The sequence below is a fragment of the Miscanthus floridulus genome, chromosome 7 (genome assembly GCF_019320115.1).
Source record: "Miscanthus floridulus cultivar M001 chromosome 7, ASM1932011v1, whole genome shotgun sequence".
In the NCBI taxonomy this organism is placed as follows: Eukaryota; Viridiplantae; Streptophyta; class Magnoliopsida; order Poales; family Poaceae; genus Miscanthus; species Miscanthus floridulus.
In genome coordinates this window covers 117914337-117985640 of record NC_089586.1, presented here as the reverse complement: position 1 = coordinate 117985640, position 71304 = coordinate 117914337, and the positions used below count along the sequence as shown (strand labels likewise).

Here is a 71304-nt window from a genome sequence, read left to right as displayed (position 1 = left end):
AACCTTCAAGTGCACTACCATCCTGGTAAGGCAAATGTGGTTGCTGATGCCTTAAGCAGAAAGGCCCATTGCAATTCCTTAGTTAGTGAAGACTTTCATTTGGCACACCTCCTTCATCCTATAGTACTCCACAATATCACTGTGGATTGCTCTCTTAGAAGTCAAATTATTGAACTCCAGAGATGGATGTGGATGTATTTCACATCAAACGGAAAATGAAAGAAAAAGAGACCAAGCACTTTAAGGTCGATGACAAGGGAATTCTCTGGTTTAATGATAGGCTTGTGGTACCCAAAGATAAAGAACTTAGAAATCAAATTATGGATGAAGCCCATTCTTCAAAATTGTCTATCCATCCTGGTAGCAGTAAAATGTATCAAGATCTCAAGCTGTATTATTGGTGGACCAAGATGAAGAAAGAAATCGCATCTTACGTGGCATGGTGTGATAACTGTTGCAGAGTCAAGGCTATTCACATAAGGCCTGGACTATTATAGCCACTCTCTATTCCTGGCTGGAAGTGGGAAGAAATTAGCATGGATTTTATTGTTGGATTACCCACTACCAAAAGGGGTTGTGATTCCATCTGGGTTATCGTAGATCGTCTAACTAAATCTGCTCACTTTATTCCAGTCAAGTCTACCTATCATCCTCACAATTATGCTGAGATTTATTTTCAACAAGTGGTGCATCTCCATGGTGTACCCAAATCCATTGTTTCTGATCGAGGGCCGCAATTCACGGCTCGCTTTTGGGAGTGCTTACATCGGAATCTTGGCACTCATCTAATCCGCAGTTTTGCCTATCATCCACAAACATCAGGACAGACTGAGCGTGTGAATCAAATTCTTGAAGACATGCTTAGAGCTTGTCTTATCTCTTGCAAAGGCTCTTGGGAAGACTGGTTACCTCTCACGGAATTCTCTTATAACAACAGTTATCAAGAAAGTATCAAAATGGCTCCTTTTGAAGCTCTTTATGGCCGCAAGTGTAGAACTCCTTTGAACTGGGTGGAACCCGGAGAAAGAAGATTCTATGGTATTGATTTTGTAAAAGAAGCCGAAGAGCAAGTCCGAACTATACAGAAGAATATGACTGCCGCACAGGCTAGACAAAAGAGCTATGCTGACAAGAGAAGAAAACCTATTGAGTTTGAAGTAGGTGATCATGTTTATTTAAAGGTATCCCCTATGAAAGGAGTCAAGCATTTTGGAATTAAAAGGAAACTTGAGCCTCGATATGTTGGACCCTACCGCATTATCGAGAAAAGTGGAAGAGTAGCATATAAGCTCGATCTACCATGGGAGATGGGAGCTATATTCCTGGTATTCCATGTGTCCCAGCTTAAAAAGTGTCTTTGTATTTCTGAGGAGAGAATAGCAACAAGGAAAGTCAACTTGAAATCTGATCTTTCTTATGAAGAAAAGCCCGTGCAAGTCCTGGATACTCAAGAAAGAGTGACTCGTACATGAGTAGTTAAATTATACAAGGTAGTTTGGAGTAATCATAGTGAACGGGATGCAACCTGGGAGAGGGAAGATTATTTAAAGGAAAATCATCCAACTTTCTATACTAAATGGTACGCTTTCCAAATCTCGGGACGAGATTTTTCTAAGGGGGGAGGGCTGTAACACCCTAGGTGTTTAGGCTTTCACTAAATTGCATGTCATTTCATAAACATGTGCATTATCCATGTCATCATGCCATTATCATTGAAACATACGTATGCAACATTTTAAATTTTATGTGTTTCATGCTGGATTGCTTAGAGTGGTAGTAGTGCAACATGGGAATGCAACATGAAACTCTCATACATGGAAACATGGCAATATGGTAGTAATGTGGCAATTATAAAATGACAACAAGGTCTTGAAACATGTGAGACATTTCATTGCAACATATGAATGAATTGCTTGTTTTATTTTCTTTATCACATGTGATCATTAGAAGTGGTATAACAATTTTGTAAAATGGTTGATCATGGTCTATTACACCTTAACTACACTTAGGTTACTTGTTTGGACATTGTTCATGTAGATCAAAATGACCAACATGCCCTTAATTGCATGTTTGACTTGAATTGACCCTAGAGTGCCACTGTTTGACTGATTCAAAAGCCCAACTTGGAAGCTTTGCATGGCCATACACTCTTTACAAAAGTTGTAGCTAATTTAGTAAGGAACAAAAGTTGTTTTATGGTCAACTCATGAAAATGTCTAGAACATGCTCAAACCTGGCCCACAAGTCAGAAATATATGCTGATTTCATACTTAGAAAAAATATTCTAAGTCATGGTACATTTTAGTTGCATCGAGCCCACTTTGGTTTCATGTAACTTCGGATCCACGGCGTTTTAGGTGTTGGTCATTGAAAAGAATGTGTAGAGGGAAGGTAGGTCTACAACTTTGATGTTCAATTCCTCCACTAACTCATCATGGATTAGAAGCGGATCATCGTTGAATACTCGCTGTCAGGCGTCGGCATTGCACTGAATCGCGTTTTTCAGAAAACGTTCAGTGAACGTTGTGGCCGACCGATTCAGAAAACTGATGCCGCGTGGCGCCACCCGTCGCCGCTCGCCTGAGCACGCTGGCCACGCGTCGTGCGCCTCCTGGCGTCGCAGCCGCGTCTTGAGCACCCCGCGCGCCTGTCCGACGCACTCGCCCGTCCCATTTCGCTTTTCCTCACCTCCCACCGCACGCAACGTCGAGAGCTCTGCCGTCCACCATTGCCGACCGAGCATCGCCGCTACCGTGTGAGCACGCCACCACGAAAACATGTTGCCCCGCCCGCCTGGAGCCTCACCGTGATCCCCTCTGCCACCCCCACCCCTCAGCCAGGTCGATTGTGCCGTGGTAAGGACGAATTCGTCATTCCTTTCCGCCGCCGCCGTGGCTGTTCTCACCAAAGATGACGCTCCACGTGGCCAGCTCTCCTCGTGTCCTTGCCATCCCTCCTACGTCTCGTGCTAGGGTCTAGGCATGCGGTCGTAGCTCGTAGGGTCGCCCTATTAGGCTGCGACGCCGTATCGTCGTCGGAGCCGGCCGTGCCGTGGCCGAGCGCCGCCGTGGCCATCGCCACCCCCGCTAGCGGCGTCAATAGCTGCGACTAAGGGCTCTCCTAGGTCCGCTAGGATGAGTCGAGCACGTAGACACCCTTGCCCTCGCCGGAGAAGCTACCGACGACGAGCTTCACCGTCGTTCCCTTCTCCTCCCCTGTCTGTCTCGCTGTCACGTGGGACCCGGCTATCAGCCATCGAGGCTGAGGCGGGAGCCCAGTTCGGGCCATGCCGCGTCTTGGGCCGCGCTAGTGCGCTTCGCGGGCCGCTGTTCCTTCGGGCCGGCCCAACTGTGGCTGAGTTTTGTTTCCTTATTTATTTTGTTTTATTATTTCACAGATTTGTATTGATATTCAAAAATCTGTATTTCTTAGTATATAGATCCAAATGCCATGGTTCTAATTTTGTTGAGTTCCTAGTATTGTCTAGTATTTAACAAAAATAGTATATGAGCACATGTTTTAGAAAAAAATTGGATGAATTAAATAGGAGTTGAAATGTGTTTTTAGAAGCATGCAAACTTGTTTGAATTTTATCTTGAGTTTCTGTGGTCCAAAAATTATGAAATTTTGTGGGTCCTCTATTTTGGTTTAGTAGAGTCTCTGGTTAAAATTTCAGAGCTAGTGCATGTGTAGTTTTTAAGTTATAGAATTTCCTTTTATTAATGGGTGGATCTTGTGTGAATTTTCATAATTTTTCTATAGATCCAGTGAAGGTAAAATTTGGTGGGTACTATTCTTATGCTAGAATGATATTAGGAAAAATGTGAAATTTGTTGCTTGACACTTTTCATTAGGATCTCTTAATTATGCCATTTTAAGCCAGTATGCCTTATTATTTTTGTGTAGACTGTTATACTTACTCAATGGCTTTGAAATTTTTATGATGGTCTATGTGCAGCATGAGATAGCTACTGTAATTTTTGTAGATTTTTATAAATAGTTTTACTATATATTGCTTTAATCACCTAATTAACTAAATAAATTAGAAAATGATATTAAATAATTTATTTATAAGTTGGCACTATACTTTCTAGTGTTCCTCTGGGGTGTGCAACAAGTTGGTAAACTTGGTTTGGTCAAATTAGGCTTCTGCATCATCATTAAATAATTAAGTTAGTAACCCTGTCATTTCTGGATAGATTCTAGATTTACTGGAATTCAGTTTGATTCACGTAAGAATCATGCTGTGATGTTTACAAATGAATTGTAGAGAATTTCATAAGCTTTCCAGCATGTTCTCATGCAAGTCATTTGGAATTGTAGAACTTTAGTTGTCATTTAATTAAGGGACTACTTGTATGCATATGAAACTTAAATGTTAAATTATGTATACCTTTATTATTTCTAAGTTGTGGTAATGTTCCTAGGTGTTAGGCCTTTAACTGAAGATGAGCATCTTTACCTTAGGTTATGCAAGTTAGGTAAGTTGATCTTGTCTTTAAGTTAAGTAGATACATGCTTAAAGTGGTTTGAATAGAGCTAATTACTCGGTAAACGAGTGTCCAGTGATACTTTCGTAAACACTCACTATGATTCATTCATCATGAGCATCATGTCATTCCTTATGCATCCATGATATTTATCTTTTGCATCGGCATGCAATAGGTGTACCGGAAGGAGTAACCCTGCTAGAATTCGAGGAACCGAGCGAGCATCAGCAGTCGACGCCGGAGGTTCAGGAGGAGCAGCCTTCAGGAGAAGTGCCAGACGAGGTCGCCGTTGAGTGCCCGGATCACCATCCTTGCAACTTTGTGAAAAGCAAGCCCCGGAGCATATTAAGCCTCCTAATTTCCGAAATGCAGTACAATATTATTGTTACATATATATATTGTTGCATTAAGTTTAGGTGTTGGATGCAAACACTTGCTGCATTGGTTACCCAATTCCTTGTCCAGATATTGTTACCCTGAATCCTATGTAGCTCAGGCTCGAGTAGTGCTTAGCCCTGCTTAAACGCGGTAGAGTCGGGTGATTTCCTGTCACCTGCGAGATATAGGAATATACATGTGGCACGGTTGGCTATATTTGCTATCGTGGAAAAGAACCAGTCTTAATTTGAAATGAAGACCGGACGGAGGCTTGCCGATTTGCAGTGACTCCGTCTGCGTCGCTTAAGGACTGATTCTTGGAGCCTTTCCTGTTCATGTTGAACGCATGCCTCTCTCTTAGTTGGCCGGGTCTGGAGACCGACCGCAAAGCCGAGTAGCTCAACTCAGGCCGGGAGTCGATAAGTATAAAGTACGCCTCGGAAGGGAGCCATAGGCGTGAGTCCAAGGGCAGGTGATTTAAAAGTCCTGATCGTCCTGGCAGAAGGGTAATCCCTGAGAGCGCTGGCGCTGATCGAACCCGCGAATTTGGTTCCTGAGTTGTACCAAAGGTAACCCACGGCTACTCTTGCTAAGTATGCCAGGGTGAGAGTTAGGAATACCCCCTCAGCTGAGTTGTAATTCGATTCGAATCGCCGTCTCTCCCGGTTAGTGAGAACTTGACGGGCTTATCTCCAATGTAGATACACTTAATAACTTAATGGTTCGGAAATGATGATATAATGATGACAGCCTTATTATACCTGCTATGGTTAATATTGTTTGCTCCTAATAAGTGAGTGCTCTAGTACAGGTGCTAATCTAGTGGACAGGTAAATAATGATAAGCTTGACGCTAAGTTTAAATTGGTTACTATAATCTTAAGCTCTTTTATGCAACTGTGTCTAGCTAGCCCACCTAAAAAGTCTTGCATGATCCTTGGTGTCCTTGATTTCTGATTTTGTCGGGTAAGTCTAGCTGAGTATCTTCTCGTACTCAGGGTTTATCTCCCACCTGTTGCAGATGACCAGTTCTACTTTGGTTGCTGCAAGTATTGCCTTCTCCCAGCTGGGGATGAAGACTAGACCGTTGGGCACGGTCTCTACTAGTTCTCGTACCTGATAATGCTTTTGTGGGACATGACTCAGATTTGGCAATGTATTTGAAAATCACGATGTTTTGTACTAAACTATGTTGCTTCCGCACACTCAAACTTGGTTTGTAATATTCTATTTCAACTTTGATGGATGTAATCCGAATGCTACTTGTGAAATGATGTAACGGATGATGTGTTGTGTTGAATCACTATGATCTTGGTTTGTATGTCGAGAGTTGGTTGAAATCCTTCATGATTTCCGGACTACCGAGATTATGGGAGCTTAAGTACAGGAATTTGATCGCTTCGGTGATTGTTTTTGTACTTACGTTCTTATGATTTGGTCGGTTCTGTTACATCGTTCACCATGGTCTCCTTTGCGCACAAACCGCCACCAGGGAGTGGTGGCTGCCCAGCGATGAGGACACGCCATCGCCGCCCGATGGCTATGTCGTGTCCTTCGCTCACTTCCACGAGCGGGGATTTGCCACCCCTGCCTAGAAGTTTCTTCGAGGATTACTGCACTACTACAAGGTACAGCTACATCATCTTAGTCCCAACGGAATCCAGCACATTGCGGCATTCGTCACCCTATGTGAGGGGTTCCTAGGGATTAGTACCCACTTCAACCTATGGTGGTACTTCATCGCCGTCACCCGTCTAAAGAAGTGGGAGAAGAAGTAGGAGCTGAGCATGCCAATGGGATGTACCGGCATTCAGCTTCGCAACAACCGCATCAATGAGTATCCGCCGATACGTCTGTCGACCTCCAATAAGGGGTGGCATTCGCATTGGTTCTACATCAAGAATGACGTAGCCGCCCCCTTGCTAGAGTTCATCAGGTGCCACATCGAAGAGGTCCTAGAATCATGGTGGAGGTGGGGAGTCCTAGAGAAAGACAAGAAGAAAATCTAGGACCACATCGCCGCCATCTGAATTCTGAAGGAGAGGGGCATGAAGGGGTCAGGGATCATCGAAGCCTACCACGTGCGAAGGGTGGCACCACTGATGAGGCGCGCGCTTCCCCTACACATGATGGCGCCCAGGGCGTCACTCGACGGGACGGCGGTCGCCGAGGGAGCACTCTCCTCCTCCAAAGTGACGCAGCGCATCAAGGAGGCGATGGAGCCTCCATGGGACAACACTGGTGCTGTCCTTGATTTTGTACATCCGGTGCCGAGGCATCCCCTAATGTGGCCAAAATCAGGGTACATTGTCTTCATAAGTTTTCTTCCCTTGTGCCTCTTTTTAATTGAACTCCCAACCTCTTGACGCTGATATTGAGATAGGGGGACCAGCTGAAGAAACCCGTCCTTATGGATCTTTTGGCTCCGCTACTGAAGGACCTGGCCATGATGGTGGCGAACCGTGCCATGGCTGAGTCGCAGCAGAAGGTGAAGGAGGACGAGAGGAGAAAGAAGTAGTAGAAGCTATGTGCGTAGGAGCGCGAAGAGGAGACCGACAGTGACGATGATGATGATGAGGAAGAAGAAGATGTGGTAGTAGCCAACACCTAGTGGGATGACCTAGAGAGCGAGGATACGTTGATAGGTATCCACTTGTCCATGTAGGGACCCTTCCCATTCCACACAAGGGATGGTGTGGCCATGAGGCCGGAAGAGGCGGAGGCAGGCTGAACCATCGGCCCGTCCTTAGAACAAGTAGGGGTGGGTGGATCTGCTGCCACACCCGAGGAGCTAGCAGGGGTGGGCAAATCTGCCATCGCGCCTGAGGTGCCAAGGGAGGGGGGTGGCTCCATCACCATGCCCCCGAGTGCAAGGGAGGCGAGCCCCTCGGCTTGGGAGCAGGGGTGGGCACCAAACGGCCCTGTCCCGAGGAGGCGCAGCAAGGACCTGGGTGTTCATACCCCAAACGTATCCTGCACCCAACGGCATCGATGTATGTCATTAACTTATCTATTTTTCTCTGTTTTCAACGTGATTCACACCATTTGTTTCTAGCAGCGTCCTGAGACAGGGCCAGTCTTTGGCACTGGCACCCAAGAAGAGTGTCGCCATTCAAGCAAGGCGGCGGCCGTCACTCTATGCCGCTTTTGTTTCGGGCAGGGACGGAGCCGACGTCACAGCCTTATCGGCCAGTCGAGCATCGCCCGTGGTGGTGCCTATGCCCTCAGTGGGGCAAGCAATCATTGGGGCTGAGGGAACGCCCTCGGAGGTCGCCGAGCAACCGGCGATGGAAGCGATTCCGCTGCTGACGTTGGAGCGGATGGAGTTGCCGCTCACACTTGCGGCACCAACTGCTGTGGGCGCAACACCGCCGGTTGAGGCCCCTCCAACGCCAATGGAGGTGGCAGTGACTGTGACAAGCTAGGAGTAGCTGGACGTAGTCTTGGCGGTGCCCGAGGATGCAGCGCGATCCGCACCACCGGCAGCCCAAGTGATGGTGCCCAACGTGGGCCGGTCGAAGGGAGGCATGGCCGTGGGGTCCTCGGGCACTGTGGTGGTGGTGGAGAGGACTGACGGGGAGTCGCCCTTGGCCCTAATGTCGGGGGGTAGCCACTCGTCCATGTGGGGTGTTGGCATGAAATTTCGTCCCGTGCCGAGGGCACACGAGCAAGCTGAAAGGGTCCGCTCGATGGAGTTGGAGATCCGCCTAGCTTTAGCGCAGGGATGGTTGATCCTACACACTCCTCCCAAGATGTGCCAGTCAATTTGACCCTACAATTAACAAGGAGAGAAAGTTTATCAGTAATTTAGGGCGGAACTTGTCGGTGTTGCCAGACAGTCCCGAATGTACGGCTCTAAGAGCCGATATGAAAGGAGATCGACTAAATAGTTGATTCCAGCATATTCATAAGAATAAATCAGTTAAATTATGTGGGGTTGTGTAAGAAGAATCAGTTATTATTCAGGATGAATATCATTTTTAGACAAATATTGGTCAATAGCAATAAGGTGTCAACAATGATTAGTTTATGCTAAGCCAATGATTGCAAGTAACCGAATCCCTTTTGTATAAATGAAACAGCTTATCATCATTTGACCATTTAATAAAGATAAATCTAATGAACATATTAGATCTCATCTATCGCTATGACCAGTGGGGCATGAAGCAGAATCATGTAGGCCGTATAAACAACAATAGACTCGATGACCCTAACTTATTACTAATATCAGTGGGACATGAGGCAGAATCATGTAGGCCTTAATACAATAATAAGATTATGGAGCTAACACATCTTTTAACCTATCTCTACTTCAACGGTCTCATAACGTAAACTATTCGTGAAAGCACTCGATATCGGCTAAAACAACCGATTCAAGCATAACGTACAGTTAAGGTCATGCCCTCTCGAGAATAGATCTACTAAATAATGATCCCCACTCCACGGTGCTAATAGTGGGGTGTGAGGCAGAATCACACAAGCCATGATAATAGGCCATGGAACGGTTTTAGCTAGCCAATAGATCTACTCAAGATCATGCATGCCTTAACCGCACACTATGTGCCATTAAGATTGACATAAAATAGCCAATAAAATATAACTCACCGTTTAAAGTACAAATTAGATCAAATTTAGATTAACAAATGATGGGTTAAAAAAGATATAAGGCCGATCTAGATCAATCCCAATCAGACGAAGTGATATTGCTGTAATTAAATAAATAATGGGAGCAATAAGCAACATCGATAACTTAATGAATCTATCCGAAGGAACGCCACTCTTAGATAGAGCCGATAACTTAACCTTAATCTAGTTCAAGCCATGGAGGTTGACCAAATTGATGTAGCTGTACTTGAACTAGACAAGAGTCGATAACTAGCTTATACCAGAGTCGCAGTGGAGGTCGACCGGATCGATGCGGCTATATGAACAGAAGTATAAGCCATGACGGTACTTATAGACAAGCAGTAGAGGTCGACCAGATTGATGTAGCTGTGCTTGCTAAAGAACTTACCGAGATCTACTCTACTCCTACTCCTAAGGGGTGGTCGGAGCAGAAAAAAGTAAGTAACTTGTATTTGATTGATTATGTATCCTTTACAATAGCCAGGGTTTGATATTTATACCCGGGACCTACGCATGACTCCTATCTAAGCATGACTCATCATGATCTTTGGCCCTAGAGAAACATGCCTTGTCCTGGCGCCAATCATAGCCTTTGTCGTTATCTGCTGGTGCTATCTAAAGAAAGCTGATTCTAGTGTTGCATTCAAATCAGCTGATATCGACCTACACGCGATTGATTCCTTGATGACATGATCTTGGGAGCTTTCAAGTCCCTACAATTCTTCTTCCAAATTTTGATGTAAACATATGCCCCCCATTTTTGGGATAAAAGTAATTTTATTCCAAAATTATCATGTCTGTATCATCGATTGGTCCATAGTCATGGGTAGAGAATCTTGATCTGAGGTCTACTGTTTGTCACCATCAATGTCAGCTCATGAGCCCATGCTTCAAAACTTTTATGAGAGCATTATTGCTTCATGGGCGCTTGGATCCATCCTTCCAGGCTGACTATAAGATGTCTATCTGATTCTAGCGAGAGCAATTCAACATTTTAGCCATGTCTCTCTTCTATCCGCTTCCTCGAGTGCCTCTGACTCTGCTTGAACCTCCATGGCCTACCTTCTTGCCATGAAGATCTTGAGCGATTAGAAGAATTCTTGTGCATAGGGTGATTGCGTGGCTCATCTTAGCACCTTGTCAAGCAAGAGGATCAGCTACTATGGTTAGAAGAATTCTTATGATACCACCTGAGTCTTCTCTCCATGCTCGCGGAGCTATTCTAGTGTTTGCAAGGGCTAAAATGTGTGGACACCTTCCTCTTGTTTGCTCCATCCAATGCCCATCGGAAAAGCCACAGGCTTCTTTCCCGTAGTTTCCTAGTTACCAAGAAATCAGCTGGGCATCTGTTAGGCAGGCGGCGTTTCCCCTTCTCTGGCATAATTTCATCAATGGGCCGATGTGACTCAGTTTATGATGACCTTCGGCCTTGTGAGGATTCAAACTCCCTTCAATCCAAAGAAGCCTTGGTGGGCTGATTGCTGGTCAATGTGAATTCTTTATATCCATCCCATGATATTTTATAATTTGGGGAAGTAATAAGTTCAAATCTGTTATCTCTTCGTTATTTGTCCCCTAAATTTCTAGAGTGCCGATCTATTTCCATATCTGATTTCAATTTCACATCCCCGACAAAATCTATCTTCTCGCCTTCCTAGGCTATATATATGGGCCACGGTTGTGGATCAAAAAACAACCCGCTTCATCTCAAATCTTCTATGTCTTTAGTATAGTTCTTGCTTTTCCATAGGTTTGAGATTATGGAGAACAAGAGATCTACTAAGGAGTCCCTTAACAGATCTGCATCATCGCGCCAACGCCTTCATCACCAAGAGGGTGCAACTTGGGGTGCTCCAATTGTTCTAGAGTAGAGGGCCAACTCTGCTCAGCCCTTGGGGTCATCTTCAGCACCAACTCACCACCAGCTCCCTCGTTATCCGAGGAGGCAAATCGACAATGACGATCTGCTGGCCTCCATCGATTAGACTGACCAGAATCTAGCCAGCTACCTCTCCCTTGTAGAATCGGCTTTGGCCATGATTCAAGGCCGATCACCCCCTGAGGCCAGCCTAGTGGGGAAAGGTTGGCTAGGGTTGAAGCTAGAATCATGGGTGAGACGTCTACCACAAATTTTCTATCTTCTTCTTAATTTTGCCCTCAAGATTTCTTATCATTCTTTCTTTAAATCTTTTAGATCTAACTACTCAGTTGGAAAGCCTTTGATCAGCTATTGATCACGCGACAGGATTCATCAATGCCAGGGGTGCTATTCCGGTGGTTCGCTTTCATGACATCCCGAACCGTGTCTGGGAGGTCGCTCTTCATGGCATTCGTCATGGTGCTGCCATGGCGTTGGCTGCTGCACAAACCCGCTCTAGCCATAATCTTCATCTTCTTCCCCATAGTTTTCCAGACGCGATGCACCCTAGGGATCATGAGCGTTTGGTTGAGGATTTCTCTAGCATCGCCAACTCTGTAGCCTTCAACACCCTATCCGATGATATAGTAAGCAAAGTGTTTTCCAGCCCGTAGCTTGTAATAGGTGATATTTAGCAAACAACTTCCTTGTCTTGAGTGATTTTCCTTTGTTTCGTACTTCATATTATACATCACTTCATCTATGTTTGCTTTGCTCCTATAGGAGATACACATCGTACCGGCTTTTACCCCTTCGGGTTTATTTTTTGCACTAGAGGTGATACCTTTCTGATATCGGCTATTAGAGCTGACGACCGAACAAATTGGTTATTAAGTATTAATTCAAACGCTAGGGTAATATTTATTTAGATATTTCCCATTGATCACTTGGCCAAATTCTTCCTCTCCTCTTAGTGTTTCCAAAATATAAGCATTACCAGGCGCACGACGTTTGATCCGATAAGGTCCTTTCTAGTTAGGTGACCATTTGCTGAATTTACTATCATTTGACCCGATCGATAATTTTACTTTCCAGACCAAGTCTCCTTCAGAAAATTGCTTAATCTTTACCTTTTTATTGTAATATTTTGCAACCCTTAGTTTATTGGCTTCGATATTTTTAAGAGCACGCAGCCGAAGGCAACTCAAGTCCTCCAAGTTGTCTATCATAAGATTCTTGTAGACTTCGGCTGACAAATCATTCTATAATGTAACACGCCTTGATATAGTCCAAACTTCCCAAGGAAGAGCTGCATTATGGCCATACACAAGTTCATAAGGTGACGTTTTAACTGATCTATGATAGGCCATCCTATATGCCCATAGTGCCTCATTAAGCGTTGAATGTCACTTCCTTGGTTGTTCCTCAATCTTTTTCTTGATCAACTTAATCATAATATGATTGGACGCCTCTGCCTGGCCATTAGCCTGAGCATAGTAAGGAGAAGAATTTAGTAGCTTGATTCCCAAACTGGCAGCAAAATCTCTGAATTCTTCTAATGTGAACATTATTCCTTGATTGATAGTTATAGTTTGAGGAATCCCAAAACAATACACAATGTGCTCCCTGACAAAATCAATCATGTTCTTTGAGGTTACCGTCTTCAAAGAAATTGCCTCAACCCATTTAGTGAAGTAATCTGTTGCTACCAGTATGAACTTATGTTCTTTGCTTAAGGGCGGAAAAAACTGACCAATTAAATTAATTCCCCAACCTCGAAATGGCCATGGCTTGATTATTGGATTCATGAACAACGCAGGCGATCTCTAGACATTACTAAAACATTGATAGTCCTATCACCCCTTGTAATATTCAAAATAGTCTTCCAATATCGTTGGCCAGAAATATCCAGTTCCGCGAATAATCCATTTCATCTTATAAGCCGATTGATGAGCTCCATATATCCCTTCATGCACCTCACCCATCAACACCTTAGCTTCTTAATTTTTGAGCATTTGAGCAACACCCCATCGATTGTTTTATAATATAACTTATCATCTAACAAAACATACTTAGCCGATTTATACCTTAGCTTTCTAGTAACTTTCTGAGATGGGTCTCTAAGGTAATCGGCTATTTCGACTCTCCAATCATCATTCGAGGTTTCACTACTCAAGACTTCTTGAAACACTCGATACCCTAATGCACTTTGAGCTAGACAATTATCTTCTTAGTTTTGTGCTCTCAGAATATGTTGGAAAGAGACATGAAGAAATTCTTTGAGCAACTTTTAGCATTCAACATAATATCCCTTCAGAGTATCTTCTTTGCACTCATATAGGCCGATCAACTAATTAATAATTAAATGTGAATCTCTAAACACTTCAATTGCTTCGGCCTTTACTTCATAAAGAAGTTGAAGTCCCTTAAGAATAGCTTCATATTTCGCTTGGTTGTTGGTAATCATTGGCCCAGTTGGAAGAGCAAACTCAAAACTTGCCCCCCGAGATGAAATAATAACAACGCTAATGCCACCACCTTGCTTGCATGATGATCCATCAAAGAACAACGTCCAAGGTACTGACTCTACATAATCAATGCTTGGCTTATGATGCTGGGTGACAAAATCAGCCATTATTTGTCCCTTGACTGCTTTAGCCGATTCGTACTTCAAGTCAAATTCCGATAACGCGAGAATCCACTTTCCCACTCTTCCATTCAGTATTGACATTGATAACATGTGCTTAATCACATCAGCCTTGGAAACAACTGTACACTTGGCCGATGATAAGTAGTGTCGCAACTTAGTGTAAGAGAAATATAAGCACAAGCATATCTTTTTAGTGGGAGAATATCTTGTCTCTGGATCCAGTAGTCTTCTACTTGGATAGAAAACAACTCTCTCTTTTCCTTCAAATTCTTGCATCAAGGCTAATCCAATTGTCTTATCATCAGCCGATATGTACAACTTAAAAGGCTTACCTTGCTGAGGAGGGACCAGCACAGGTGGACACTTCATGCATTCTTTTATCTCTTCAAACGCTTTTTGTTGTATGTCACCCCACTTAAATTCTTGATTACTTCTCAACTTCAACAAGGGAGAAAATGGTAGGATCCTTTTTGATAAATTTGAAATGAATCTTCTGATGAAATTAATCTTACCAAGCAGAGATTGCAACTATATCTTAGTATGATGAGTGCCAAAAGTTGCTTGGCCTATATGAGTGCAAAGAAGAGACTTTAAAAGGATACTATGATGAGTGTCAAAAGTTGCTCAAGAAGTTTCTTCATATCTCTTTCCAACATATTTTGAGAGCACAAAACCAAGAGGCTAATCATTTAGCTCAAAGTGCATTAGGATAACGAGTATTTCAGGAAGTCTTGAGTAGTGAAACCTCAAGTGATGATTGGAGAGAGTCGATTACCTTATAGATCCATCTCAGAAAGTTACCAGAAAGCTAAGGTATAAATCGGCTAAGTATGTTTTGTTAGATGATTAGTTATATTATAAAACAGTCATGGGGTGTTGCTCAAATACTTAAACCAAGAAAAAGCTAAGGTGTTGATGGGTGAGGTGCATGAAGGGATATGTGGAGCTCATCAATTGGCTTATAAGATGAAATAGATTATTCGTAGAACTGGATATTTCTGGCCAATAATATTAGAAGATTGCTTTGAATATTACAAGTGGTGCTAGGACTATCAACATTTTGGTAATGTCCAGAGATCGCCTACGTCGGCCATGAATCCAATAATCAAGCCATGTCCGTTTTGAGGTTGGGGAATTGATTTAATTGGCCAGATTTTTCCGCCTTCAAGCAAAGGATATAAGTTCATATTGGTAGCAACAGATTACTTCACTAAATGGGTCGAGGCAATTCCTTTGAAGACGGTAACCTCAAAGAACATGATTGATTTTGTCAGGGAACACATTGTGTATTGTTTTATGATTTCTCAAACTATAACTACCGATCAAGGGACAATGTTCACATCAGAAGAGTTTGGGGATTTTGCTGTCAGTATAGGAATCAAGCTACTGAATTTCTCTCCTTACTATGCTTAGGCTAATGGCTAGGCAGAGGCATCGAACCAGATTATGATTAAGCTGATCAAGACAAAGATCGAGGAACAGCCAAGGAAGTGGCATTCAACGCTAAATGAGGCATTGTGGGCATATAGGATGGCCTGTCATGGATCAATTAAAGCGCCGCCTTACGAACTTGTGTATGGCCATAATGCAGTTCTTCCTTGGTAAGTTTAGACCAGATCAAGGCGTGTTATATTGCAGAATAATTTGTCAGCCGAAGTCTATAAGAATCTTATGATAGACACTTTGGAGGACTTGAGTTGCCTTCGGCTGCGTGCTCTTAAAAATATCGAAACCAATAAACTGAGGGTTGCAAAATATTACAATAAAAAGATCAAGATTCTCTACCTGTGACTGCGAACCTATCGGGGATACAGACATGATAATTTTAGAATAAAATTACTTTTATCCCAAAATTGGGGGACATGTGCTTAGATCGAAATTTGGAAGAAGAGTCGTAGGGACTCAAAAGCTTCCAAGATCACGTCATCAAGGAATCAATTATGTACAGATTGGAACCAGCTGATTTGAATGCAACACTAGAATCGGCTTTCTTCATGTAGCACCAGTAGATAACGACAAAGGCTACGATCGGCACCGGGACAATGCATGTTGGACTCTAAAAAAAGGAAAAGATTAGAGTCCAAATTATCTTAAATTTGGAATGTCTTCTCTAGGACCAAAAATTGTGCCGAGTCGTACTTAGATGGGAGTCATACGAGGGTCCCGGGTATAAATATCAAACCCTGGCTATTGTAAATGATAGACAATCAATCTAATATAAGTTATTTACTTTTTTTCAGCTTCGGCCACCCCTTAGAAGTAGGAATAGAGTAGATCTTGGCAAGTTCTTCAGCAAGTAAGGCTGCATCAATTCGGTCGACCTCCACTGCTTGTCTATAAGTACCGTCATGGCTTATACCTCTGTTTATACGGTTGCATCGATCTGGTCGACCTCCACTGTGACTCTGGTATAAGTTAGTTATCGACTCTTGTCTAGTTCAAGTACGGCGGCATTGATCCGATCGACCTCCACTACTCGAACTAGATTAAGGTCAAGTTATCGGCTCTATCTAAGGGTGGCGTTCCTTCAGATAGATTCATTAATTTACCGATACTGCTTATTGCTTCCATTATTCATTTAATTATAGCAATATCACTTCGTCCGATTGAGATTGATCTAGATCGGCCTTATATCTTGTTTAACCCATTGTTTGTTAATCTAAACTGATCTAATCTATACTTTAAACGATGAGTTATGTTTTATCGGCTATTTTATATCAATCTTGATCATGCATAGCGTGTGGTTAAGGTGTGTTTGATCTTGAGTAGATTTATTGGCTAGCGAAAACCATTTCATAGCCCATTATCATGGTCTGTGTGATTCTGTCTCACACCCCACTGTTAGCACCGTGGAGTGGGGATCGTTATTTGGTAGATCTGTTGCTGAGAGGGCTTGACCTTAACTATGCGCTATTCCTGGATCAGCTGTTTTAGCCGATATCGAGCGCTTTCATAAACAATTCACATTATGAGATCATTGAAGTAAAGATAGGTTGAAAAATATGTTAGCCCTATGATCTTATTATTGTATTATGACCTATATGATTCTGCCTCATGCCCCACTGATATTAGTAATAAGTTAGGGCCGTCGAGTCTATTGTTGTTTCTACGGCCTGCATGATTCTACCTCATGCCCCACTGGTCCTAGCGATAGATGAGATCTAATATGTTCATTAGATTTACCTTTATTAAATGGTTGAATGATGATGAGCTATTTCTTTCATAAAAAGGGGTTCGGTTACTTGCAGTCATTGGCTTAGCATGAACTAATTACTGTTGACATCTTATTGTCATTGACCAATATTTGTCTAGATAATGATATTAATCCTGAACGATAACCGATTCTTCTTACACAACTCTATGAGCTTTAACTGATTTATTCTTATGAATATGCAGGAATCGACTATTTAGTTGATCTCCTTTCATATCGGCTCTCAAAGCCACACATTCGGGACTGTCTGGCAACACCGACACGTTCCGCCCATAAACTTTCTCTCCTTGTCAATTATAGGGTCAAATTAACTGGCATGTCTCAGGAGGAGTGCGTAAGATCGACCATCCCTATGCTGAAGCTAGGCGGATCTCCAGCTCCATCGAGCGGACCCTTTTGGCTTGCTCGTGTGCCCTCGGCACGGGACGAAATTCCATGTCGATAGTTTGCTTGCTAAAATGGAAACTATGTGCAAACATTGTGATGTGCTAACTAATAAAGTTGCTAATCTTGAAGCCGTCGATATAACCCCCACTGAGGCACTTAATAAGAAATGTTCAATCTTTAACATGCCTAAAAAGGATGCCTCTACTTCTTATAATGATTTATGTTTAAACTCATTCTTGTGCAGCCAAGTTTGTGTTGAGAAAGTTATTGTAGATATATGCACATAAGAGGTTGCAAAGGAGAATGAGCAACTCAAGCAAGAAGTGGCTCGCCTCACCAAGGACTTGACTTGAGTGAAAGGCAAGACAAAGCAAGCCCAACTTCATTAAGATAACACCATCAAGGAAGCGAAAAAACTTGATAAAGGACAAACCATGGTTTGCTATGTATGCCACAAGGAAGGCCACAAGTCCTATGAGTGCAAGGTGAAGAATGGGAAAGGAGCTAATAAGAAAAAGAAAAAGCAAACAAGCAAGCTCTCCAACACCTACACCAATAAGGTAGATAAAAAGGCCTCCACACCTTATCTCTTAAAGAAGAAGAAAAATAACAAGGTGGTGGCCATCAAGGTGAACAAGTAAGTCAACAATGGGGTCAAACATTTTTGTGTGCCAAAGGAAATAATTTCAAATATAAAGAGCATCAAGAAGGTTTGGATCCCGAAAGGAAAGTGAGGAGTCTGTTTGGACTTTGAGGAATTTGAAGACTTGGCAAAGTATAGGTGTATTTCATGGGGTGCATCCTTATGGACAATGTCAATTGCCAAGTGGGTTAGTGAATACTATAGACCTAAATTCTCCTTCCCATGTTAGGTAACTAGATTTAAATTTCCAACAAGTGGTATCTTTAAGCATCTAGTTACTTTTTATACCTAGATTTGCATTTGCATGCTTATATCTTTTGTCATGCATACACTAGGTATATCTTATGGTAGGCTTGTTCGGTTTCATTCTTAACTCTTGGAGCAAACCTACATGGTTTAAATTGTTTAGGAGCACGATACATAGCTTGTTTACAATTATTCATCTAATATGTGCCAAAGTCCAAATTATAGATAATTTCTTCCGAATATCACCTTCGAAATGATTCTCGCATTTATGTGATGTAATGGGGAGAATTTATAGGACCAAAAAGCTATGCTTAAATCTATAATGCCACATGGGGACATTTGTAAGGGCAAGATAAGTTTTCAAAGATGTTTTACATGTGGTACCTTTTAGCTTTACAATTGGTATCTTCAGTTGGGATCTTTTAGTCTTACAAGTGGCATCTTTTTAGTATCATATAACCTTACCCTTTGTATTGCATCTAGCAAGTAGATAGTTTTTCAATTCCAAAATTCTTATTATTTGCTTTGCTTTGGTCGTGTTGTCATCAATCACCAAAAATGGGGAGATTGTAAGGAAAATGGACCCTAGGCCCATTTACTTTAGATTTTGGTGTTTGATGACCAACACAACCAAATTAGACTAATGAATTTGTAAGTGATTGTTTTATAGTTTAAAAGAATGCAAGACGTGACTTGAACAAAGGCGATGTGATGATCCGATGATCAACACCATAAGCAAGACCCTAGAAGCATAAGAGAAGACCCAAGATATCAAGCAAAGTCCAATCACGAAGATAGAAATCAAGCCGAATGCAAGATCGTGAAGAAATAAGCTTCACAGCACTGATCAAGAGGCTCTGCAACAGTAGGCGTTAGCAGCAGCGATCAGACGCACCGATGATACTGTTCATCATCCCGACAACACACTCAGTACTGATCGGACGCTAGCGGCAAATCGACCGGATGCATGAACTGTAGCGTCTGATCGAGTACAGAGAGGTTCTAGAGCGACAAAGTTACGACCGGACACGTCCGTTGGCATGTGACCGGACACCATCAGCGTTCAATCAATTGATCGTGGCTCTAACGGTCGGGACGACCGGACGTGTTCGGTCAGGACGAAAGCAGCGTCCGGTCAATAGCAGAAAAGCGGGATTTCGTCCCCAACGGCTACTTTCTTCGTGGGGCATATAAATAGACCCAACCAGCCATTTGAGATAGGGGAGCTGAGAAAACATACCAATGGTGTTGATACACCATTTTAGTGATCTCCACTTGCATAGTGCTTAGTGATTCATTATATGATTAGCGTAGGTGTTTTACGAAGTGCTTATGTTGATTAGACCACCGCTTATGCGCTTGCTCTAGATTTAGGCCTAGTGTTTAGTGAGGTTTGTATACCTCTTACCACTCAGTGCTTGCGCGCACCATTGTTGTACATCAGAGGGGCTTGTAGTCTTGCGAGATCACACCAACCGTGTTTGTAGTGTGGCCGCCACCGTGTACCAAAGGGAATAAGGCCCGCGGTGGTTCGGCCGGAAGCTTGATAGTGAAGACGACGGGGAGCGGTCTAGGAGAGGCTTGCCGGAAGACACACCGAAGACCCACTTGCGCGTGGAAAAGGCCTGGGGCTATCCACGGAGTTACCCGACCGGGAGCTTAGCCCTTGCGAGGGATTCCCTGCGAGGGGCTCCAACGAGGATTAGGGGGAAGCTTGCGCACTTCTCGATATCTCGGTAAAAATATCGAAATCGTCGACGGGAGTTTGTATATCTCTACCTTGCCCTTTAGCTTCCGTACTTACATTGTTTGGATAACTCCTTTTGCGGTAGAGATAGCAACACACTAGTAAAATCGTAGTTGCACATTTAGATAGTTTATCTTTTGTATAGATTTTGCTAAGAATAGAAAAAAGACCATAATTAAGAAGTAGAGTTTTAAATTGTCTAATTCAACCCTCTCTTAGACGTCACGGTCCCCTACAGTTAGCAATGACATAGATAGAGAAACAAAAACGATTCTCCTGCCAAATCAGTCTTTTGCTGTTTGAATCCAGCGGTGTAAAAACCATAAATGTTTTCGAATGATTCTAGTAGGAGCGTTTCTCGAGTCCACCGTTTGGAATCGATTTTTGTGTTCTAGACTAAAAAACCAAAACGTTTCGGCGTGCCAAACACGTCCTAAGATTTAAACGAGTTTATATAAGGTATACATGTATTTACTTTCTTTCTTTTACATAAAACAATGAAAAAAGTGTTATATCTAGCAAGGAAAACAATAATACATACAAAAGAACAAAGACTTGACATAAATAAAACAATCTACTTACTTTGACCAGGTGCAAAGGTGCATGAGGCACCAGTAAAGACTATTCTCTCACACTTCGATTTGTCAGCTGACGCAATGCCCCTTGACCCCACCTACCAGTGAATCAGTACGTTTGCTCGTTGGTTTCTGTCAGGACTTATTAGTCATGATACGATATTTTTTTCTTATAACAAATCAACACCAATCACCGAGCTTATCAGCCCATAAACCAAACCAGAAGAGGCTGAATGATCACACACCCATTTGACTTGTACTCCGTACAGTTTAACGGTTAAACCTCTAGGGCGGCAAAGACGGCGACGCGGTAACCGGCAGTCCCGGTACAGTACTGCTCGAGCGGAGCACCGCCCGGTCACTGTCTTTTGGGCCCACCTGTCGGAACCTAATTTAATTCGTCCGTCTCGGTCGGGTCGCCCTCCCTCGTGTCCCCCACCCATTTCGTCGGTCTCCTCGCTCCTCTTCTCCCCCGCCTCGCCACCCCGAATTAGAACGAGCTCCGAATCTACCGGGCCGAGCTCGCCCGCTGGCCTCCCCGAGGGCGAAGCCCTATCGGCTGCCGCTCCCCCGTTGACAGGGAGCTCAGCCCCGCCGCCGCCGCGGCTGCGGCGGGTGGACGTGACCGGAGCTCCTCGCCGCCGCTGATAAGATCCGAAGGGTTCCTAGGCTTTTTTGTGGCGGGAGGCGACTGGTTCCGTCGGCTGGTCCGGTGAGCATGGCGGGGCCCAAGTTCGGGTCGTTCAAGGCTGAAAAGGGGGATTCGGCGGCGGCTGCCGGCGCGGCGGCGCAGAGGAGGGACCCATACGAGGTGCTCGGGGTGGGGCGTAATGCTACTGAGCAGGAGATCAAGAGCGCCTTCCGCCGCATGGCACTCAAGTAAGTATTGTCTGCATTGCTCTTGGATTTCGGTACTTCGCGTGCTCTTATTTTATTTTGCTCAGATGGAAGGACTGTGTTCAAATTCTTTTGTAGATTAGTTTGCATTTTGTGCTTATTTTGTTCCAAGTATGAGTAGCTGGCCTCTCCTTTTGGAACCACATAAAGACCAGTATTAGGTAGCTTCTGAATCGTGTATTATATTGGAACAAAAAACAAGGCTCTGTCTTGCAAAGAAAAAAAAAACAAGGCTCAGTTTAGACTGTTTAGCTATCTCGTTTACTGATAATTTGATGGAGGAAACAATGCAGCTGTTTGAGTATTTATATATCTGGTAAAAATTGTCCTGCAGGTACCATCCAGATAAGAATTCAGACGACCCTGTTGCCTCAGAGAAGTTTCAAGAAGCCACATTCTCCTATAACATCCTGTCAGATCCAGATAAGAGGCGCCAGTATGATGCATCAGGGTTTGAGGTGATTGATGGCATGGTTGAGCAGCTTGAGCTGACTATTTTTCGTGTGACTTAATGCCTTTGTTACTGTTCAGGCCATTGAAGCAGATAGTCAGGAACTGGAGCTGGACCTATCAAGTCTCAATACTGTAAATACAGTGTTTGCTGCTCTTTTTAGGTAACTTAAAGATGATATATCTGCTATTCTTCTTTACTCGATATTATTTGCCTCATTATGTAATGCAATATATTTGTGCAGCAAACTAGGTGTACCAATCAAGACCACTGTCTCAGCAACAGTTTTAGAGGAGGCATTGAATGGATCAGTAGAGATTTCTCAGCTTCAGCTGGGCAAATCTTTATGCAGGAAGGTTGGCAACTGCTCCTTTTTGTTCTTTATCTGTTCACTTTTTTTAACACCAGTGAGTAAGCTTTGGTATTTATACACATGTTGGCAGGTAGAAAAGCAGTCAGCTCACTTTTATTCTGTGGACATAACAGATAAAGAAGCCAAAATGGGCTTAGTTTGTAGAGTTCATTCAACTTCTAAAAGTAAATTTAAGGTTTGTTGCCAACTTACTATTCATCCATCTTCTATGATCGTTTGACCATATAACTCCTATGTTACATCAGTTATTGTGTTTCAATTCTAAATGTCACATTCCACTAATAAATGTTGTCCTTTTTTTATACAGAACTGACCATGTAACTTGATTATGTCAATTAACTGATAAGCATCGTCTTCTTTTTAATTGTAGTGTTCCATAAGCAACCTATTTTGTTCTTATTTACTGAATATAAGTCTACCTTTTTAGTGGAAAATATTATTTCACTTCCATTGTTATTAAATTACGATAGTCGATAGATGATCAGCTGATTCTCTTTAGTTGTTGATATTATCGCAGCGTAGAACGTTTAAATAAACCAAGTACTTGATGTACTGTGTAATTGCAGCAAAACAAGTTTGTTGACACTTCTCTTTTCAGCTGTTGTATTTTGAGCTTGAGGACAATGGTGGATTAAGCCTTGCTTTACAGGTATGCATGTGTGTAGCCAGCTTATCTTTTTTGTTATTACAGATGAAAAAAGAAGACAAAGTTCTATTGATTACTGGCTTATCACCTGCCATTCTGCCAAGCATATGACGCCAAACATGTGAAAACAAATATTTTCATACCAAGTTTAGATCTTGTTGATTTGGCATGGCAACCTTGAGGGCACAGCCAAGTAGCTACAGCGCACTGACTGCCATAACTGTAGTATGTTAGTATCAATAATGCTTTGTTTATCACTGTAGATGTGTTTGGCATCTGTTCATTCTAAAATATAGCTGATGTGGTATTGTGGCTGAAGCAAGTCCCCTCAACATGATTTTTGACAGTTTAGTAATGTACTAATATCGTTGGCTGGGAAATTTCATCCTGACATTATAAGTTAATTTTGTGTTTTTTATCTCAATCTCACAAGATCAGTGTTCAATTGGATGACCTGTAGGAAATATTTCTGTGGTATATTAAATCTGAATATATTGGCCTACCCCAACTTGTTTGGGACTTAAAGGCTTTGTTGTTGTTGTATTAAATCTGAATATGTTCCTTAGCATTATGTACAATCCATCTAGAAGCCTTTATTGGTCAAGAAATATTACCAAGGGTTTCAAGGGTACGTGCTATCTACATAGTCTCCCACAGTCCCACTCTCCCAGGGATGAACTGTGTGTACCTTGACTTCATTATTAAATGTTCTGTTATCCATCTAGAAGCTTTTAACTATAAATTTACCAGATACTGAAATGGACAAATGGCTGCTACCACACCACTTCTCTCCAAATTGAACAGTTGAGTAATTAGCTTAAGGAATCTGATTGTGAGCACACCCTGAGCTGTTGTGAGATGCTGTCGCAAAGGAAAAGACAGTAATATCTGGCCCATCAATTCTCGATGCTGTGAGAGGATGTTACTTCCCCTTGGTATTAAAGTCAGTTCTTATTGAGAGAGATCACTCAGTTGCCTATGTATTTAGGGAGAGTGTAGGTGAGGTAGGAAACATATCAATCTACTGCACTTGGATTAATCTAGTGCAGTATTGATTCAGATATCATGTCTAGGGAACCAACCCAAGTAACTCAGTTGAGCCATTTTTGGTAAAGGGAACACAAAAACTATACAGATAGTATGTCATGGATGCACATAGGGCATCGCAAGAGAATAAAACAGACGCATCATTTAGAAAGAGCATCATAGTTACTAACTTATTTCTGAAGTTATTGCCTTGTTTGTATTAAAGTCTGCTGCTTGACAATGTTCTTCTATCCAGAAGGGGATTTTGTGATCTTACCATGTTGTCTGAGCATGATTTCAGCTAATGTCTATTAGCCTAGTGCAGGAAGATAGTGCAAAAACTGGAAAAGTTACTTCTGCGGGGATGTTCTTTCTAGGCTTTCCTGTGTATCGATTTGAACAAAATAATTCAGTTGAGTATACAAATTAATGCCTTTTTGCCTCCTTTTGTTTTTCTTTGTGTGTTTATTTTTACAAGCTCCTATTACTACTAGGCTGCTGCTGCGAAGGATCCTGATAGTGCTTTCTTTAAAAGATTGGATGGCTTTCAACCTTGTGAAGTAAATGAACTGAAAGCAGGAACCCATTATTTTGCTGTATATGGTAATATCATTTTCTGTTGTACCATATCTAGGCATCTGTGACTATTTTACAATTTGCTGAAAAAATCAATCATTTTTCAGGTGACAATTTCTTCAAAAGTGCGAGCTATACTATTGAGGTTGTATGTGCTGAACCCTTCTCTGATCAAAAGGAGAAGCTACGAAGTGTGGAGACAAAGATAATTGCAAAACGATCTGAGCTGTCTAAATTTGAGTCTGAGTATCGGGAGGTATGCAGTTCTCTTTGACATATTTTATTTATACAGGTTCTCCATCTATCATAAAGTTTTAATGCTAAAACACATGACTAAATTGGAAGGTTTTGGCAAAGTTTACTGAGATGACTAGCAGATATGCTCAAGAAATGCAAACGGTATGTGCATTCATTAAGCTGGCATTTGTGCTTCTCACTGTGGTCTGAACTTTCTATGTTTTAATGCATAGATTGATGAGCTTCTAAAGGAAAGGAATGCAATTCATGCATCCTATACCAACAACCCAACTCTGCAGCGGAGTTCCAGTAGCAGCAAAGGGAAATCACCCTCTAAAGGGTCCAAAAATGAGGATGACCAAACTGTAAAGAAGGAAAAGAAATCGAAGAGCCAGCCAATGGATGGATCCAAAAGCGATGACGAGGGTCCCAAAAATAAAAAGGAAAAAAAGCCTAAAGATCGGATTCGAAGGAAGAAGTGGTTCAACATTCATTTGAAAGTGGACAAGAGAAGGCCATGCTGATAACTGCAATGTACCATGTAACTGTTTTTTTTTTGGTGGGTGGGTGGGGGTTCGGAAGATCTATCTCTCAGTATTCACTTGTTCTTTCTGTTCTTAATTTGTAGGTGTTTCCTAGATCTCTGCTCCAAGCAAAAGGAAGGAATTCCCATTTGATGTCCTGGAAGATGCAGCATTTCATTTTGTCGATGATTCCTGTGATCATATTCATACCCATTTTGTTTCCTGAAAAGTCAGGAACCTCGCCAGTTTCAGAAATGGTGTAAAGAAATGTACCACGTAGTTTCGTGACCCTAGTTGGATACTGTTGTATTTATCTCAAGTTGGACAGTTAATGATGAATGTACAATAGAGAACTTTGTAGTGTGCTGTCCAGAATGGCAGAATCCAATTCAGATTTGTTCAATTTGTTTGACGATGTCTGCATCTGTCCAACTTGACTCTGAACCATCTGATCTAAACTACTGATCCTGTATTCCATGAGGCAATCTAGCAATGTGCGATGCTGGTTGAAACTTGTGCGTGGTGCTTCATGAAGGAACAAGGTTTTGATGATTCTTGCTGTTTCAAACAGTGAATGAACACGTTGTTACAACTCCTAGGTTGTGTGAGCTTGGTATTCTCCTAGGCTAGTCACAAATTCAGGTATCGCACGAAGTGAGAAAATTTGTACCCCTCCCCTCAGTTGATAATGATTAGTTTATCCTGTGTGTTGTGCCGTAGACCAAACCGCGCTTTCATGGTGTGCTGGAGACAAAAACAACTCTGACCATGTGTTCGGCACAAAATCAAGCTTTGGCACATCCCACGGACAAATTGTCCAACAAAGGATGTTGGCTTCCTTTCCCTTCTAGCATTAGAAACAGATACAGGTCCATAGTTGGTCTGTAATTGTGATAGGCGTAATTTCCTGGTAAAGTCAGTGCTAGATTAAGTGAAACTCATGACACCCATGTATATGACCATGTTTGGCATATGGTATGGAGGGGTAGGAGGCCAGCAAGGATGTCCAAGTCAAGAAGGAGGTCCGGTTCGAGTCCCCGAGGTGGAGGCCCAAAGCAACTCAAGTTCGAGTCTGTCTCGGCCTCCAGGACCAGTCTGTTTTAAACTGATCACCCAGGACGCATCCGGACTCCGTTTTCGACGATCCACATATGGTTGGAAAGCTAATTTGATAAGGAAGCCAATCCAAGTGGTTTCACGTCAAAAGACCTTCGGAATCAACGGGAATCGTCGAAATAAGTCAGCGTCCAGAATCTGTCAGGGTGCTGCGACACCGTCTTTTGGTCCGTTGGACCATGTATCGTGTTTGGGCCCATTAGGGGGCGCGTCCATGGGGGTGACGCCCAAGACTCTATAAATAGCAGTCGTCGCTCTCCTTAGGGTTTGAGTTTTGTTTAGTTCTTGATTTCCTTATGAAACAGACGTCGTTTTGCTGCAACTGTCGCTGCCAAGGCCGCTTGCTGTGAACCAGGGCCCCAGTTCTTGATCCTGTTCGCTTATGGCGATTAGTCATTTCGAATAAAGACTTAAACTCTTTCTCATTATCATAAGCCTCATATTTATTTGCAATTTCAGATTGTGTTTATCTCGTTCTTGCTTGTGTTCTCGATTCGCTTGCAGGAAAGCCTTCTCGGCGAGGTCAATGGCGTTCGCGTGGTTGATAACCAACGGAGCAGTGGTGTAACGGTTGCGGGGGTCCAAATCAGTCTTGGTTCGAAGCCTAAATCGTGAACATCGAGTCTCCACCAATCGACGCTATCATACCTTTCAAAAGATCGGGCCTAGTCGACATCAGTTAGACTGATGTTTTCGATCGATTTTGTTCAGGGTTGCCTTAAGGCCCTCCACAGTGTGCAATCCATGCCCAAAAATGAATGGGTTTCACGGCGATCAAATGGGCATCGGACTGTGAAGCTGCAATGTTTGAAAAAGTTGGCACCAAAGCCATTAGTATATGTGGGGACTGCAAGAAATAAAATGACTCCATCTTCTGAATCTTATGTTCGGAGCAACAAAGACTAGCAATAGTTTCGGACCAGAACTAGATATATTTATTTTAAGATTCGGCACCGATGCCTCTATTTGCTTCGCTCCTGGTTTTGCTGGCACCACTCCGAATTAGCATCGCTTGTTACAGTGTTTGAAGTGATGCCTCAATTTTCTCACTCCTCTTTAGGCATCACTCCGAACAGTGTTTTTTTTTTAGCTTACTCCATATTCAGTTTGTTTTTTCAGCCGGAACAGTGTTTTTCTCTCATAACAATTCAGCCAGAACAATGTTTTTCAGCCAGTTTCAGCCAAGATTCAGCAAGCCGAACGGGGCCTATAGAGGGCCTCATGGGCGAGAAGTTGTATTAAATTTTTAGTGGGGTTGTTCATGTACTAGAGTTATCTTGTCTTTGCACCCTAATAGTGTGATTTTCTGATCCTCGTTTTTAAAACTAGGAATTACACCTATTTTTATATTTCCTTTTCTAATAAACCTGCTAAAAAGATCCGACGATTCAAATTTGTACGGCTTCCCACTTCCCACTTTCCCGGGCACAAATCGATAGCACTTGGCATTTGCTAAATGTAGTAACGCCCAGGACGAGAGACACACGTTACAAGCAGCACAGCGTGCGCGCGCGCAGCGACCGTTTTCCATCCTTTACAACCGCAAACCTCTCCCCGCCACTCCCTCGGCTCCGTTCGCCTCCCCTCCATTGCCTCCAAGAAGCGCCGCTCCTCGCATTTCTTGGACCCGCACACCCACGCTTCCAAAAGTTAGGAGGGAAACCCATCAGCCAAGAGCTATCCATACGCACAGCGATGCACCAGCACGAGATACCAGCCATCATGCGCCTGTCCCTCCTCCTCCTCGTGGCCGCGCTCTCGGCGCGCGCCGCGGCGCAGCTGCCGGCGCCGGCGGGCGCTCTGAAGCCGGACTTCTACAGCCAGTCGTGCCCGCGCGCGGAGCGGATCATCGCGGAGGTTATGCAGACGAAGCAGATGGCGAACCCGACGACGGCCGCGGGAGTGCTCCGCGTCTTCTTCCACGACTGCTTCGTCAGCGGGTGCGACGCGTCGGTGCTGATCGCGTCCACCCAGTTCCAGAAGTCGGAGCACGACGCGGAGATCAACCACTCCCTCCCCGGGGACGCCTTCGACGCCGTGGTGCGCGCCAAGCTGGCCCTGGAGCTGGAGTGCCCCGGGGTGGTGTCCTGCGCCGACATCCTCGCGCTGGCGTCGGGAGTGCTGGTCACCATGACCGGCGGGCCCCGCTACCCGATCCCGCTGGGGCGGAAGGACTCGCTGTCATCGTCGCCCACGGCGCCCGACGTCGAGCTGCCCCACTCCAACTTCACCGTGGACCGCCTCATCCAGATGTTCGGCGCCAAGGGGTTCACGGTGCAGGAGCTGGTGGCGCTGTCGGGCGCCCACACGCTGGGCTTCTCCCACTGCAAGGAGTTCGCCGACCGGCTCTACAACTTCCGCAACAAGGGCGGGAAGCCGGAGCCGTTCGACCCCAGCATGAACCCTTCCTACGCCAGGGGGCTGCAGGACGTGTGCAAGGACTACCTCAAGGACCCCACCATCGCCGCCTTCAACGACATCATGACGCCCGGCAAGTTCGACAACATGTACTTCGTCAACCTGGAGCGCGGCCTCGGCCTGCTCAGCACCGACGAGGAGCTGTGGACGGACCCGCGCACCAAGCCCCTCGTGCAGCTCTACGCCTCCAACCCCACCGCCTTCTTCACCGACTTCGGCCGCGCCATGGAGAAGCTCAGCTTGTACGGCGTCAAGACCGGCGCCGACGGCGAGGTCAGGCGGCGCTGCGACGCCTACAACAGCGGCCCCGCCATCCCCGGCGCCTTCGGCGGCGGCGCCATGCCCAAGATGTGACGCTGCGCGTGGTACGACGACGCGCGCGCACGTGCTTGTCTGCCGATCGATCGACGGCCGAGCTGTGTGGCACGACGACGACGCGTTGCTCGAGGACCTCTCTGCTCCTCCTCTTGCGGCGGTCACGATGGTGTTAAGATTTGGTGCGGAAATGTGATATGTTTCCTGCTCGATCAAGTAATTTATTCCTAATCCGTGTGCTGCGGAAAAAAAAAGAACTTTGAAGTGTTGCTAATTGCTAGTATAAATTAATTCGTTTTTTTTTTTTGTCCTTTGATCGTCTTGCCAGTTTATTCATCATCATGTATATAACTCACGCAGATTATCACATTGTTTTCTCATGATTTTTTTGCTAAATAAATGTTGAGAAACAGACCGGTTTTTTTTCTAAAACAAACAGATCGTTTTTTTTAATTTGTGACATTTGGCGGCCAAGGACACAGGCCACGGCAGCATGTCTGCGCGCTTGTGATTGGCTAGTCCCGTGGGCGTGCACGTCATAGATGATCTGGTTCTGAAGCCGGCAAATTGTTTTAGTGCGCGCTGCCTTGCGTACATTGCTATGTGTACACAGGTTTTCATTTCATGGTTTGGGGAAAGCAAAATGTCACGTTAAGCGCAGCATAAATCTCTTTCTTTCTAAATCTGAACCAAGCTCGGGCACCTCATTGGGCCACCTCGCCTCCTTTTCCTCCACCGTTGGATTTTGATGGGGTCGCCGAAAACTAGCGTCTCCAGTGCCCTCTCGACTCAAGCGCGTGATTCGCAGAGGGACTCCTTAGTTGCCGTCGCTGCAGCCAGCGCCTCCTTCCGCGCTTGCTCCGTCCCGTGCCACTAGATCGCCGCCTCCGCCGCCTCCTCCTCGTCCATCGCGCCTGCCTTACCGGAGAGGCAATTCTCCGGAAAAGCGCTGGCACCCCATGGGAGAGTGCGTGTCATGTACCAGATGCACACGCTAGCCACAGATGCAGGACTGATGATGACTGTGGTATAGAAGCAATAACATGCAAGAAGAGGACCTGCAGTATGGCTGGCTACTGCGGCTTATGGCTGGTGATTTATTAGCATCTCAAGAGCGGGAGGCCATATGGTTTTGCCATTACGGGAGGATTAAGCCTATAACTGTACAATAGAGTAGTCAGTAGTGGGATAGCATGGCGCATCTCGTCATTCAAATTTGCCATTCTGAATTCGTTTTGTACATGCCTGTATTATTCTGGTGCGGATTTTGAGCATTCGAGAGTGTACGTAAAGCAAGTAAATTTAGTGGAATTGCATGATACGTAACAACAGCTTCCTTCACCATATGACGTAATCATTGGCAAAATCAGCACCATGTTTACCCCAGCCAAAAACTCTGGGATGCAAGTACCGGACATACATTTATTTTTGGCAAACAGAACAAAAATACAAATCAGGCAATGGCCACGAATAGAGCAAAAGATGAGTTCAGACGAGACAAAATTTGGCAACTACCACATTGTGACGCTTGAATTAGGGCACTTATGAAACACACATAAGTTCTATCTAGATTTGCACTATATTTTTCTAAATATTATATGTAGCACAATTTTTTCTTTACATCTTATTCCCTTCGTCCTAAAATAACTGCATGCCTCACTCCTTAAGGAGTCAAACTTTTTTAAGTTTAACTAGATATATAGAAAATATTATATCATTGAATATCTAAATAAATTTATTATGAAAATACATTCTACAATTAATATGAAAATATATTCCACAATCTAATGATACTTATTATCCATCATAAATATTATTACCTTTTGCATATATATTTAGTTAAACTTTAAAAGATATGCTATCGTAACTATTTGCAAATAGTTTAGAACGTATGAACCAAATATTTTACCTTTTGCATATATATTTTAGAACACGGAGAGTACGTTCCAAACTATTAACTATCGTAACAAGTTAGACTAGGAAGGTAAAGCACACACAAAGGACTGCAAATGTGAAAACATAGATTCAGTTAGAGAATGTAAACTACCACATAATGATTTTTTCCCGCAATATTGGAAAGTTCACGCTTTTTCACTAGTTCTCATCATAACGCCTCACAAGATTGACCTCAAAAGAGCTAGGCTCCACGGTTGGATAACTCCGTAGATAGCCCATGAGCCTTTCCCACGGGCCTCCGTGTGACCTCTCCCTAACCATTCCTTGCCGTCTTCACTAGGAAGAGGTTTTGGACAAAACACCAAGACCTCAGTTAGTGTTATCTTGCAGTATTACTAGCCTGGCATATATAACTCTTGGTGCGTGCAAGCACTGATATCAAGGAGATATGTATTCACTAAACTATCTAAACACTAGGCCTAAACCTAGAACAAGCGTTAAAGCGGCCTCTAACTAGTCGAATAAAAGCCCTATGTATGGTTTCAGTAATTGAGATAACTAGTGGACTAACCTTTATTCCAAGTGTTGTGATTGGGATAGGTTATGTATACACCATGGTTGAGCAAGATGGCACTCATGGAGGAGATGAGAGGTGGCCACAAGTTGATCAAGTGCTCAATTCTAGGAAAAGAAGAAAGAGAAAAAAACCTATGGATTGAAGGCAAAGGTATAAGATAGAGCTCTTTTTTTTGCCGGTCAAGACGCAATAGAGTGTGTGATCGGGTTTAGAATAGATAACCATACTATTAAGAGGGGAGCTCTCAAGTTGAATGGTTATCTAGTGCCACTAGGTGTGGTTTCATTTTGCATATTCATAAAACTTAGTGATGTGGTGAGATGCAAGTTAAAAGTCTTTCAAAATGTTTGAAAAATGCTAACTCACACACACATGAAATGGTGTACCACTTGATGGAGTTGAGCACATTTGAAAGGCTTTGAGAAATAGAGTTGATAGGGTGTTTTAGCACTGTGGCATCGGACTTTATGCTACACATTAAATAACGCCACTCAGAGCTGTTGTTTCTAGATTGGCTCGCCTTGCGGTGGGACCGCCAGGGCGTCCAGGTAGCAGTGCGCACAGGGAAGTTTCAAAGGTCATCGAATCGGCGCATATGGCGTTGGATCATGCGCTGAGGAAAGGCCATGTCATCATCGCTGGCAGTGGGACCGGTCGTCCCTAGCCAGGCACTGGCTGAGCTACAACAGAGTCATCGGATTGGCATATGCTCCTATTCCATCCATGAGATGAATCCGATGTGGATTTGGCCCTCTGGAAGACATTGGATTGAGGACATTGCATCAATTAGAGTTTGCATCGGACTATAAGTTGGGGCTTTGAAAGTAACTGTTGGCGCTCTGTTAGTGACTGTTAGGCACCTGGCGGTGGGACCGCCAGTGCACGGATGTGCTGGTTGGTGTCCCAAACGGCTACTTTCTCTCCTCCTCCTCCTCCTCCTCTCTCTCTCTATATATATATATATATATATGTGTGTGTGTGTGTGTGTGTGTGTGTGTGCATGGGATTTGGAGCTCTCTTTGCCACTTGTTGAACCTTGCTCATCCCATACAAGCCGATAAAACCTCTCCCAACTCTCTCATGCTCTCGTGCTCTTGCAAAACACTTCGAGAGAGGGATTGGTTCATCACTAGGCATTGCATTTGTGAGTTGCATTCTTGTGGTACTAGTGATTGTGAAGCTTGGACATTCTTGTTACTCTTGGTGGTTGTGGCCACCTAGACGGTTGGAGCTTCGGTGATTGGTGAGGGGAATTGGTGATTGTTTCTGCACCCCCCCCCCCAATCAAGTGATTGTGAAGAGGAACTTGATCCCGCCTCGCGGAGTGTAAAAGGGATACTCTAGTAAATTACGTGTGGCTAGAAGGAGGGCTTGTGGAAGTGATTCTTGCGACAACCAAGTGGTGGGTCTACCATGTGATACTTGTTAGTGGCTTAGTGCACGAATCACTCACCATTAGACTCGCCATAACGGGGATTAAGTTGTCAGCAAGCAACTGAACCTCGGGAGAAAAATTAATTGTGTCATCTTTCTTGTCCGGTTTGGTATAAAGCCCAACAATTGCATTTCATTCATTCCATTACTTATGTAGTTGAGTAGTGGTAGCTCTCTTGTTTAGTGTAGCACTAGAGTAGCTAGTTGTTAGTAGCTCTCTAGTTTGCTCTCTTGTGAAGTTGTGTAGCTAGTAGCTTGTTTGGTGAAGTGGTTAGATTAGTAATCAACCTTGCTACTAGAATTGTGTAGGGGGATTTGCTTGAAGTGAACTAGAGCTAGTGTTGATAGTTGTTGTTAGGGTCACCTATTGCTCTAACACTTTGCTCTAGTAAAATTGTGTTTTATAGAAACATTTTATAGGCTATTCACTCCCTTCTAACCATCTAGATCCTTACACCTAAGCATTGATCCTAACACTTTTGCTAATCGCCAAATCTTTTCTTAATGGCGGGGAGAGCACAAATGTTTGAACCTCAACTCAACTTTAGCTTTCTCAAACTCCAACACACTCCAAATGACAAGCCAAGAGAGTGTATATTGCTCAACAAGCACCAAATAACCATTGGGAGCTCGAGATGCAAAGTAGGTGTACCAGATAGCTCTCGTGACCATAGCAGAGAAATTTAATGCCCTCTGCAAACCAACTAGTCATCACCGACCGTTGGATCCTAAGGCTTTTCCTTGTGCACCATTAAAAAGTTCAAAATTCCATTGAGCCATAAAAATGTCTGGGCAACTCTAGTGACACTTTGGTATGTGGATCAAATAGTTCATCAGAGCTTTGAGGTGCGTTTAGAGAGGACCCACTCTGAACAATTTGGTGTTCAATGGTGGAGCGGGATAACTCAACGAAGAAAAGATCCAAGAGGCTTTAGTGACACTCGTGAAACTTCGTTGCCCTCTATACCACTCCCGTCACATTTGCTTCTATCAGTGTCAAACTACGATGATGAAGTCTAAAATACCCTTAAGTCTGAATGCTCTGAAAAATTTCAGATTCCCTCCCATGCAAAAGTCCAAAATCCAATCTTTTCTCCGTTGAGTTATCCCATGCTTCGAGGAGTGCATCCTCTCTAAACCCACCTCGAAGCTTCGTTGAACTCTATGATCCACATACTAGAGAGCTCAAATACTCACTTCTAGGGATGGCAACAGGTATCCGCAACTCGAAATCCGATTGGATTTTTAGCCCATTAGAGTATGAATGTCGGGTAATCTATGTACCCATGGGTTTGTTAATGGAAAAAATTGATACCCAATGGGTTTGTGTATGGAGATGGTTATGTTCTAGCCAAGTCCATAAACCCATGGATATGTATATACCCGTATAAGGCACTATAATTTAAAGCTATCTCCCAACTATAATTTTAAGCCATCTCCTAACCTAACGTACTCTAAAATATGGCCCGACTAACAAAAAAAAAACTCGACCTGCGACGGGTTATGACGGCCCCCGGGTTTTTTTTTAAGAAAAAGATCTTCTTACACAGATCGAGAAAACCCCCAAACCCCCGTCCACATCCTGACGCAGCGGTATCCTTGGCCAGTTAGATGGCGTCTGCCGAACCTGGGCCGTGCGGCACTCAAGGCGCACACACACAGACCACAGGACTAACAAACCCGTTACCATCCCTATATTCACTTCTCTGCTCACGGAGAAGCTCTGGGGCTTTCTCCAATGACTAATAGACTTACCTTCTGAGTTGGATTATTTGCGTCTTTTGACCGAGCTTGCCTTATTGAGCTTTTAGCTTGTCTTCTAAAGTTTTCATGACTGTCCTTGATCTTTGCACCTTAGCCTAACTTAGTCCATTTCTTGTATCTCTGACTGAATATCTTATATAATAATCGTTATGTTATTATCCATAAAACTTTATATCTTCTATACTAGCAAACATTGTTAATCCTAATAATTATATTGTTAATCAACCTCCAAAATCAATAAACCCTTGCTAGGGTCTATTTTTCTTAGAGCATCTCCAAGAGTTTCCTAAATCCTTTCCTAATCCTTGGTGTTTAGCAAGATAAGAAAAAACTCCTCTCCAACAGCTCCTAATCCATCCTCCTAATCTTTTAGAACTTAAAAAAATCACCATGTTTCACATAAAGTTACGCACTTCCGAGTCGCTCGTATCTTCTCTCTCCACGCGTGTTTGTTGGCCAATCTAAAGGTGGAAGAACGTGGAAAGAATAAAAAATAGTAAAGGGTTCCTAATACAAATATACAAGAGAGAAACAATTTATAAAAGTAGTTAGAATAATTTAGAAATAATATAGGATTCCTGATGCAAAATTGTATTCTTATTTTAGGAGTGGATTATTAGAAATTGTTGAACTCCTAATATCTTTTTAGGAGTTGGAAAACATGTTTTTTGGAAGACAAACTAGGGTACTCTTGGAGATGCTCTTACACCCTGTATAAACATTAAACACTTCTCAAATCAGCATCACATGCCCCGCCCAGTGACCCAAGTTACAGCCATACAGGCTGTGGTACGATGCCTTTACAAACACTACGGTTTGGACTAAAAGTAGCTGTCGCAGAACCCACAAGGATTCGCATACAGGTCGGGGCACATTTAGTAAGAGCCAATGAGAGACAATTCGTAGATCTAAAAACACAAGGTGGTCTCTGTATCCCCATGGGCAAAATTATCCGTGCACGGGAAACGACAATCTACTTCCCTAGGACTGACCACGCCCCCCACGGCCCCTTGATCCTCGACCCGCAGCATCTTTCTGCAAAAGAAAGGCAACACCGAAACAGCTTAGTGCTGGATATAAGCACACAACTGAAATGAACAAATATGAGGAAACCATACCCTGAGTGTAACAGATTGCTGGCCACGACCCCGAGCAGCAGCAGGTTGTTGTGCACTTTGAAACCTGGCTTGCCTATTTTGTCTGGCCCTTTCAAAGTTGATTGTTCTGGTGTTCCGTTGTTCAGAAGACGCACCGGCTTGGGCTGGATTAGTTGAAGGTTCACGTGCCTCTGTTGCAGTGCTAGTATTCTGGGGTCGAGAAGTTGCACCAGCTTGGACTGGATTAGGGGAAGGTTCACGTGCAGGAGATGCATCTGCAGTTCTGCTTGGTGAGGCATCAGCTGCACCAGATTGTGTTATAGGACTTTGGTCTGGTTCCACTGCAGCACGCTCAGCTGTAGTCTCACCCTCAATCTCTGACATATCAACATCACTCTTCTCTTCATGTTCCTCTGCCAACTCTCCCTCCTCCATGTCATCATCAACATCAGTTGCAGTAGTAAGCTGAGCATCTTCCTTCGAATCTTCTGTTTTCTGGTCATCGTCAAATGATTCAATTACTGCCTCTGACTTTGCCACCACATGCTCATCTTCTACGGGAATTACATTTGTGTCAATATTAACATCAGCATCCTGGCCTTTGATGTCCATCGATGCATCTCCAGATTCATCTTTATCACCCACATCATCCTCCCTGGTTGCCTCAGCCTCTACCATTGGCGCAGATGCCTGATCAGTATCGATCTCTTCTGTAGGTTGTTGTCCATCTAGGTCATCAGTGGCTTTAAGCACACCAACCTGTGCCGCTACATCCCCAAGAGGTGGTTGACCACTTTTGAGCTCACTAGTCCCTTGTGAAGATTCTTCCTCCTTGGGCTTCTTAGATGGAGGATTGGCATCATTAGCCTCACCCCGTGAGGCACTGTCTATCGTCTGTGAAGATGGGATAAGCCGTTTACGACTCGAAGGCTGTAACACAGGTAAAATGCCAGAAGTTTCACGCTCTACTGATGGCCCCCCTTTGTCCTGAACAACTGTGGAGGCATCAACAGCTGATGTATCTGTATCAGCATGAGGTTCTTCAGTTCGTAGAGTAGGACGAACAAGGGGTCTTCTTCCTCCAGGCCTGCGTACTTCAGTGCTTGGTTTGGGAACTGCTCTATCTTCCGTCATTTTAGCTTTAGCTGGTCTTGGCGGAGTATCTACCTGACGTCCTGCAACTGAACGACTTATGAGCTCCCACATTGACCAGAAGAGTAAAGAATCAAATGCTTCAGAAGACAGTGGCACAGTGCATTGATCATTGTGTCCACTAGTGAATAGGATGCCAGCGATGTCATAACAAAACGAATACTGAATCACCTGCAGTTGAAGTCGGTCTCTGAGATACTGAATCCACAGGGGCAGTTTCAACAATTGGAGTTTGAGTCGCTGCACCATCACGGAAGGGACTAGAAGATTCCTCCATATCTTTAGCTGCACGGAAGTATGAAAGAAATTGCTCTTCTAGTGCAGAGACAGGTGGCACTTCAGATGATAATCCAGGATAATTCTGAAAAGAACGTGTTGTAACTTTCAGTTATTATATAGAAGGTACATCAAAGACAATGTTTTATGTATTCTTTTATCAAAGTTAGGGATCATTTAACTAAAATAGGAAAATCTGAAACATTTGTCCAGTAACTTGGCATCAAAAGTATACCTCAATCAACTCTTTCACAGCCTGCTTATGCTTCTCTATAGACTCTTCTACTTGTTTCTTGTCCTGTAAATCAATACTTGCAATCAGTACTTCGATCAAAGGGGACCCACAAAATAATCAGGAAACAATTTCTAATTACTTCCATTCTTAAAATATAATATTTTGAACAAGGACAGTCAAATTTGCAACTTGGTCCTATGTTCAGAAAAATGGTAGTATACTCCCTCTCTTTACAAAATGTAAGTAAAGTTTTAGTTTGTCCTAAGTCAAACTTCTCTAGCTTGGACAAAGTTCATCTAAATCTATACCTAATATTAAAGAGCAAAATTTTCTTTCTTCCGTCTCCCACTCTCACCCACCTGCCTGTTCCTCACCCCTCTTTGTCCCTCTCACCCTTCTAGCTTTGAGTTTGGAGCTGCAAAACCTTCATTGGTGCCGCACTACTCACATCATGGCATGGCCGCGCAACAAATTGTACGTCCCGTTGCAACGCACAGGCATGTTTGCTAGTACCAAATAAACGCAGTATCAAGACATTATCCATGGTGGATTTAATAAAACTAATTTGATGTTGTAAATGTCCTAGCAATATAAGTTCTGTTTGGCACAGCTCAAACTTATGCATGTTGCTTATTTCTAAGTGTCTGGAGAAGTCACTTTTTGACAAGCTGCTGCACAAAAAAAACTTGGTGTTTGGGCTTCCAAATTTTGCCTATAGCTTTTGGGAGCAGGCCCACTTGTCATCCCTTTTCTCCAGTCCTAATCCCCACACCCCCAGATCAAGCGTAACCCTAAACTTACCTCACACGCAGCCCCAAATCGAGGAAAACCAATGAAACCCCAATCCCAGCAACCCCAAATCCAGGAAGTTGCTGAGCTAAGGTTGCGGGAACAAGGAGTTCAACCTTGTTGTCGATATTGTTGGACAATTGGGGCTACGCGGCGGAGGGCAGCTTGATGATTGAAGGGATCTCAGGCAGGCTCAACCAATGGTGGCGCAGCAAAGAGGGAGACATCCCGTCGAGCTATTCAGCTCATCCTCCGGCATCAGCCTGGCTGATGGTGGAGAGAGAGGGAGCAGCAGTGCATAGGTTGGGACTCTTCCTCACCCTGAGGGCCGTCCTTTGTGTGACCAAGCAGCAGAAACCATTGATCATCTCCTCATTCTTTGTGTTTTCACAAGAGAGTTCTGGTTCCATTTCTTGTCACAAGTTGGCCTATAATCCCTCTCCCCTCAGCCCACTGAAATCTCATTTTTTGATTGGTGGGATATAGTGAGTAGTGCTACTAGTGACATAATAATGCAAGGAATCAATTCTCTCATAATTCTTGGGGCATGGACTGTATGGACTCATCGCAACAGCCAACAGGTGTGTTTTCGATGGAGCAGACACTTATATTGCAAGAGCTCTTGAAGGAGAATATAATTGGTGGAGATTGTGTTATATTGCATTGGACCTCATGGGCAGATTATAGAGTACATAGGACTAACACCTCACGTGTTTAGACAATGTGGTACTATTCCTAGTTACTCTAACATCCCCCCACAGTCACAGCGGGAGCGCTGCAGACGGTGAGACCGGAGAAGAAGCTAAAGCTAACATCCCCTGCAGTCATAACAGTCGATGCGGCGCATATGATGTGGCTGGAGAAGAAACTGATGAGTCCTCATGCAAGGCGGTAGCCCTGTGTGCCAATGTCGAGGTAGCCGAGCGTGAGGGCGCAATAGCCGTGGTCAAAGAAGCCGTGCTGAAGATGGCCGAGGTCGACGTAGTTGTGGTCGGATTGCCATGTCGATGGAGCTGCAAGCACGCGAGGGGCGCCAAGATGATGACGGAGACGCGTCGAGGCAGTCGTCGTGGAAGGGGGCGATGCCGAAGTCAACGCAGTCAAGGCCGTCGCAGACGTAGAAGAAAGGCGACGACGCAGTCGAGGCAGACGGGGTAGGAACGGGAGGGTCGATGCCGAAGTCGATGCAGTCAAGCCACCTGTGCGCCGAGGCGTGGGCTGGGTTTGCCAGTCCCAGCAACGCATCGGGGACGAAAGCACGCGTCGGTGTTGCCAATACCGGGCGTACAAGGTAGAGGGCCCCAACCACGGTGATGCTGTCGACGTGGTTGTGCTGGACGAAGAAGAAGCAGTGCGAGAGTGCGAGAGCAGACGCATCGGCGAGCAGGGCTCAGCGACGATGCGAGGGGTGCGACCGGCGAGCATGGCTCAGCGACGGCGCAGGTAGCGGCAGCTCGATGACGAAGACCCAATCAGCAGGACGAAGACCTTGTGCAGACGGATGGCACAGCAAAGAGTGCGCAGTACAGTCGTCGATGCACAAGGGACGGTGATGTAGATGCAACGGCGAAGCGGACACACGGGCGGCGGTGCTGCCGACAAGGCGACACGGTAGCAAGCCAGCAGCCCTGTTGCTCGGAGAAGATGCGCATAGTACTCGGCGATGGACGTCACGGAAGCCAGGTGGATCGCGCATAATCGGTTGTACGGACCGAGTACGCGCGAGGTGGAGCGACGATGGAAGAAGCCGGTGGAGGCGTCCCGATCTGTGGTGGTGATGACGAACCGACGATGTGGACATGCGGACTGAATGACCGAGAAGCGACGCGGGAAGGCGTCCCCTCGGCATCGCCTGCCCCGGCCAGGCCGCACAGTCGAAGATGTAGATGTCATTGTAGTCGATGTCGATGCCAGAGTAGGTATGCGCGAGGTCGACTGGCGATGGGCGACTCAATCCCGATCAGTGATCGGGCAAACCAAAAAGATACAGCAGCAACGAATCAGGTGTACCCCGGCAACAATGCACCTCAGCGCGGCTCGTCCCGGCTCGCGGCACGAGCTGCCGGAGTCGGACGGGGCGGGGCGCACGGCGGGTCGCGGTCACGCGAGGTCGCACGAGGATGACGCAGATTGGCCGGCCGCCACCATGGCGGCGCGGTGTTGGGGTCGATCTGCCCGGGCCACCACCACGGCGGCGCGGGATGGGGCGACACCCAGCATCCTCCACGGCGAGCGAGGAGAGGGCGGCGAGGTAGCACGGCGCCGCGAGAAGACCCGATCTGCCGCTTGACGACGACGAAGAGGGCGCGGGATCAATAGGATCCGGCGCCTAAAGAGGTGGCGCTGCCCCCGACAGAGATCGATTGGTGGCTCTGATACCATGAAGGAGAATATAATTGGTGGAGATTGTGTTATATTACATTGGACCTCATGGGCAGATTATATAGAGTACATAGGACTAACACCTCACGTGTTTAGACAATGTGGTACTATTCCTAGTTACTCTAACAGCTCTGATCATTGCTGGAGAAGAGCGAAAACTATGGTCTTTGGCAGGGGCTCGAGGAATTTCCCTCTTGACTGCCCCCCATTCAGAAAGTTAGGCTCCTAGTGCTGGTGTTGGTTGTCCTTTGAAACAGACACGTGTGCGCTTGTATCCTAAGGACCAGAGGGTTTGGGAGAGTTTGGCGTGAGTTGGCGTGAGTGTGAGTTTGTGTCCCTGGGGCTTGCCTCTTGGCTGGCCTGGGGTGTGTTGTATGGATTCTTTCCCATTGTTACTTCTTAATATAATGATGCGCAGCTCTCCTGCGTTTTTTCTAGGAAAAAGTGCATAGAGTGGATAGACGAAGGAGCAGGGGAATAGCCTAGACGGGAAGTTGGGGAGTGTCGACTTCTCAGCTTATCTGGTTTCATATTGAAATGAAACAATAATAAGAGACTAATATCATGATACAATAATAAGAGACTAAATTGGATACAATAACCTAGAGCTCTAATATCATGATACAATAATAAGAGACTAAATTGGATATCATGATACAATAATAAGAGACTAAATTGGATAGTTGTATTGAGACCCATTGGGTATTATTATATATAAAGTACATGATGGATACATAGGGGAAGCCCTACACTAGGAAACTAAAACTTGGAACAGAGGGAGTAAAATTTAAAATATCCTACATTGTGGAATTATTCTTCAAACAAACCAAATGCTAACACACCCACATGACCAACCCAAATCGTTCATAAATCAATGGTAGAACTCAATGAGGTTTCACTAACACACTTTTTAGTACAACCATATATTTTACAATCAGACGGAGGATTTGACAAGCAAAGAATTTGGGAGCCTATTTCTTATTTAAAATGCCACCTAGTTCCTCCTAGGTTCAAGGCACATAAAACTTTAATTGCATGAAATCCAGCCCCATTATCCAAACAGATCGTAAAAACAAACACAGCCAAGATATATTGTTAAATTGAACAAGGAACGAGATACTATACTTTTGTGAACGAATGTACCTGTTGCACCTTTTGAAGAGCACCAAAGATTGTGTTCTCGTTCCTTCTACTCTTTGCTTTTTCTTTCTTGTTATCATCTCTCTCCTTTTCCAGGGTTCTTTCTAATGTCTGTTAATACATGTTCCTGTTAAGGCTAAAGAATATTTTGTGTACCATTTAAGCAAAGTGTGCTAACCTGTATCCTGAAATCCTTTTCTTTTATAGCCTGCTCAAGTGTTGTTTCCGATGTTGTCTTCTGACCTGCTAAAGTATATTAGATTTGCAGCAACTAGCGTGAAATTATTCAAAAGCTTGCACAAGTGGGAAAGAATAAGATGCAACTGCACAGTGTGTTTACTTGATTTAAGATCCTCCATCTGCTTTACAAGGCTTTGATTTTCTTTAGCGACCTCTACCTTCTCCTTCATCAAGTTGTCATGCTTTCTCTGGAACATTTAAAATGGGAGAAGGCACATGAATACAAAAAAATAGAAAATATATATTCAATATTGCAAATAGAAAGTGAAAAAAATTCAAACCTTTAAGGTGATATTGATCTTCTTTTGTTTGTCAATCTCAGATTTAAGGGAGGCCTACAATAGGATAAGAATTATAAGTACTGTGGCGAATTAGTTAATATATTGGCCTTAAAAACTTGAATAATTCTCACCTCTACATCGTTCAGCTTCTTTTCCTTGGAATCCAATTCAGATTGACATACGGAAAGCTTATCCTCCAAATTCTTTATGGCAACTTCTTTCTCGGAAACCAGTTTCTTTGCACTTTCAAGCTCCATAGAATTCTCTCTCAAGGTTGACTGTTGAAAACGATAATTATGTATGTGATAATAAGACGCCTAAAATATGATCCTAAAAAAGTCAAGCAAATCCAATACCATACTACTGATGAAATTAGACACTTAATGACTCGTAACAATTACTGAGACTCGGCACCATCACTTTAACCCAAAGCAAGCCACCATCCAAAAGAAGATAATAATAATCGTAATACAGAGAAGTACAGTGCAGAAGCCCATACAGTTTGTCACAAACTCACAATAAAGGAATTAAAGTGGTGCAAAAATATTTTGTATAAAATAGGGAAACAAGCACTAAAGAGATTCATCAAATGTTTGGTCAACCTAGACAAAAATGACAGACATCAAACTGTTTTGTGCAGAAGACCAAATTCAATTGTTTAAACATCATGTACCAAGAAACATTCAAAATGGCATCATCCAAAAGAAAAAAGAAGAGAAAAGCAGATGACTAACTTTGATATTTTGAAGTTCATTCTTCATGGCTTCATAAGTGTTCAAATCAATGCCTTTGCTATTTTCAATCAGCTGCCAAAAAAAATCATTAATACACAAGTGCAGAACTCAATATATGAAGAATAAAATATATCAATATGTAGATTTCTATGCATATATTGTCTTCTCACAATGTTAGGATTTTTATAACAATAACCTGCATATTACAAACCAATGGACTAAAACTTGCTTGGGACCAAAAGCCACAGTTGCTGTTCTTAATAAGGCCAAAGGAATTTCATGGTATTTTGTCATTACACTGTTAGAAGGTGGACTAAAACTTACCTCAGAAATTCTTTGGTTGAGATTTGCTATTTCTGCCTTCTGCATTTCTAGTTCTCTTTTGCACATTTCAGCGTCTACCTCCTTCTCCAGTAGGAGGTTCTGCAACCTCTCAGATTCCCTTTTAGCCTTTTGAGCTTCTTCACGGAATTTCTGAACACACAAAATTAAAATAAAAAGAATTGTGCACATCCAGATATGAACCAGCAATGAAGCATTACCAATTTAATATCTTACCTGGCATTCTTCGAAATTGTGCTTATTCTCCTCCCTAAGTTGTATGTTGCTTTCACGAAGCAAGTTAACTTCTCTGACCTGAGGTCAGCCATTTCAAAGAAAAAACGACAAATAAGCTAATAAGGCTGAAATACATTCAATAACCAGGTTAAAGCAACATAGCAATGCGACAGAGCTATGTAATCTACTAATCCCAACAGACATTTGAATTGCACCTGAATCTGCAGTGACTTGAATTCTTCATCCTTGAACATCAATGCCCTGGCACTATCAGCTTGACTTCGCAACAAGTCCTGTGCCTCCTTGGCGGACTTTAAAGCACTTTCCAGCTATATTAACATTAAAGAAACATATGAAATTAGAAACAATAATACATTCAATGGAGAAAGTTTGCAGAGTAAACTACAATGGAGGTTCACATGCTCCATCCGATATAACTACTAACACAAAAGTCCCAACCAAATATTCCGAATCTAGTCTATAAAAAAAAAGCTAATTTCATTGAAGACAGATGAATTAAAAAGGGTCATCAATTTCAGTAACAAAGTAATAAAGCAACATAAATACATGTGGCAGATAAAGACTGTTTCCAAAGCAAATTGGCTAAAATTAGGGAGAAGTCAATTTAAGCAAACAATTGCCAGTAGAGCTGGCGTTTTGACACCAACTAGATGGCAATGTTACGCACAGCAAAAAAAATCATATAGCTCCTTCGACACTACCAACACACAGTTTACCAAACAGAAACAGAACAATTTTTTAATTATATGTTCAACATGGCACATTGCATTTAGCAGAAAGTGCTGCAGTTTTTTTAAGCAGCAATTAATGGCCCACAGAATCTTATATTTTTAAATCGAAAAGCATTTTGAATGAGGACAAATGCAGGACTGGTTGCCAGATGCTAGCATAACATACTTCTATCTGAAGCCGTGACTTCTCCTGTTTAAGCAATGATATCTCTGTTTCGGCCTGAAATAGTCAACAGGCTGAATAAGAACCACATCTAGTGCAAACTGAATACAATAAAAAGCCTCCAAATCCAATACTTACTATCTCTTTCGATCTGCGCAGATAGCTGATGACACTTTGTAGATCATCTTCTGCATGTGAGTTATCATTACGATGTGATGAAAGCCCAGCAATATTCCGTTCTTTCTCGGCTAACCGAATGTGCAAAGCTTCCAACTGATTGTGTAGAATTCTGTTCTGCACTCAAACAAAATGGAAATCATGAACAAAAATGCATGCTAGCCAAACTCAGAATCATTAATTATGAAAAGAATACAAGTAAGAATCAGTGGAAGAAAACTCTACATAAATTTCTTCAGAAATAAATGTCATACAACTTGGAAGCCCTTAAATGTGTTGGTACAATGGAAAACACATACTCCCAATATATGCCTAGTTGAAATAGGAGTTGAACATATAAAATACATATGTCCACAATCGCCACTAACCAATTCAAGTTAGGGCTGGAAATAAGCTCCTCTTTCACCTTCAAATCATTTACGACTACACATGAGACATTTATCTATTTGGAGAGAATTCAAGCCTTTTTGCATGATATTCCCTCCATTCCAAATTATAAAACGTTTTGGCTTTTCTAGATACATTGCTTTTACTATGTATCTATAGTGTATATCTAAGATTCTATGTGCATATATAGCAAAAATTATGAATCTAGAAAAGCCAAAATGTCTTGTAATTTTAAATGGAGGGAGTACCATACAGTGCTGCGCTGATAGTAGGGATGAAAACAGACTGGGAGCAGGACCGGGACCAAAAAAGCCGGGAGCGGGATAGACAGTAATACGGAAACGGGTAAATACGAGCGGGGATTCGGCGGAAATGGACGGGAAACGGAATATTAAACACGAACAAAGTACACAATAACACACTTAAAGTTACAGGTATTGAGTTTTATTATTTTCTATATCTAAGATGTGCTGAGTTATATTATTTCATATCTAAGATAGACTAATATACATACCACAAGCTGATATGCAAATTTAAGTCATCTACTTGATTGGACAAGAATAAGCAAATAGCTAACTGTTACATACAAATACTAGCAAGCAGGCGATGCAAGCCGCCGCAAGCAGCACTGCAGACAGCATCTAGCAGGTCAGATACCACAAGCTGATATGCAAATCTGAGTCAACTATTTGATTGGACAAGTATAAACAAACAACTAATTGTTACAGACAAACCTCAAGGGGGTAACCTGCAGCTAGCACTAGCAGGCCAACCGGCGGCAACACCGAGCCAACAGTCGGCTGGGCTAAAGCATGCAGCAAGCTAGGCCATCCCGGTTAGTTTGAATACGGTATTATGCCGATTAAAAACGGGGAACTGCAAATACGGGCAGGATATATCCTCAACCATTTTCAGTTCCAGTTCCGGTCCCGGTCAATCCTGTCCCATTTTCCGTCCCGTTACTGCATTTTCTCGGTTATACGAAAACGGTTGGTACAAAGACAGCAAACGGTACGAGATTTATACAGTCCAGTTTCATCCCTAACTGACAGAGCAATTATTTGTTCCAAATATATGTCAACACAACACCCCAGCAATAACAATCTGTCCACTACAAATTAACACTTGAAGTAGGCACGTGCTATGAAAAGAAAAGAAAAGAAAAGAAAAGGTGAATGTCGAGCATGCAGTTACAACTAAATGTTAAATAACTACTCCATCTGTCCGACAATGTAAGGTCTTATTTGAGAAAAGTCAAACTGTGCAAGTGTTGACTAACAATTAGTGAATTTATATGCACATTTGTGTACAAAAATTGCATCAATAGATTCGTATTTGAAGCAATTTTAATACAGGGTAAATTTTATAACCATTGACAAAAAAATGGAAGACAAACGACAGGTCAAAATACACTTTGAAGACTTCTCCCAAATTGAAATACGCCTTAACCAAAATACACCTTACATTGATGGCCGGAGGGAGTAGTATGCATGTTCTCTCGCATGACATTCAGTGACAATACAAATACAACAATGTGGATCACAGGCACAAGCCATCCCTCAGTTCTAATGATAATCGCTAAAATAAATAAGAATAGGTGTTGAAGTTCCAGATACGAATTTACAAAACATAGGCCCCTCAAAGCTCAAGGTTAACTTTTAAACAACCATTGGTTTAACACCCATTCTGTAGTAAACTATTCAATGTGGTGATGGAACTGATTAGCTCTGGTATGAATGAAAAAGTGGCAATGGCACAACCAGAAGAACAGGCAGAAAATAACTTAAACAAGAATAACACAACATCAAATTGTAATAAAAAATACTCTTGCGATAGTGTGTTATTCAACACAAAATTTGCTAAATAACCTGATCATTAAGCTCATTATACTTCTGCAGGGCATCGTCCTTTTCTTTCAATAAGCCTATCTTTTCTTGCTCAGCAGAAGATCTTAGACAATCCTGAAATGATTGCAGTGTGGATTAGTTACGTAAGAAACAAACCAATGGAAACTCTAGGAATCAATGCAGCAAATGTACACCTGTAGCACATCAAGAAATCAATACATTTTTGTAAAAAAAAATGCACGAAGAGGCCCAATTTGATTTTATTTCTGATTGCTTTGCCCATTTATCACAAAAAGAAGGCACTATACATAATCAAAATTTATGAAAAATAACGTATGTGCTAACGATATATCCTGCATCAAAAGTAGACTAGCATAAGGAAACCAAAGAATATAGATGGATTCAAAGTCCACCAATGAAAACAGAGATGGTATTCTGGGAACCCAAGCCAGCCATACAACCACCAAAACAAGAAGTTGACAACAGAAGATGAAATAGGGATAACAAGCAGTCAGACAAGAAATGCGAAAGAAACATAACCAAGCTTTGATCACATTGGGTCTGATTGGTTGATTGGTTGACTGTATTAGCCTTTATCCAGGCTTGTACAGTACAGTGCCAATTTGCTCATGTTCGGTTGCCTGAATAGGCTCTTATGCAGGCTTGCACAGTGCTCTGCAATAGCTAGTACGCTAGATTTGGTCGTATTAGACAATGCAGGTTCGCACAAGCCGGTAGCACACAAAAAATGAAATATTCTCACCACCATAGCGCTACTAGAAACATGAGACCTCAACTAGAACTTGGAGGTGAATATATATGCAACAAAATGTAAAAAACCAAACACAATTTTATCAAATGTGGCTTGCCTGTGCAGCAAGATATTGGATATGTTTATGCTAGCTTAGGTTATGCTACATAAGGTCTAATGCAGGTTAAGGCTAAGGCAAGTAACCAATCAGACTCATTGCCTGTTAAAATCAGCAACAATAGCGATCATGGATTTGGTTACCCAAAATACTTGTACGAGAATGAAAAATAAAAAAATATTTGCATTACATATTAAAATCAGCAATAATATTGTTCAAGAACATGGCTAATCAAAAAATATTTTTACAAGAACAAGTATATGTATATCTATACATTGGCAATAAATATACGACTTATCAGCAGCAGGCCCCACCATGGGTACCAGATAATGAGATAGTTAATGCACCACCATTTCCTGCCAATTCACGTTTCATGTTTCAAACTTTCAATAAGGAAAGGTGTTTATGAAGGGCAGACCAGGAGCTACGGAAGTGGCATGCACACAGCCAGACAAAAACTCAAAGGTATATGTGGCTGACTGAAATATAACATAGATTCTAAAAATGGCCCAAAAAAAGAGGTTACATGGTCAGAGTGGCAGGGAAAGTTACATTTTCAGTTTTCAGTGCATCTGCTGTCTGGCGAAGTACAGTGATTTCATGCTGCAACGAAGATAGCTGTTTAGAAGCATTTGTCAACTCCTGTATTGTCTCAGATTGCAGAATAACCTACAGAAGACAGATGTAAACATGAATACAGATCAGTATAAACCCTTGCATTCATACACTTGTGATGTTCACAATAAACGTAAATCTGATAGATGCTATGAATCAATCATGGATATATAATAATCTTCATAATTTAAAAGTTCTGAGTTTGTGCTTTGCGGTGGTGGTGGTGGCTAGTGGTATGTTGCACACTTTGCCTCCACCTTGGAGGATCTTCTCTACGCCTATGAAGCTGATTTTTGTGTGCATTTGTATGTGACAAAAGAGGATCTATATAGTATATAAATTCATTTGCTTTATGATAGGGAATTTTTGGCTTGATGACTTGATAGTTCCCCGGCTAGGATAGTAGATAGAGATTGGGACTTGCCATTTATTTAAAAAACGTGGCAAGGCACAGGCTCCTAACTAGAGGTAGCTAGTACATGAACTACAATTCGAATGCACATCCTTGTTCACAACTTTCCAAATAGCAAAGCCAACAATTCGGCATGAGTCATTACTATTAAGCTAGCTGATTCTAAATGATTATAGCAGTATACAATGAATTATTCTACAAAATCACTTAGACTTATGCACCGCATGATGAAACCGGAAGCAACATGAATCAAAAGCATGGTGGCCAACATTTTTATATTATTTTGTTATTATTACTATTATTTGGGGGTGGGGGGCTTCCCTCATTCTCCACAAGAAAAGTTGGTTCACATCAGCAAAAGTATAAAAGAAGAAAACCTGGCGTTCATAATTATCTTGGGCGGTTCGCCAGCGCTTATACTGCTCATCAAGTGAACTCTTTGACGAAGCCAATTCAATTTCTAATTTTTCTAACTGCGGCCTGTTAAGAGGAACAAAACAACAGAAAAAAAAACATCAATTCATCTAGAAGTACACTAGAAAAGTATTTCTAGAGTAAACCAATGCTTACCGTTTCTGAGAAACTTCTGTTCTTAAAACAGAAATCTCATTCATGAGAGAAGTGACGTGCTTCTCTTTAGATTCAATCGCATTGGCAGCTTCTTCACACTTCATGATATAACTCTTTTCCATTTCTGATAACTTATTCCTCAACTTAACAATCTCATCTTCCAAGGCTTTCCTGCCAACCTCGGTCTATACATGAAAACTACCAAAGTCAATGTGCATATATAAAATAAAGGTAGTCTTCAATGTAACATATATAAAATTCTGGTACCTCAGCCTTGTAGTCCTGATGGGCAGATTCTAATTGCTTCAACGCGACTTCATTTGAGTGTGCGATTTCTTTGTACTGTACAAGATTTCATGTTGCATAATTCAGGAGATCAATACATTGAGAATAAGCACCTTTCATGGAAGGCAAAATTAAGGTGCTGTCGTCATAAATAAGCCTCTCCCTCCGATTTAAAATATTATGAACATAGCACTCAGGTCGGTAACAGGAAAGATAAGGGAGGAAACATAGAATATCACTTTACCATATTAAGAAGTAATAGTGGTAAAGGTGGTTTTAACTTTCATTTTAGTTTTCCATTGCATAGAAACATTTTTACATCTAGGTAAGCATGATCTTCTGGGCTTTAACAAGGTGTGAGATGGGCACCTGAACCATGTAGTTCTTATTTGCTTGTGCTTCCTCCTTGTATTTCTCTAATTCCTCTTTCAACTGGAATAGCTCATCATTCTCCTATTGGTGACGAAGACACCAAGTATCAGGCAATCAGCAAGTTAATACACAATGAGCTGCATAAAGGAACACTTGACACAGGAGGGTAGGGGCGGGGCAATGACTTCTTGTGCAAAGATTCAATGGTGCTTCAAAAGAACATGGAAAGACAAGGATATAAAAAATATAGAACCCATTTAAATCAAAATGTCAGTACTATAGTCCTTACAATTATCCCGCAGAACGTAGATACAAGATAATTGGAGTACAAACTCATAGATACATAGTTAATGGCATATAGCAACAAATTATAGCTCACCTCAGATGCGGCTGAGATTTCATGGCAACCATCCCTTGAAATGACCTGATAGAATAACAGCACAATTAGGAGCTTACACGATAATGATCTATCTAGTACAACATATGATCTGGTCTTATAATTGTACGAGGTTCGAACTGGCCATTTTTTTAAAATTTGGCCATGAACAGCAGACATCACATTCTCAAAAAAAAAAACAGACATCACATAATGGTATGCCTTATAGCATGTCCTCCCTCTCCTACCAGATAGATAATCTTTTTATTACTGCAGTCCCTAGTATAGTTTATATTTTCTTAAACTGGCAGGAGACCTGATATGGGATTTAGACAATTATTTTTAAAACTAATACATCATTAAAAAAAAATATAATCATATGAAAGTAATTCTGATGAACAATCTAGCATTATTTGTTCAGAAATATTCACAAACAGGAATACATCAGCATCAACACTCCAAAAACTAAACCTGGTGCTTTCAGTGTTGCAGTATCTTCAAAAATATCCAGGTACCCTGCAATGACTACCACAGCATATTGTTGCAGCCCGTCAATTTAATATTAACTATTACTCCCCCCATTCCAGATTGTAAGTCATTTTGGCTTTTCTAAACTATGTATCTAGACATAGCGTATATCTAGAAAAGCCAAAACGACATAGCATATATCTAGAAAAGCACGTCATGAGAAAACAATTGCTCTTCAATATGTACCCTCTCAATTGCAAGTGGCAGATTTCTTTCACTACAGCACAAACTCTGGCAGCATCGACTTCGCTTACTCAAACTCAATGCTTCAGATCCTCCGCTTCCACCTTGAGTTTGAGGGTGGGGGTGGGGTAAGTACGTCAATGCCCATAGCACTTATATATTCTAGGCATATATGGCCCATGAGGAGTTCTCTACATATTATTGTCATCCCCAAGGAACTAGACAGACTCTCAATATCAAAGGTTAGTGACAAGTATTACAAATTTCGCTTTTCTAACTTAAAATATATCGTACTTCTACAGGAGTTTAAAATCCTCAAAATGGCATGCACTTTTGTCACTATACAAAGTAATCACTTCACATAGCCTAAAATGGTTCACCAATAAAAAAGCACACATGTGAAAAACTATGAAGATTATCAGCGCTAAAAATATGATTGATTTCTGATATTCAATGCTTGCAAAATCACAGTTTTCGACTCATTTGTATCTACCTTTCTCGATTTCAGCTTTGCCTCTAAATCAGAACACTTGGCCTGCAGAAAGAGAAACAAATCAAAATTGTCCCAATCTCAAATATAATGCTATCAGTCCAGCTAAAATAGAAATATTTCAACAAACCTCCGCAATGGCAGCCCTTGATTCAGCATCAGAAGCAGCTTTCCACGAGTTGTTTAGCTCCTTTCTCATATCCTCTACCTGCTTCATGCAGCTGTCAAACACGTTTTTCTTGTCGAGCGACAAAACACGAACATGATCGCGCTGCTCTTGAAGCTCCTTCTTAAGTTCAGCCCAATCTCTCTGCAGAATGATTCAGTTTGTGAAAAACTGGGTCAGTAGCTAGGTAAGATTAAAGAGAAAGGAAAGAGTAAAGCAGATAACTCGTGCTAAGTTTTGAGCTGTTACAAGCTTGAACACAAGATGAGCGGTCGAAAATATTTAACCATGAAAACATAAACATAAAACAAAACACTAGTGGCAATCCATATACATAAGAAAGAAAATACAAGCAATCATCACCACGCAGAAGTAGCAAGGAGGAAACTTACTTCCAGTCGCTTAATGTGCTCCTCATGATTTCTCCTTTCCATGGACCTTGCATTCTAAACAATCCACAGGTTAACAAAGAGGCAACATATATTCCAAACCTTTCCATGACTCATCTTATAAAGCCTAAAACTGCATACCTCTTGAACCTCGTCAGTGGTATGGATTGTGTCGATTGTAGCCTGAAAAGTAAAATATCAGATACATATACACAGAAAGAATACACATATACAGAAACTTGGCTATGTGGTAATGACAAAAAAAAAACCTGCAAACGATGCACTCGCTCCGTTAAATCACGGACTTCATCCAAAGCTCTTTTCTCCGACTTCTCTAAATTCTCTTTTGCATTCTTCAATGTGGACACCTAGAATGTTGGGAAATCATGTCAGGATTCTGCATAATTATAATTATTTAATGGATGCACAAAATGCAAACAAACCTCCATTGATAGCATCCTTAGATTCTCCTCTAAAGCTTGCTTAGAATCCAAATCTTCACGAAGTCTTCTTTCGTAATCAACTACCAAACGCATCAACTCCGCATTCCTAAGTGAAGCAGAATTAGACTCCTTCCTCTGTAATTACAGGAGAATAAACCAAATCAGCATGAAGAATAATACACAAGAGTTCTCATCAACAAATAAACGAAGAACTGAGAATTAATTGTGTGAGTAATATAATTAAGACGAGAAAACAATACTACAATACAGAAAAAGAACCTGATGCTCAAGCTCCCCTGCAAACCCATTAAGCCGGTCCCGAGCAAAATCAGCTTCAAGCACTGCCTTATCACGCTCAGACCGCAGAGACTCAAGCTCAGTCCTGAATTGACAACAGTAAGTATTGAAGGTATTTGAACTTTATCCAGAAATAGAATCATAGTCAAACTTCAATAAATATGCCATCTACAACCAAACAAAATAAAAGCAAACGGAAGTGCAAGGAAAACTAAATTAACAGTGTATATCACCCGGTGTGGATGAGAACTGAAAGTTCCTACAACATGCTACCAGCATGAGACCACCGCAGACGTGGCTACTACCAAAGAGTAAACTAGCTAGCTTTTTCGCAACAAAAAAATTTAGCAGTTACTCCTCAAATGTTACAAAAAAATTATGGTTCATGAATTTCTGAACTATAAAGCTACCGACAACCCCCTACCAAAGGGTAAACTAGCTAGCTTTTTCGCAACAAAAAAAATTAGCAGTTACTCAAATGTTACAAAAAAAATTATGGTTCATGAATTTCTGACCTATAAAGCTACCGACAACCCCCTAAAAGCTTACTGTAGATCTTATATAATGAAATAAAAAATAAACATACAATGATCATTAGCTATGTGAAGTAACAAGTAAGCCAGATAAACAATGAGAGAAAAGACCAACCTCAATTTTGTCAACTCTTCATCAAGGCTTCTGGCTCGTTCAGAGACTTGCTCATAAGCTTTCTTCGAGACTTCCTATAGAGTTGAGGTAGAAAACACAGGATGGAATAGATCAAAACCACAGTATTCATATAGGCTGCATGAAAGGTATCACCCAGAAAATTACCTGTGATCCTTCAAACAGAACCATCAGGTCCGTTCTGCTGCTCTCTAGAGAATAAAAAGGAAAGAGTGAGGTAAAGTTAACATCCAAGAGCATCTGTGAAGTACAAGTGCCTTGACATAAACCACCACAACACAGTCAACCCCACACAAATACAAGTTATTCAACTAATGGGCAGGGCAAATCAAAAGAAAGGCATAATAGAACAAACCTTGCAGAGGATTGGGTGCTGAATCAACATTTGAACGAGCCTTCTGCTGCTCCTCACACAGCTTCCGATACATCGCCACCTGTAACAATAAAGAATAACAATAGGCTACCTCATGATTCATGGTACATGCAGCAATTGATGTTATGTTTTCAACACAAAAAGATTTTCTGTCTTTGAAAGAAGAATATGTAAGACATACAGATCGATGAAGAGATTCAATCATTATTGCTTGTTCTTCAGATTTCTTCATAACTTTTTCAACCCTGGACGCAGCATCATCTGTAATTTTCTTCAACTCAATTTGGAAGCTCTCCTACAAAGGTAGGAATAAAATTAAGTATCTTCGCAATTGAAACTGAGAATATAACTAGCAATTGACAAATTGAACAATAAAATCGTGCAGTAAAAAAACAGCAACATATCACACTTGCCCGTAGTTCCATATCCTTTTTGTCAAGATCGACTGAGAGCATGTGAACTTGATTTCTTAGTTGAACATTTTGCTGAACTAACCCGTTGATATCTTTAAACAACATCTGCCAAAGATTATAATATGGTAAGACAAGACAACAATGTGATGCAAAACCATAATGAAACAAAAGGCCTTAGAAGGGATAGCCATGAGAGTACGAGACTTACATTGTCCTTGATATCATGCTCTACATTGGAAAGAACATTGCCTAAGCTTGAAGAAAAAGCGCCATGACCTACATTAGGAAGGCTAGAACCACAACGAAGCTGTATGTCTTGGCATTCTTTTAGCAGAACAGCAACCTACAAAGAACAGTAAAACAAAAATCACAACATGGATATGCAATAACACATGGCCATTTTCATGCCGAAATGATGCATAACAAACATAATTTATATAACTTCACACACGCTTTTTTATTAGACTTGAAATATTTGGAACAACTTCAGGACGAACGGAAGGAGGAAGGACATTAGTGGATAACCACCACAGCATAAATATCTACGGGGGCTCCCACTGTCCCACCACCTGAAGCTGCTCCAATCTCATACATGACACACACAAATAAATCACAACGAACAATCTGTTTGAAAGTTCACAAGCTCCCATGTAATTTAAATTTGAAATATCAATAATGAAAACGAGCAGACTGAAATGCAAATGCCAAGTTGAAGTGCTCACTTGTTTTTGCAGGTCATCTATTTCCTTCTGTGCCACACTATGATCACGTTCCCGCCTTTTCAGCTCAGACTGAAAGGTATGTGGATGTTAAAACTGCATTCAATGAAACCTATCAACGTGTAATACCTGCATACTGCGTACCTTTAGATTCCTAATATTGTTTTCAAAATTATCGTGCTCCAGCAATGCTTGCTGCAATTTCTGATCCATTAGAGCATAAGCTTCGACCGTCCTCTCATGCTCAGCTATGATCAGAAGAAAAAACAGAGAGGAATGGTTGAGAGGAATCATAAAGTAAGTAGTATTGCAGTGCTTTCATCTGCCAAGTAATGTTATTTCACTTGTGTGGTGCTTCAAGAGGTTAAGAACAATGTGCGAAAACTTACTCCGTTCGTCTAGGATAAGCTCAGCCTTCTCTTCTATTTCATGCAAAACCTGGTACACAAGAGATATTCAGATAATCGACAATGTTTCAGATAAAGAAGCACATTCTTGTGCACGAAGGATCTCTTTAAAGTAAAAGACATTACTGTTTCTGTGATCCTGTAGAAAAACTAGCATACTTCTTTCTAATTCCCATCAGACCCATCGGAATGTTAGTCGCTGAATTCTCACTCTTGGTAGTAGGAGAATTCTTACTCTCATCGAGAGAGGATGACACTAGGAGTTGGGGCAATTTTCTTGTCTATTTCTCACACAAGCTCACACAAATGCCATGCCAACCCAAGGGGTTGGGGTTACATATTTATAGGCTGCTAGCCAGCCAAGCATATGCCAAGATGCTAGTCTAAGATGCTAGTCTAAGATGCTAATATGCTGTCCTAGCTAAGATGCTGTCCTCTAGTCTAAGATGCTGTCCTCTAAGATGCTGTCCTAAAAACAGAAAAACAGCCACAAGGACCATGATCATGTGAGCATCATAGCCCCACAAAGACCAGCCACACATGAGACTTATCCATCATTCTCCCCCTAAGTCTTGTGCGTCGTCTTGTGGGAGAGTTGAACCATCCCGGTCCTGGAGCAGAGCTCAAGGAACTTGATCCTCCCAAGGGGCTTGGTGAGCAGGTCCGCAAGCTGATCCTTGGTGTTGATGTAGCTCGCCTTGATGCTCCCTTCCTCCAAACAGCTTCGGATGAAGTGGTACCTCACCCGGATGTGCTTGCTGCGTTCGTGGAACACGGGGTTCTTTGCCAGGGCCAGAGCGGACTTGCTGTCCACCCTGAGCTCCACCGCTCTAGTGTCTCTGCCGAGGAGATCACCAAGCAGTCGAGCGAGCCAGAGCGCCTGAGTCGAAGCGGTGGAGGCCGCTATGTACTCGGCCTCGCAGCTGGACAGGGCCACCACCTGCTGCTTGACCGACTGCCAGCTAACGAGGCACTTGCCGAGGAAGAAGAGGATCCCGCTCGTGCTCTTGCTGGTGTCGATGTCGCCGGCGTGGTCGCTGTCGCTGTACCCGACGAAGTGTGCCGCCCCAGGGCACCTCGGGTAGTAGAGGCCGTGGTCGAGAGTCCCCGCAACGTAGCGGATGATCCTCTTCACAGCCTGCTGGTGCTCCGTCGTCGGTCGCTGCATGAACCGACTAACATAGCCGACGGAGAATGCCAAGTCCGGCCGTGTGTGGGCGAGGTAGCGAAGGCTCCCCACAAGACGCCGGTACTGCGTAGCGTCCACCTCCTCCGTCGTGCTGTCGCGGCTCAGCTTCAGCCTCTCCTCCATCGGAGTGAGAGCTGGGTTGCAGTCGGTGAGCCCAGCTAGCTCAACGACGCGCTTGGCGTAGGCGGTCTGTCGAAGCGTGATCCCAGAGTCATCCTGGTGTACCTCGATTCCCAGGTAGAAGGAGAGAGGCCCCAGGTCACTCATCTGGAAGGTGGCCTTCATCTCTTCCTTGAATGCCGCCACCTCCGCATCCTTGGTGCCGGTGATCACCAAGTCGTCGACGTAGACACCCACCAACAGGGCATTACCTCCATTGCCCCGTCGGTAGATGGCCGCCTCGTGCGGGCTTTGCTCGAAGCCCATCCCCTTTAGCGTGGAATCCAGCTTGGCATTCCACGCCCTCGGTGCCTGTCGCAAGCCATAGAGGGCCTTGCGCAGGCGGAGCACCTTGCCCTCCTTGCCGGGGATCGCAAATCCCGGCGGCTGGTGCACGTAGACCTCCTCCTTCAAGTCGCCGTTAAGGAACGCCGACTTGACGTCCATGTGATGAACACGCCAGCCCTCCTGGGCAGCTAGCGCAAGGAGGAGTCGCACGGACTCCATCCGTGCCACGGGAGCAAAGGCGTCGTCGAAGTCGACCCCCTCCTGCTGCACGAAACCTCGTGCCACCAAGCGAGCCTTGTGCTTGACGATGGCACCGGCTTCATCCCTCTTCAGCTTGTACACCCACTTAAGGGTGATCGCGCGATGACCACGAGGAAGGTCAGCAAGCTCCCAGGTGCGGTTCTTCTCAACCGCATCCATCTCCAACTGCATCGCGGCGCGCCATGCCGCGTGTCTCTCGGCCTCTGCGAACGACCGAGGCTCGCCGTCGTCACACGCAAGGTGCAACTGCGCCTCCAGGTCCTCCAGGTCATGAGGCACCAGTCCCGGCACCAACTGGTCGCCGAGAAGGTTCTCCATCGTACGGTACCGCAACGGCTCGCCGTCGTGGTACGCGTCGATGCGCTCCTCGTCGTGAGAGAGCGGAGTAGCAAGCTCAACCGGGCTATGCTCGACACGAGCTGGTGTTGGAGTAGACGTGCCCAGAGAGGTGCCTGTCGGTGCTGGAGTGCGTGGCGTTGCCGGCTGTGGTGAAGCCGGCGAAGAACTCATCGCAGCCGAGGTCCTGGCTGGAGAGCGTGGAGCTGTCGGAGTAGCAGGCGCCGGGGTCGGTGGAGGCTCGGGGACTGGGGTAGACGCGCTCGCCGAAGAAGAGCTGCCTACTCCCCCAGCTCCCTCGAAGTGGACGTACTCGACAGTGAAGTCGTCGTAAGTCGGAGCCGAGCCATCGTCCACCGCCTTGTCCCACGCCCATCCTCGCCCTTCGTCGAACACAACGTCGCGCGCCGTGCGCACACGCTGTGTCTTCGGGTCAAGGATGCGGTAGGCCTTCGAGCCCTCCGCGTAGCCGATGAACACTCCCGGAGTGCTCCTGTCGTCGAGCTTGCTGATGTGGCCAAGCTCCTTGGCGAACGCGAGGCAGCCGAAGACCCGCAAGTGGGAGACCGCCGGCTTGCGCCCATGCCAAGCCTCGTACGGCGTCCTGCCGTCGAGCGCCTTGGTAGGCGAGCGGTTGAGGATGTAGACGGCCGTCACCACCGCCTCTCCCCAGAAGACAGCCGGCATCCCCCTCTGCTTGAGGAGGGCCCGAGCCATCCCCACAACCGTCTGGTTGCGCCGCTCGACGACGCCGTTCTGCTGCGGGCTGTACGGCGCGGAGTAGTGGCGCTGAATGCCCTCGTCAGCGCAGTACGACGCGAATTCAGCCGCCGTGAATTCGCCGCCGTTGTCGGTGCGCAGCACGCGCAGCTTGCGGCCGCACTCCGCCTCCGCAGAAGCCTGCGCGCGTCTGATGGCGTCCGCAGCCTCTCCCTTGCTGCCGAGGACCATCACCCACATGTAGCGGGAGAGGTCGTCGACGAGCAGCAGGAAGTAGCGTCGTCCTCCCGGTGTGGCCGGTGTCACCGGGCCACACAAGTCCCCGTGCACGAGCTCGAGCCTCTCCTTGGCTCGAAAGCTCGCCTGCTGGGGAAAGGGGAGTCGCCTCTGCTTCGTCAACACGCAGACGTCGCAGAGCTGCTCCACATGGTCGAGGCACGGCAGGCCTCGCACCATCTCCGTGGCACTGAGCCGCTTCAGGGCCTCAAAGTGAAGGTGCCCGAAACGCTCGTGCCACTGCCACGCCTCGTCGTCCCGACGAGCAGCGAGACAGAGGGGTTGTGCCACCTGCACGTTAAGGACGTAGAGTCGATTTGCGCTTCTGGATACCTTGGCAAGAAGGCGACGACGACGATCCCAAATCCTCATGACTCCGTCCTCAACCACCACGCGCGAACCGTTCTCATCCAGCTGTCCCAAGCTGATGATGGAGTTCCTCAACGCGGGGATGTAGTAGACTCCGGTGAGCAGCCTGTGCTCACCAGACACGGCGGTGAAGATGATGGAGCCGACGCCCTTGATCTCCACGCCGGAGGCATCCCCAAACTTGACGGAGCCTCGGACGCTAGAGTCAAGCTCGGTGAAGAACTCCCGTCGACCGGTCATGTGATGGGTGGCGCCGGTGTCGAGGCACCACCCGTCAGTCTTGTCGTTGCCGGAGCTGTCGCCGAGGAGGGCGTGTGCTTTTGGCTCGTCAAGGTGGAGGAGAGCCGCTGCGGCCGGTGCCGCTGGAGGTAGCTCGATGCTGGCATGTGCCATGAACAGAGCCGGCTCCTCCTCCGCCTGTGCGACGTGGGCCTGGCCGCGTCGTGGCTGTCGACAGTCCTTGGCCCAATGGCCAAGCTGGCCGCAGTTGCGGCAGGCGTCGTCTCGTGCCGGCTTGTGCCTGCCGGCGGCGCCGCCCTGGGCGCCTCCGCGGGCATCACCCTCGGCACGTCCTCGCGCCCCGGCCTGGGCGTCTCTGCGCGCCTTACGTGGCTTGCCACGCTTGCGGCCGCCTGTCGCGGAAGAAGGCTCCCCCTTCCTCCGGTCACCCTGGCTGGCAAGCCACTGCTCCCGAGTGAGAAGGAGCTTCCTGCCAGTGGTGATGGGCCCTGAGAGGGACTGTGGCTCATCACTATCGACGACCTTGAGGCGACCTATCGCCTCCTCGATCGACATCGTGGAGAGATCCAGCAGCGACTCGATCGAGCGAGCCATCTGCTTGTACTTCTCGGGGACGTAGCGGAAGAGCTTTTCGACAGCTCTCTCCTCGCCGTAGGTGTCGTCGCCGAACTGCACCATCTTCTGCAACAGAGTGTTGAGACGGAGAGCAAAGTCATCAACGTCCTCACCTGGCTTGAAAGCCAGGTTCTCCCACTCCTTGCGAAGTGCCTGCAGTGTGGACTTGCGGGCGCGGTCGCTGCCGATGCGTGCCGCAGCGATGGCGTCCCAAGCCTCCTTGGCAGTCCGCTTGCTGGTAAGCGAGAACTGCATCTCGGGCGGGACTGCAGCGATGAGAGCATCCAGCGCCCGTCGATCTAGGTCGTAGTCGACGTCGCCGTACCGGACTGCCTCCCACATGTGCCGCACCTGGAGCTTTACCCTCATCACCGCAGCCCACTCGACGTAGTTGGTCTTGGTGAGGGTAGGCCACCCACCGCCGGGACCGACGTCCCTGACAACAGCCTGGAGCCCGTGGTAACCACGGTACCGATCCGGGGAGAGAGAGCCACGCTGCCTGTGAAGGCCGCGCTCTCCATCGACCCGTCGGTACCGATCCGGGGAGAGAGAGCCACGCTGCCTGTGAAGGCCGCGCTCTCCATCGACCCGTCCGCCACCGTTGCCGTGCGCGCCTCCTCCAGGAGCGCCGCCGCCGTGCGCGCCTCCTCCAGGAGCGCCACCGGCGCGTCCGCGCCTGTCTGGGCTGCCGCCGCGCTCGTGGGCGTGCGCGGCTGCCCCAGGAGCGCCACCGCCGTGCGCGCCTCCTCCAGGAGCGCCGCCAGCGCGTCCGCGCCTGTCTGGGCTGCCGCCACGCTCGTGGACGTGCGCGGCTGTCCACTGCGCCGCCCGCGCTCGCGCTGCCTCCCTCTCTAGCAGCTCGAGGTCCGCGTCGGCGGTGTCGTCAGCGGAAATGGAGCTGCCAATGCTGCCGCGCAGAGCCTCGACCTCCGCCGCCGCCGCACGCGCTGCATTCGCCGCCGCCGCTGCTTCCGCCTCCGCTCTGGCTGCTGCCAGCTCCGCCGCTGCTAGCCTCGACGCCCTTGCCGCCGCCGCAGCGGTCTCTGCCGCCGCTCGCTCGCGTTCCTCTGCCGCGGCAAGTTCGGCCTCCTGCCGACGCCGCGTGCTCGAGGCGACCGAGCGCTGAGACTGCCCTGCGGACATGACGCGCTACCGGGGGGCTGCTGCGTGGGGAGAGGGCTGCTTCAGACGAGCTGGGAGAGGAGTGAACAGGAGCGGCCGGAGGAGCTGCTGCTGCCAACAGCTGGGGCTGTTGTGGGGCTGGGAGAGAAGATGAGCAAGAGATGCTCAGGCTACAGGATAATACGGCTCCGATACCACTTGTTAGTCGCTGAATTCTCACTCTTGGTAGTAGGAGAATTCTTACTCTCATCGAGAGAGGATGACACTAGGAGTTGGGGCAATTTTCTTGTCTATTTCTCACACAAGCTCACACAAATGCCATGCCAACCCAAGGGGTTGGGGTTACATATTTATAGGCTGCTAGCCAGCCAAGCATATGCCAAGATGCTAGTCTAAGATGTTAGTCTAAGATGCTAATATGCTGTCCTAGCTAAGATGCTGTCCTCTAGTCTAAGATGTTGTCCTCTAAGATGCTGTCCTCTAGTCTAAGATGTTGTCCTAAAAACAGAAAAACAGCCACAAGGACCATGATCATGTGAGCATCATAGCCCCACAAAGACCAGCCACACATGAGACTTATCCATCACGGAAGATTCAAATTACTTCGACATTCTAGATTGAAAATAGAAAGCCAAACGTCCACAGGGTAATTTCTTATTTGCCGTAGCAAAATTTTTCAATCTCTTATTTTCTATTAGTATCCCAATGACACGTGGGGAACACCTGTGTCATGCCAAAGGCAAATAGAATTCCAATGGCACAAAAGAAATTTAACCAATGTCGATCATTTGGGTAAAACAAAGACGGGCAGTTGATAGGATCCCAATTCAGAGATAGTAACAAGCACAATAACTTACCCTCTCCAAAACTGCTTCTGCATGTCTCCTTCCCCGCCTCTCATGAAGGAAAGCATCAGTAGCTTCTTGGTATTTCTCATAGATCTTGGCAAGCTGATAATGCAATGAATGTTATCAGGCAACATAAAGAGAAGTGAAAACAAAGAAATTAAGAGTACAAAAGAGGTAAGACATACACTCCAACCATCACGAAGAAGAGAAGCAGCTAAAGCAGTTCCAGAAACACCACTAGGTACCTTTGGAATAACCATTAGGTCATTCTGATTAACTGCATCAGAAATAGGCCTGCAAAATAGGAGCAAGGTTTAATGAAAGACAAACTTTAAATATGAACAACCATTTTGATTCACTCATCTTTCGTCATTTTGCCCCTTTCCTTATTATCTTTACTACTTCCTCAATAAATGTGACACTACAGAAAATGTGGACAGTTTCCATGATACTGAATAATAATGATAAATCAGGGAAAGAAATCTGGATGCGTCAAGTGGAAATAGTTTGTATCATTATTTAACAATTATATGTCGACGACTGTTACAACAACAACAACATAGCCTTTCAGTCCTAAGCAAGTTGGGGTAGGCTAGAGTTGAAACCCACCAAGAGCTCCAAGTCACGGTTCAGGCACTTCAATAGCTGCTTTCCAAGCACTCATATTCAAACATAGATCTCTAGATATATCCCAAGCTTTCAAATCTCTTTTTATTACCTCCCCCATGTCAATTTCGGTCTTCCTCTACCTCTCCTCATATTATTAGCTTGGCTTAAGACTCTACAATGCATTGGTGCCTCTGGAGGTCTCCTTTGGACATGACCAAACCACCTCAACCGATGTTGGACAAGCTTTTCTTCAATTGGTGCTACCCCTAGGCAATCACGTATATCATCGTTCCGAACTCGGTCCATTCTTGTGTGACCACAAATCCATCGCAACATATGCATTTCTGCAACACTCAGTTGTTGAACATGTCGAATATTTGTAGGCCAACATTCTGCTCCATACTCCATACAACATAGCCGGTCTAATCGCCGTTCTATAAAACTTGCCTTTTAGCTTTTGTGGTACCCTCTTGTCACAGAGAATGCCAGAAGCTTGTCGCACTTGATCCACCCTGCTTTGATTCTATGGCTAACGTCTGCATCAATATCTCCATCCCTCTGTAGCATCGATCCCATATACCGAAAGATATCTTTCTAAGGCACTACTTGACCTTCTAAACTCACATCTCCCTCCTCCTGTGCAGCTCCGCCAAAGTCACATCTCATGTATTCAGTTTTAGTTCTGCTCAATCTAAAACCTTTAGACTCAAGGGTCTGTCGTCATACCTCTAGTTTCCTATTTACTCCCGCCTGGCTTTCGTCCACTAACACTACATCATCAGCGAACAACATACACCAAGGGATATCCCCTTGTATGTTCCTGGTAACCTCATCCATTACCAAGGCAAAGAGATACGGGCTTAAGACTGACCCTTGATGAAGTCCAATTTTAATCGGGAAGTAATCTGTGTTACCATCGTTTGTTCAAACACTAGTCACAACATTGTTGCACATGTCCTTGATGAGGGTCACGTACTTTGATGGGACTTTATGTCTGTCCAAAGCCCACCACATAAAATTTCTTGGTATCTTGTCATAAGCCTTTTCCAAGTCAATGAAAACCATGTGGAAGTCCTTCTACTCTCTAAACCGCTCCATAACTTGTCTTATTACGAAGATTGCTTCTGTGGTTGACCTTCCGGGCATGAAACCAAATTGGTTTGTTGATATCTACGTCGTTCCTCGCAGGCGCTGCTCGATGACTCTCTCCCATAACTTCATAGTGTGGCTCATCAACTTAATTCCCCGATAATTAGTACAACTTTAGATATCTCCCTTGTTCTTGTAAATTGGTACCAATATGCTTCTTCTCCACTCCTCAGACATCTTGTTCGATCGAAAGATATTGTTGAACATCTTGGTTAGCCATACTATAGCTATAACCCCGAGACATCTCCACACCTTGATTGGGATACCATCAGGGCCCATCGCTTTACCGCCTTTCATCCTTTTCAAGGCTTCTCTGACCTCCGATTCTTGAATCCTCCGCACAAAGCGCCTGTTAGTGTCATCAAACGAGTCGTCCAGCTGAACGGTGGTGTTCTCGTTCTCACCATTGAACAATTTATCAAAATACTCTTGCCATCTATGTCTGATCTCATCCTCCTTCACCAAGAGTTGCTCCCTCTCATCCTTTATGCACTTGACTTGGTTGAAGTCCCTTGTCTTCCTATCACGAGCCCTAGCCATCCTATAAATGTCCTTCTCTCCTTCCTTCGTACTCAAACGTTGGTAAAAGGTCCTCATAGGCCCGCCCCTTTGCCTCACTCACCGCTCGTTTTGCAGTCTTCTTTGCCAGCATCTAAAATTTCTTATAAAAAAGACATTGACCTAAATATTACCCTAGAATGCTCAGAAGTGATGCTTTCTTCATTTCTTTCTTCTATATCCCACATCCACTTCTACAAAAAAAATCATCTCTAAAAGTTGGCCTAGAGAAGTACGAAGTGCAATAAAACAAAAGGTTCAGGGAGTGCTACATTCATGACAACATTCCCATTCCATGTCCCTAGAAAATGACATGGAAAGGACTAAAGCGATCAACCTGCAACAAACAAATCCTAGCATGATTGTTAGTCATGAATTCTGTTTCATATGCCCTATTGTACCCTCATCTCAGTTTGAATAGCCCCACCACCAAAAGAGGCTGCAGTAGATCAGTTAGGCCTACCAGCTTCATCACCACTGAATGAAACATCGTCGAAAAGGGGGGCACAACTGCTTGGACAAAACTCTGCCATGGGCTGCTGCAGGCCAAGCAGAGCCAAGGGTATGGGACAGGCCATTAGTCCACATCCACCAAAAGTGGGTCAATATGCTAGGGTGATACAATTTTCAATCATTTCAAAATAAAAGTTAACAGCTGGTGATTTGATAAATAATTCACAACTTTTTGTTTTCCTAGCATTTCAACTTGTTTGATGTAACACATTTATAACCAACCCAAGAATTTTAGGGGAATTAAGGACTTACAGTCTATATAGCATATAAGTTGCGAACTTTGACGGGGGTTTGTATTAGACATGCACCAAAGACAATCATATCTAAAAGGATCTAACACAAAAAGAAGGTAATGGCGTCCAATATAATTATATATATAAAGGTATTCCCATAAATAAAGATCCAAATTTTAATTAAAGCACAAATAGGGAAAAACTATGATGTTTCAATTAGAAATGCAAACACAATTGTATAACAAACCAAGCTCTTGATGTTTGTGAAAATTGTAGCACTAGACAAAAGAAGTCAAGTGTTAGAGATCATACAGTCCTCGTACTGTTGTGTCGACTAGATCAGAAGAGTCTTCTGCAATGCTGGCCAATGGAATGAGGCTCAATTCACTGGACTTCCTTGTATTCTCCAGATCAAGTTCACACTTTTCAAGCTTCTGCTTCAAGTTGACAGCTTCCTGCGGTAATAAGATCACAGAGCACAATGAAAGAACATCTGAGATCTTGCTCAGGTTATGACAAGATCTAATAAACTTGCAACCAACTAAAATTTTGCAGGGAACATGAACATATAAATAGATATACCTTTTCAAGGTCTCTCCTGGACAAGGACTCCTTCTCAAGCTTTTCCGTGTATTCATCTTCAACTTGGGTCAGATGTGTCTAGTTTGTAGGAGAAATTGATCATGAATTATTTACTGTTTGTAACTGGGACTCTGGGACAAAAACATGTAACCACGATATACAAGCAAAGGCATTACCTCTAATGCTTTAATAACACCTTCGAGCTCCCCAGCCTTTTTCGACCATTCCTCAGAACTTTCTTTGTGAAGTTCAGCAAGTTTCATGACCTAAGCACCATGAGCTATGGTAAATCATCTACTAGAGATAACAAAGGGTTAAAGTACTCCAGGTGTTCCCACAAGCATTCCATTGCATCAGCTATTCATAATGAGTTTCTATCAGGTAACAGGATCATCAGATATTAACAATTAAGATGTGACAAAAAGTCTCACTCAACTATAAGAATGGTGAATAGGCATGAGGAGATAACAGGGGACGAGTGGAGAATCTCTAGGCGCTAGGCGGCAGTCAAATACTGACATACAGCAGCACCAAGGGTGCACACATAAAGGGCGTACCCAGTGCAGAGAGCTCCCGCTCTGTGCAGGGTCTGGGGAAGGGTGTCAGTGGCAAGCCTTACCCTCGCCTGTGCAATGCGAGGAGACTGCGACTCGAACCCGGGACCTTCCGGTCACAGGCGGTAAGACTCTACCGCTTGCACCAGGCCCGCCCTTCACAAGGGTGCACACATACCAGCGGCAAACAGAGAGAGAGTTAAGAGAGATAAAACCATACAGTTGAAAGCTCCGCACCCAGACGTTGCTCATTAGCAGCTGCAGTGTCCTTTGTTGAGCACAACTCCTTCAATCACCAAAATATAAAGAGAAACAATTAGATGGAAACAGTAATACTGCAATCATCTGCATGAGAAATTACCTTTTCCATGTAGGATACCCTTTGCTCCAGTTCAGAGATGCGTTCTTTGCTTCGCCTCAAGGAGCTAGAAGATTCAGAAATCTCTCTTTCAAGCTGAGACACGAAGGTTAAGTCAGCGTATGTGTTCTAAATCATATCTATCCATCATGAGTTAGATCACAAAGACTCACCTCAGCAATCCTTGCTGACATCCGAGCCTCCTCATCCATATTTGTTTTCCTTAGTTCAGCTAAGTTCTTCACTTTTGCTTTCAGTTCTTCATCAAGCCAGAGATTGTGCTTTTCAAGAAGCTCCTTCTCCTGACAAAGAAAAGCAAACCACATAAGAACCAACAGGTGCACCATGCAAACATATGGGTAAGGCTCAGTATTAGTCAGTATTAATGCATCAAAGAGTATTAGGCAGTACTAGACTAAAATAACAACTCTGCATCTCGGTGTCAATTCATCCATTTTATGTTCATACCTGGGTAATGCGATTGCAAATTGCTTGACAATGGGTAAACTTGGCTTCGACCTCTTGTATCCTAGCCTCTTTACCAGCAGAAGTCTCTGCCAGATTTACCTGAAAAGATGATAACCATGTTTTCAGTAAACTTAAACAAAAATTGCAGGATATATACCCAATTCTCGAGATAAAAGAGAATTAAAGTCTCAAAGAAAATGAAAAACTAAGAGCCTTTTTGGTTGGCTGCTACACATGACATGGAACATGTGGCGAGCCATACTTCTTGTGACTTGTGAATTCAGGCAGAGAACTTGTTCACCACAGCTTGGGCAGAAGAGGGCATGTAAATAAGTGTCTATAGACCACAGGACTAGAAAAGTAGTGGCAGGGCTTGGTGGAATATTCATAGGTCACTCTAATCAAAACAGTTCATGCTTTTATAATTTAGATAGTCTAGTCGTATAACTGAGCATGCTTTGACGTTACAAAGTTCAATACTGATAAGAATCTAAGATAAGATCTAGCGCATCCTAACATGTGGACCTAACCATCCCACAGTATCCACATTTTTCCTAACAAACATGCATGAATTTGTAAGAATATCTTATTCAGTTGCAACACGCAAAAACTTTATTTATGTAATCATATACCCTACATTCACTATGAATATGGCTGCCAAATTGACTGGTTAGTGCATATATATATTATTAAAAGTACTTAAACAGAAGTGCTCACAATTTTGTCGTAGTAGCTCTGGATGATGCCATCCTTCTCTTTTATTTCTGCATCTCTCTGCTCAATCAACTCCAGCGACTGACACTTGGACTTGTGCAGCTCCGAGATTTCGATTTTCAACCTCTCCACCTCACCATCCTTAGCGATCTACAACAACAAACATCGAGTGATCAGTGCACCCAACTAAACCAAACAATGTGATCATTCAACTGAAAACGTAGAAACTTACCGCCTGGATGCGAAGTTGATGTATCTCCGCCTGAGAGGAGGCAAGCTCGGCAGCGCGGCGCTCGGCAGCGGCGGTGAGCTCGGCGGCCTCGGCCTGGGAGCGATCGAACTCAGCGGAGAGGGAGGCGTACCGTTGCTCGAGGAGGGCGCAGGTCTGCTCGGCAGCGATCGCAGCGGCGTCCGCCTCGGCGCGTACGGTATCCACCTGGCGCCGGAGCTCACGGATGGCGGCATCGGCCCGCTCGGCAACGGCGGCCGTGTCGCCGCCGAGGAGCCGGAGCTCCTCGTCGGAGATGAAAAGCGGCATCGCCGTGAGCTGCGAATACGGAGGCCGGGCCCTAGCCCGCGCCCAGTAACCGAAGTATGGCGGATGGGTCTAGGGTTCTAGGGTTTGCCGACCGCCGCTGGGGACGAGGTGGAGGTGGAGGCGGGGGTGGAAGGGCGGAAGCGGAGGGACTCGAATGGGGAGTGGAAAATATAAAAAATTGCAAAAATAACACCGAAAATATTCATTACAAAAATGACACCGAAAAGATTCACTCTACGATGACACTCCGATTGACAAATGGATCCATCTATCTCTACGAATATGGTCCACTCAAGATGATAAGTGGATCTATCTATGTGTATAAACGTGATCTAGTCTTAAATGTGTAAACGACCGATGTTTCGAGTTCTATTTTTATAAATTCCAGAGCAAAGACGGCGTGAGAAGCCAAAGCGGCGTAGGCGAGGCACGAGGCAGCGATATTAGATCACGAAGTGTGTAGGGAACTGGGTAGATTAAGGTGGTGTTTGGTTGCCCCTCTTAAATTTTAGTTGTTGTCCCATCAAATATTTGGACACATGTATGGAGTATTAAATATAAACTAATTTGCGAGACGGATTTTTTAAGCCTAATTAGCCCATGATTTAACAGTGTTGTGCTACAGTAAATATGTGTTAATGATGGATTGATTAGGCTTAAAAAATTCATCTCGTGGAGTACTTATGGATTATGTAATTTGTTTTTTTTATTAGTATCCAAACACTATACACCATTCTCTCAATATACTTCCTAAATTTTAGTCGTCGGATCCGAACACCACCTGAACCTCGGCCCACGGCCTCGATAAAATGGGCTAATTCAACGTAGACCAGGCCTTCTGCGTCTGAGGAAGCTGTGTTCTAGAGAAAAAGTCCATGGCCCCCTGTTTGGAAGAACTGCTTCTGGGCCGTGCTTGTGTCTCACCTGTCCACTATCCACAATCTTTGTTGAGACGACCGATGCTGGTCTACATGCAGAAAGAACCCCTCAAAAAAAGCTACAAGGTCTGTTTAGTTCATACGTAAGTTTGCCGCGTTTAATTTTTTGGTAAACTATATGGTTACCATAGAAAATATGACGAGGTATAGCAAAGTTTGGTAAAAAAAATAAATCTATACCTCGTAGACATGATGCTAAAAAAGTATGACGCGTCATAGTTACGGCAATAAACCAAAGCATGCCTAAGAAACCACGGCATGCCTAACTTGGAGCATTGGCATGGGCGAACCAAATACATATGAGTTAAAGATTTAGAAATTTTTTTTAACTCACTACTACTCATTGTCTGTATTTAAGTTGTCGGCTTTGACGTGAGTGCTTGTACTTTCCTAAATTTATTCTATAACTTAACATAGTTGTTTTTTTCTTTTTTTTACAAAGAGAAGGAGAAATTTTTATTTAAACTCGACATAGTATATCCCTAAATTTTATTTGAAATTTTTTAAATAAAAAAGGTACAATAGTCTATCCAGATTCTTCCATCATTTTCTGCTCTAAATGCTTTTTCATGAACACAGACTTGTTAAACACCGAAGCCAAAGTGCGGTCCTTATGTCGAATCCAATAATTAACCACAAAACATTGGACGTGCCACAAGATCCAACGTTCTGAAACAAGTCCAAAACATATCTAAATCGATGAAAGAACATCACTAGTTGCATCGTTGGATACAGCATAGAATGCAGATTCATTACCTCCAAACCTTAATTTCCTCTCGATGACCATCGGCGATGAGATCGATGACCCAGAGTAGTTGCCCTCATTGGAAGTGCCCAGGAGCACCCCTTGCTGATAATGGCCACAATTTGGCCGTCTTCTGATGAAATCAGCGCTCGCAACAACAATCTTATCGTGTCAATCACCGAAGTCATCGCAGGTAACAAGATCCTGACAAAAAATCATCTGATTTTGTCGGTAGATTTATTTGGGCTAAACCCTAAGCAAACTGGATATAAGAACTGTGAAAAAAAAAGATGGATCCCCTCTTCTTCTCACCATGAACAGACACGGAAGGAGAGGGGCCCTAGGCGGAGATGAGGGGCCTGGATCCGTGTAATTTTGTTTTATTGTCAAGGCATATGGAGTACTGTTGTACTACAGTCAAGAAAAATTAATTTTGATATGAGTTTTGTCGAAGACCAAATACTGGGGTACCCGAAGAAGAGGAGCTAATAACCATCAAACGTTGATGCTTCCGAACAGACAAGAACGCAGCTACACTTCTTGTCCAACGACTGAAGGTTGGCTTCACCTCGCCCGACCCCTGAGGGCTGGTTCTACTTCGTTCGACCCCTGAGGGCCGGTTCCGCCTCGCCCAACCTCTGGGGGCAGACTCCTCCTCGCCCGACCCCCGAGGGCTGGACTCTGCCTCACCTAACGTCTGGGGGCAGGTTCCACCTCGCCCGACGTCTAGGGGCAGGCTCCGCCTCGCCCGATGTCTAGGGGCAGGCTCCGCCTCGCGCCGACGTCTAGGAGCAGACTCCGCCTCGCACCGATGTCTGGGGGTAGCCTCCGCCTCGCCCGATGTCTAGGGGCTAGGCTCCGTCTCACCTGACGTTCGGGGGCAAGCTCTGTGACAGAACCGACCAATTATACGAAATTAAGTAAGAAAATCATCCGCCAGCGCAGACGCTTTAGCAAACTTAAGCCCGTATAACCCGGTAGTCCGTGAAATCACGAAGGATTTCAAACCAACTCATGTCCCAGCCATGATCGTACTAAGTTTAGCGGTCACCAATCACATATTACATAAAAGTTTGCAT

General features: G+C 44.2%; 3 protein-coding genes across 5 annotated transcripts; 2 read left to right on the top strand and 1 right to left on the bottom strand.

Annotated features, from left to right (window-relative positions):
- The first annotated feature begins 21248 nt into the window (after window positions 1-21248).
- Window positions 21249-26398, top strand: LOC136464423 (chaperone protein dnaJ 16-like). 2 transcript variants are annotated; one of them, XM_066463374.1, is made up of 12 exons: window positions 21249-21689; window positions 22042-22165; window positions 22239-22321; window positions 22403-22514; window positions 22602-22706; window positions 23130-23180; window positions 24529-24615; window positions 24698-24806; window positions 24887-25035; window positions 25125-25178; window positions 25250-25550; window positions 25645-26398. In XM_066463374.1, exons 1-11 carry the CDS (start codon window positions 21529-21531, stop codon window positions 25538-25540), a joined length of 1326 nt encoding a protein of 441 aa, XP_066319471.1. In that variant the 5' UTR covers window positions 21249-21528; the 3' UTR covers window positions 25541-25550; window positions 25645-26398. The 2 variants fall into 2 exon arrangements, with proteins under 2 accessions (XP_066319471.1, XP_066319470.1); XM_066463373.1 differs by having other exon boundaries at window positions 25250-25557; window positions 25645-26395.
- A 1864-nt stretch (window positions 26399-28262) lies between these two features.
- Window positions 28263-29799, top strand: LOC136464422 (peroxidase 31-like). Its single transcript, XM_066463372.1, has one exon. The coding sequence runs from the start codon at window positions 28352-28354 to the stop codon at window positions 29426-29428; it is 1077 nt and encodes a 358-aa protein (XP_066319469.1). The 5' UTR covers window positions 28263-28351; the 3' UTR covers window positions 29429-29799.
- A 5942-nt stretch (window positions 29800-35741) lies between these two features.
- LOC136467709 (nuclear-pore anchor-like) lies at window positions 35742-68689 on the bottom strand. 2 transcript variants are annotated; one of them, XM_066466478.1, is made up of 49 exons: window positions 68237-68689; window positions 68008-68154; window positions 67291-67389; window positions 66996-67124; window positions 66826-66918; window positions 66685-66750; window positions 66087-66176; window positions 65911-65988; window positions 65641-65783; window positions 62452-62560; window positions 62276-62368; window positions 55826-55874; window positions 55581-55684; window positions 55440-55508; window positions 54926-55060; window positions 54718-54822; window positions 54486-54599; window positions 54287-54365; window positions 54079-54122; window positions 53914-53987; window positions 53248-53350; window positions 52969-53103; window positions 52795-52893; window positions 52667-52708; window positions 52529-52582; window positions 52101-52280; window positions 51974-52015; window positions 50773-50817; window positions 50391-50474; window positions 50004-50078; window positions 49737-49921; window positions 49544-49646; window positions 48692-48808; window positions 47292-47384; window positions 44998-45153; window positions 44863-44916; window positions 44160-44273; window positions 43945-44022; window positions 43711-43860; window positions 43387-43458; window positions 42784-42930; window positions 42653-42706; window positions 42472-42559; window positions 42310-42374; window positions 42135-42242; window positions 37821-37883; window positions 37481-37670; window positions 36179-37338; window positions 35742-36095 (listed from the first exon to the last, which is right to left on the bottom strand). In XM_066466478.1, the coding sequence occupies exons 1-49, from the start codon at window positions 68540-68542 to the stop codon at window positions 36042-36044; spliced, it is 6036 nt and encodes a 2011-aa protein (XP_066322575.1). In that variant the 5' UTR covers window positions 68543-68689; the 3' UTR covers window positions 35742-36041. The 2 variants fall into 2 exon arrangements, with proteins under 2 accessions (XP_066322575.1, XP_066322576.1); XM_066466479.1 differs by having other exon boundaries at window positions 36179-37332.
- Window positions 68690-71304: the final 2615 nt, after the last annotated feature.

What these genes read in the sequence shown, in the direction of transcription:
- LOC136464422 (XM_066463372.1), top strand. Translation starts at nt 28,352, where the DNA reads ATGCACCAGCACGAGATACCAGCCATCATGCGCCTGTCCCTCCTCCTC.
- LOC136467709 (XM_066466478.1), bottom strand. Translation starts at nt 68,542, where the DNA reads ATGCCGCTTTTCATCTCCGACGAGGAGCTCCGGCTCCTCGGCGGCGAC. An exon ending in CTCTTCAAAAGGTGCAACAG is followed by an intron (nt 37,884 to 42,134) that starts GTACATTCGTTC and finishes ATTGATTTACAG; the next exon opens with GACAAGAAACAAGTAGAAGA. An exon ending in GAGACCGACTTCAACTGCAG is followed by an intron (nt 37,339 to 37,480) that starts GTGATTCAGTAT and finishes TAAGTCGTTCAG; the next exon opens with TTGCAGGACGTCAGGTAGAT.
- LOC136464423 (XM_066463374.1), top strand. Translation starts at nt 21,529, where the DNA reads ATGGCGGGGCCCAAGTTCGGGTCGTTCAAGGCTGAAAAGGGGGATTCG. An exon ending in CTTCTAAAAGTAAATTTAAG is followed by an intron (nt 22,707 to 23,129) that starts GTTTGTTGCCAA and finishes TTCTCTTTTCAG; the next exon opens with CTGTTGTATTTTGAGCTTGA. An exon ending in GATTTGAACAAAATAATTCA is followed by an intron (nt 24,616 to 24,697) that starts GTTGAGTATACA and finishes TATTACTACTAG; the next exon opens with GCTGCTGCTGCGAAGGATCC.